General features: G+C 41.3%; 3 protein-coding genes across 6 annotated transcripts in view; 2 read left to right on the plus strand and 1 right to left on the minus strand.

Annotated features, from left to right (window-relative positions):
- minpp1b (multiple inositol-polyphosphate phosphatase 1b) overlaps positions 1–14,290 on the plus strand; it is a 15,006-nt gene extending 716 nt beyond the window's left edge. Inside the window, exons 2-10 of one of the 3 annotated variants that reach the window (XR_013934876.1) lie at positions 197–330; positions 3,709–3,900; positions 4,591–4,785; positions 5,637–5,734; positions 6,294–6,424; positions 7,126–7,259; positions 7,933–11,127; positions 11,158–11,937; positions 12,398–14,290. Coding sequence is in view for 1 of the 3 variants with exons in the window: in XM_080455542.1 (XP_080311668.1) it covers positions 197–330; positions 3,709–3,900; positions 4,591–4,785; positions 5,637–5,734; positions 6,294–6,424; positions 7,126–7,259; positions 7,933–8,195 (1,147 nt within the window). In the remaining 2 variants the exon portion in view is untranslated. Of the gene's footprint in view, positions 1–196; positions 331–3,708; positions 3,901–4,590; positions 4,786–5,636; positions 5,735–6,293; positions 6,425–7,125; positions 7,260–7,932; positions 12,102–12,397 lie in introns of those variants that run through there. The other 2 variants (XR_013934875.1, XM_080455542.1) reach the window with 2 other exon arrangements.
- Positions 14,291–22,848: 8,558 nt separating this feature from the next.
- On the minus strand, positions 22,849–40,743 carry atad1b (ATPase family AAA domain containing 1b). Its single transcript, XM_080455166.1, has 10 exons — positions 40,692–40,743; positions 37,857–38,045; positions 37,457–37,555; positions 37,051–37,171; positions 29,192–29,392; positions 28,065–28,171; positions 27,789–27,878; positions 27,619–27,669; positions 27,056–27,186; positions 22,849–26,307 (listed from the first exon to the last, which is right to left on the minus strand). Exons 2-10 carry the CDS (start codon positions 38,034–38,036, stop codon positions 26,184–26,186), a joined length of 1,104 nt encoding a protein of 367 aa, XP_080311292.1. The 5' UTR covers positions 38,037–38,045; positions 40,692–40,743; the 3' UTR covers positions 22,849–26,183.
- A 3,825-nt stretch (positions 40,744–44,568) lies between these two features.
- ptenb (phosphatase and tensin homolog B) lies at positions 44,569–60,115 on the plus strand. 2 transcript variants are annotated; one of them, XM_080455164.1, is made up of 9 exons: positions 44,569–45,323; positions 50,097–50,181; positions 50,994–51,038; positions 51,302–51,345; positions 52,037–52,275; positions 54,116–54,257; positions 54,716–54,882; positions 55,773–56,021; positions 58,879–60,115. In XM_080455164.1, the coding sequence occupies exons 1-9, from the start codon at positions 45,245–45,247 to the stop codon at positions 59,062–59,064; spliced, it is 1,236 nt and encodes a 411-aa protein (XP_080311290.1). In that variant the 5' UTR covers positions 44,569–45,244; the 3' UTR covers positions 59,065–60,115. The 2 variants fall into 2 exon arrangements, with proteins under 2 accessions (XP_080311290.1, XP_080311291.1); XM_080455165.1 differs by having other exon boundaries at positions 55,773–56,009.
- The last annotated feature ends 10,618 nt before the right edge of the window (positions 60,116–70,733 follow it).

A 70,733-nucleotide genomic window follows, 5' to 3' on the forward strand; every position in this document is an offset into this window, starting at 1 on the left:
TGGGGGACCCCCTTGCACAGGTTGAGAACCACTGGTTTATATTATTTTTTGTATATTGTTTGTCTTTTAAACGTTCCGATGAATACACAGACAGGACCCCCAATGGAAACAAGCCACAGTGCTTTCTTGGGGTTTAATCATTTTGTGTGGAACTGTTCATCTGTGCAAACTGTTAATCAAGTATTCAATCAATCAGGTACCCGACGGTGAAGAACATCAGGCGGATGAGGAGGCTGCATGAGCTGGTGGTGAACGAGGCTTCAGGCTCAGAGAGCTGGCTGGAAGAGATCAGAAGCAGCTGGGACATGTGGTACACAGACGACATGGATGGTAACAGCAACATAACCTGAAATATCTCTTTTTATGTTTGGAAATGGGGCCAAAATCCAATATATCACAATATTTTGCGGAAAAGTACATATTTTTTTAGGCCGCGGACCCCCCATCTCAAAATATATAATATAATATCAATACCGCAATTTAGAAATACTCTGTTACAAGTAAAAGTCCGGAATTCAAAAGGTACGAATGTATTGGTATCAATATGTACTTAAAGTACCAAAAGTAGAAAGTACTCGTTATGCAGACTGTCCCATCTCACAAGTTTACAAATCTTTTGAAAATAGCAGATCTACAAGCTCACAGTGTGTTGCATCGCAAGGCATTGTGAGCTTGTAGATCGGCTATTTTTAAATGGCCGAGTTTGTTTTGTAATATAAATCTACAAAGTAACTAGTAACTAGTTTTCAAATAATTGTACTTGAGTAAAAGTACAATATTTGCCTCTGAGATGTAGTGGAGTATATATATTAGAAATATTGAAAAATTGGAATTACTCCATTAAAGTAAAAATACCTCAACATTTTACTTAAGTACAGTACTTGAGTAAATGTGCTTAGTTACTTTACACCACTGATTTTGACCATGTTGTGGGGATGACTATTGGTACTTTAACAAAACATATTTGCACAGTAAGATTTATTTTAGATACATAATCGCCAGTAATAATGGCCATTAAGTAAATAGTCAAAGGCTAATAATAGAATGCTAGAACCAGTGCTGGAGTCTAGGTTTTTTATATTTATACATATATAATTAAATTATAATAACAATAGGCCCATAATGCATGCGACCACACATAAGTGAGCGCGTGCAAAGTAAGATGAAGACAGTGGCCGTCTAGGAGAGTACTTTGAATACTAAATCAGTGTGCCAGTATCTATTGTTAAGTTAACGTGTGGAGTACTTTGACACTCTCATGGCCAGCGGCCATTGTCACCTCAGTAGCCACACCCAAGCCTTCCCAACCAAAGTGCTCGGACACTTAATTATCATCTGAAAAAAGGCGATTAAAGTGCACATTCTTCCTAGCCCCAGCCCCTCCTCCAGCGTATCACCAGGCACGCTAATTCTTGTGGTTACAGACGGTGTACTATGTTTTTTCCCCCTTCAAAACCTCGGTTTGAGCATACTATGTATATAGCGGGATAACACACCACTGGCCAATTGACTAAGGTGGTGCCGCCTTTAAAATCAGAAAAAGAACACTTATGTATTATCACGACATAGTGATAAGATAATAGTTTCAGAATAATCTGTTCCATCCTGTTCAAACTGGGTCATGGTGCTGATATTGTGCTTGTTAGCTCACTGGAAACACTCTGCTACACCAGTGGGTCTCAAAGTTGGCGACCACTACAGGGACCCTCATGGTCGCTGGACCTATTTGGAAACATGTAATTCTAGCAGGATAACCAGTGTTGCCTGAAATATAATATTACACAAGTATAATCGGCATTATTTGCCAAGTAGTATTTGGAGGCCAGTCAATGGTGTCAGTCATCTATGATATCAGACATATCCTATGCTATGCAACGTTTCAGTCTCTCATTTGACTTAAAGTATGAAATATATATTTTAAAGAGAATAAAACTTTTCAGAAAGTTTCCCATTGTTGTCCTACTCTGTACTCAGTATGTTTTAGTTTGGCCTGTAGTTACGTTTCTACACCACTTGGCGTCACTGTATGTTGTCTACCTGAAGTATTGAGATTTGTGGAAAGTGAACAACGTAGGCTATACAACCATGTATGCCATGCTGCAGGCAGTGTTGCCATGTCTGCTTATTATAAGTAACTTTGGGCGTGTCTTTCTGTAGTCATATATATTATATTGTATAAATATTAGTAGTAGGTTGTGTTATTTCCGGAGCTCGTTTCTAAAGTGCAGTTGCTTATTTGGCCTTGCTTTCTAATGTTGTTTAAACCGGTGGTTCTCAAACATTTTCCTGTCAAGGATCCTCAAATTAAAATTACCCAATCTGAAAATATTGTGCCAGGGACCCCCCCAATGGCCCCCATACACAATTTGTGTAGTTAAAAAAATATATATATTTAACTTTCCCCCCCAAGATGTTAAAAAAATTAAATAAATAAACTATAGGCCTATAGCATATTTGCAAGCTCACAACGCAGTGTGGGAGCTTGTAAATCTTTTTTAAATAGCCTACAGGGGTAAAGTAATACATACGATTTATATATCGCTTTTCTAGATACTCAAAGCCGCTTTACTGAGCAGATATAAAAACAACTTTATTGGAAAGAACTAGTTAAAGGGCAAGACCACTTTGGTAGAGGTTTGGGTTGTGTAGTTACCTTGCCATGATGTAACTCCAAAGATGGACAAGAAATCCAAAATAATTACTCCAGTGATTAGAAATTGATAATTAAAAAATATGCTCCTCATTGACTTACATTGTAACCTGAAACAGCTCTCAAAGTCACTCTTTTAGCTCATAAACGAACGCAAACAAAGTTGATTCAGACAATATAGAACATCACCAAACCCAGTAGTTTGTTTTTTTGATAAAAATATTGACTTCCTGTTGATTTTGCCATTTCTATTATGAAGAAAACCCGGACTGGATCCATGGATCCGGATCCGGATCTTCAAATAGCTAAATCAACAGGAAGTTAACATTTTATCAAAAAAACAAACAGTACTGGGTTTGGTGATGTTCTATATTGTCTGAATCAACTTTGTTTGCGTTCGTTTATGTGCTAAAAGAGTTAAAAATAATTGCTCCATCAATTAGAAATTGATAATTCAAAATATGCTCCTCATTAACTTACATTGTAAGCTGAAACAGATCTCATGGAGTTACATCATGGCAAGGTAACTACACAACCCAAACCTCTACCAAAGTGGTCTTGCCCTTTAAAAAGGTTAAAACTATAAAAGAAAGGTAAACAAAACAAAAAGGTAGGGGTGGAGTTTGGGTTTTTATGTATGGAATGCAAGTCTGAAAAGGTGGGTTTTGAGTGTGGTTTTAAACATGGTGGGGGCAGCTCTGATGTGAACGGGAGAGAGTTCCACAGTGAGGGGGCAGCATAAGTGATAAAACTTCCACCGAGTTCCTTAATTTGGGCTTGTTTTCGTAGACCTGTCTGCTCGTTTCTCTCACAATATCTGGCAACACTGGCTGCAGAAGCTCACAGTAAAGAACTAAGACAGAAGTCAATCCATGCTCTCCTGTGTTATGTTTACCATCCATCTCTACACCCATGACCTTCCCCATATATATAACGACACGACAAACCACTTTGGAAAGTTTCAGCCCAATCTAACCTGGGGTGTGTGGGCATATTAGTCTGGTCTACGTGTGGAAAACAATGCTTGATTAACAGTTGAATGTGTCCTCTCTCTCCAGGCAGACTGGTGGAGAAAGGGAGAGACGACCACCGGCACCTGGCCACGCGCCTCGCCAAGCTCCTCCCCTCCCTGGTGGACGAGGCCAACCTGAGAGAAGGGAGGCTCAGGTTCCAGACCAGCTCCAAACACCGCTGTGTCGACAGCACAGAGGCCTTCCAGCAAGGGCTGCATAAACACTGGGGGATAGAAGGTATGGAGACTTGAGAGAGGGAAGGGTGGCTGGGCTCTATGCACAGCAGCCATATTGGAAAGTAATTGGGCCTCTTCCTTACTTCCTTCACAGGTCTTACCAATTGTACTTATTAAGGCGCTGTTCCGTTTAGTGCAGCGCAGTGGTTCTCAAACTTTTTAAATTCAGTCTTGAGTGTACAAATGGAACCAAATGGACCTATTTGTGCACTCTCAGAGTTACACACCTGTAAGGGGCCATTTGGAACCCCCTCAAGGAACCATGAGGGTCCCTGGACCACACTTTGAGACCCACTGATGTAGCAGTGTTTCCAGTGAGCCAACATGCATGTTTATTTGACAGGGACAATACAAAAAACAATGTATCAAGTTATAAAAACAAACAATATATAATGTCTTATTGGATCCGAGCACTTGATACATTGTTTTGTTGTATTGTCCCTGTCAAATAAACATATTTTTTAAATCATTTTTTTAATGATAATATTTGAATATATTCAGATATCTGCCAATTTTTAAGACCAATATTCGAATATCATTTCTGATGAAAGTTACTAACCCTACTGTGTAAACATGGTTATTTGAAAAGGGGGGTGGATTTATCACAGGTTCTGTCAGAGCCATGTAGGTTGTCCTCGGCTGGTCGTTTTATGAGAAAGATCATGTTTCTCTCTCTCTCTCTCTCTCTCAGAGGTGACGTACCGCCACGAGGTGAACGATGAACTGATGCGGTTCTTTGAGCATTGCCGCGGCTACGTCGAAGGGGTGGAGAAAAACAAGACGGCGCTGGTGGAGGTGGTGAAGTTCAAAGGAGGAGAGGAGATGGAGAGAGTGATGAGGAGGATGGAGGAGAGGCTGGGCCTTCCTCGCCACCGCCTCACACCGGGTGAGATGACACTCAATTCAATGTGGTTATTATCTCCGCCAGGCAGAGATGATGCATTCAGCCCTGCCTGTCAGCCTGTCTGTCTGTCTGTCTGTCTAGTCTTTCTGCAGCTAATCTCGCAAACTACTTGCCTGGAATCAGAGTCATGTTTATTGTGCACACAGCCAGCAGGGCAAGGACTTCCAATTCCTGATTGATCTGTGATCACAATCTGCTTGGCCAACCCAACCAATCAGCTTCACAGATAGGCTCTATGCACAGCAGTCATATTGAGAAATATAAGAAATTGGGCCTCTTACCAATTATACCAATGAAGGGCTCTGTTCCATTTAGTGTAGAAAAGTGGTTCTCAAACCTTTGAATTTCAAGGACCCCCATAACTCTGAGAATGTACATTTGTGGACCCGTACATTTGTACACTCTCAGAGTTGCACACCCGTTAGGTGCCATTTGGAACCACCTCAAGGCACCACGTGGGTACCTGGACCACACTTTGAGACCCACTGGTGTAGCAGAGTGTGTCCAGTGAGCCTATTACGACCAGTTGATACAAGAATGTAGAAGCAAAGAGATGCTTTGGGCAAAGGAACAAGACCGTTATGGAAGAGGCAATAATAAAGCGGGCAGTAGTCGGTAGATATGAAATCAGAATTGCCATTTACTTTGTAAAGGCTTTTCAGTTGTGTCCAAGCAAATACAATTCATGAGCTCTTGCATTCTGACGTCAGGCGTAAGCCAGAATGGCTGGCTTAAATAAATATCCTATGCCATTACTTATACAAAAAAGGAAAAAACTGAATTGTATCCATAAGTACTTATCATAAAACCCAGTATTCTCTCTCTCTCCGTAGACCTTGTAGAAGCAGCATTCTTCCTGTGTTCCTATGAGTTCTCCATCAAGGACCTTCATTCTCCCTGGTGTCAGCTGTTAGATGCGGAAGATGCTAAGGTGAGTCCTTGACACACCGGGGCAAGGAGCCATGTACCACAACTAACATGTTGAAGAAGGGCTCGCAACTCGCCTTATGATGCTCCAATATTTATTTACAGCAGCAGCACAAAATCGAACAACGTTTCGACCTTGCAGTCTTTTTCAACTTGGAAAAAGACTGCAAGAACAAAACGTTGTTCGATTTTGTGCTGGCGGTAAAACCTTCACTCAAGCCTCCACTGGGACCTCTGTCATGCACAGAGCCTGTTAGTGTTCACATGTGGGAAATGGCATTAGTGACTCCTACAGGTTTGTCTGGTGGTCTATTCAGGGGGTGAGGTTCTGGGTGGAGGGATAGTGCGTCTGCCTTTTTAAAAGGAAAAGGAAAAAACGTGAACCATTTTGAGAAATTGTGCAGGAAATAATTTTGTAATTATTGTGAAAAACATTAACAACAAATGTTATCTTATGGCGGTCCCTGGCACAAAATCTTGCCAGACGAGGGTCCGCAGCTAAATACTTACAGTATAAATGTGGGGGTCCTTGACTTTTGTTTGTGTGTGTGTGTGTATTTCAGGTGTTGGAGTATAAGGGGGACTTGAAACAGTACTGGAAGAGAGGCCATGGTTACGACATCAACAGGAAGTCCAGCTGCTCTTTGTTTCATGACCTGTTCACCAGACTGGACCTGAGCACTCAGTACAGCAGGTCTGAGACACACACACACACACACACACACACACACAGCGATTTTATGAATGCCATTTTTAATACATTTTGCCACTTTTAACTGTAAGCCTAAAGCCGAGAAGTTGCTCATCTATAAGCTCACAACGTTGTGAGCTTATAGATAAGCAATTATTTCGGTGCATGACACTGGCACCCAACTAAGTATAAATCATGTTTAACTCTTTAATTCCAAACCCTAAATCTAACCTCTAAATCTCTAATCCTAATCTTAAACCCAACCTGAATCTTCTTTTCTAATTTTAAATATGTTTATTTATTGACACTGTGTTTGTTGGTCACCTGTTTCTCCTCTGCAGTGCTGGCAATCCTGTTGATTGGAAGGGGCCAAGCACTGTAGAGGAGGAGGGGTGTTTGTTCATAATTATGTTTGTATTATGTTTTGTCTTATTTATTACTCTGTAAATGAATTGGCGCCGGGGAAACGGTTGAATTGGTTTGCGAGTTCCTTTTATGATCAATAGTAATTGAGTGTAAGATAACTCATGGGCCTGAGTTAGCCCGGTTTGAGTTAATTGGGAGCCTTGAGCCATCGGCCAACCTTTCACAATGTCTTATTCCTCAAATTCTACTATACCCGTGGGGACATTTGGTCCTCACAAGTATAGTAATGCAAACACACACATTTCAGATGGGTAATAATAAGCGGCTCTGCGTTTCAGGTCGGGTCAGAGGTTGCCTGAGGCTGTGACGGTGCAGGTGGGACACGCTGAGACTCTACTGCCCCTCCTCTCCCTGCTGGGCCTGCATAAAGACCCCACACACCCTACTGCTACCAACTACCACACACAGCATGGTATGCACGCGCGCGCACACACACACACACACTCACTCACACTCACACACGAGAACATCTTCTCAAATGTTCTATTATCTATAAAGCTGTAATGGGATGGAACTCATTGACTAGTTACACAACTAAGGCAAACACAAAATGCACCTTATAGGAAAAAGTTAAAATAACACTTAATGCAAACAAGCCTGCACTAATCTTCAGAGGCACAACGTTTCATGTGCTGTACGTGATTTCGGTTTAGTTTTAATTGTACCACTTTTATTGCATCTTTATTTCTTAGTTTTATTTAGTATATAGATTATAGTGATTGTAAAGTTGATCCTAATAAACAATAAACACACACACAGAGCATAGTAAACTCCTTTTAAAAAAATGGAAACAGGTGTGTGACTGGCACCTGCAACTTTGTTGAGTTTGTGTGTGGCTCCAAGCATCAACATGCCACGTTTGGCCCGTGCAATAGGGGATTTTTACACAAACGCCAACCTTTGCTCCAATAAAGGCTTTTTAGATGTACTTTCTCTCCATACGTTTGAGTGCTCGGATCTCTTTGTTTTTCCAGTGTTTGTTCCTTGAAGCACCATTATTTTAGTATTCATTACTTTTGTCGTCCGTGAGAACCTGGTAGTTTTTCCTCATTTTTAATTTGATTTTTTTAACGTTTTCTCTCCAGATCGAAGTTTCCGTAGCGGTCTCATCGTCCCGTACGCCGCCAACCTGCTGTTTGTCCTGTACGACTGTCCCCACCACGGCGCCAGGCTGCAGATGCTACTCAATGAGTCGCCGGTTCGATTCCCAGGCCTGGAGGAGGATGCCCCGCCGTACCAGGACGTGCGCAAGCGCTACGAGGAGCTGCTGGCCGGCTGCGACTTCACCAAGGAGTGTGAGGTGGAACCGCCCAAGAGCTGCGACCACAGGAAAAACACTGAGCTCTGAAACCCACGTACACAGTAAAAATCCTCTTGTTGTTTGAACTCTGAGAGGGTTAGGGCTGTCAAAATTTAAAAAATTAAGTTGACGATTAATCGTCATACAAATGGGTTTTTGGCCTTGAACATTTGAATTCAAATTGAATTAAAAATAATTGCACAGGGCAGATATGACAAATAACTTAAGTTTACAAAGAAATGTTATGATTTTATACTTTCCAAACATTTTAAAAATAGCTGATCTGCAAGCTTACAAAGCGAACGTACAGTTATCAACAAAACATCCATTGTGCATCTCTTAAGCCAGGAAAGTTTCATCCGCTACTTTTATATCTTCATGAAGAGGCAACTAGAGCCATTTAAAAAGGTAAATACTGTTTTAAAAGTTTTACATTGTAAAAGGCTCATCTATTGTGCAGGGTGCCATAATTGCGTGTTGTAAGCTTGTAGATCTGCTATTTCCGTTGCTTTTGGAAAATGTTTGAAAGTATGAGCATTTTGGAAACATGGAAACGATTATGCCAAATAAGGCCTAGAGAGGGTGCAAATAGATAAATTAAATGAAGTGAGTCAAAATAAGCGATTTATTTTGGTTAACTTTATTTAGTTTTATTTTGTCACGTCTAAGCTCCATGTACGCATTTATTAATCCTTGCTATAGTGTTTCTTCTGTAACGGGTCTTTAATTAACAGAAAATACATTTTTAGCTGGGGTGTCATCACATCCAATTTCCTGTAAGAGTTCTTTATCCTGACTGGACCAAATTGGTATCCCAACCTGAAAAAGCATTTTCCGTTTACAAGAGCTGGGGAGACCCCTATAGCAATGATTATCAGAATATAGAGCTATTATACTCTTAAACATATAATTTACTGCACCTTAACACTGATCATTTTACTGCATTGGTGTCCATGGTATGCCATGGAGTAAATGTAAGGATATTACAGTAATCAGATTGATTATATTAGCCAGGAAAGCCTTCTGGAAACACAGGTTTGGGCTTTAATTGAATTCAGACCTCATCTTTATTGGCATTTCCTGTAGGGAAAGTTTCAGTTCAAATGATCACAGATCAGATATTCTGACTGACAACATGGTTCAGTACAGTATATCGTCACTGTCGGGCAGAAACCTTGTATTTCCATATTTCAACTCTTAGTTTTCTTAAATTGATGCACTACTTCATGACACGAGTGTAACACAAAGTAGTGGAAATGGCAGATCACAGCACGTCGCGGTTTCGACGCGGTGTGAACTTCAGCTATTTCACACGTTCTTCTAAGTAATGGAACGTTTTTTTTTTGGACATGAGGTTTCCGCCCGACAGCAAACAATCTTGTTAACGGTGCAGACACAGCTGATATTGATGGAGCGTCAGGGCGCATGTGAGAATGCGGTTTAGGCGGCTAATTAACCCATTTAGACCTGAGGCCGATTCTAAAAACGCCTTCTAAATCCTGACCTAATATTTATTCAAAAATTACAAAAGATGTATGTTGCTATATACTGTACATAGTAACAACCCCAAAAGGGGTTCCCGTCCTGAAAGGTAGGCTATAGTTACAAAAAGGGGTTCCCGCCCAAAATGGGTTAACTCATTCTAAATCGGTAGTTTTCAAACCTTTGTGTCAAGGACCCCCAAATTGATATATATTTGGCTGCGGACCCCCATCTGAAAATGTTTTGTGCCAGGGACCCCCAGAAGAGAAGATTTGTTCAACATTTTCCAGACACTTTAAAGATTAAAAAAAAAAAAAATAGCAGATGTACAGCATGTCACTCTGTGCCACGCTGTGAGCTTGTAGATCTGCTATTTTTGAGAACCACTGTTCTAAATCCTACGAGTTTTCAGAAAAACGTATGTTGCAAATCATATATATATGTAGCTAAAATCTAAAATGACTCTGATGCTTTCCCAGTTTCTAATGGGTTAAAGACCAGGGTGACCTTAAACATGAGTTTATTTATTACATCACTGTGCACTACCTCTCACAACAACAGACATACTATTACACAGAATCACTCCCTTATGTACACACACAGGTGGCTGCTCATTACCTGGCTGGCACATACCGTACCCTAGGTTACCGCCACATTATCCCCACACACACACAACCAAGAGAATGTCTCTATTTCTTCTTTTTTTTTTTTCTTTTTTTTTTTCATGCCTACCAACTTTATTACTCAAATCCAGGGTCAAAGTACAACTGTTTGGTTCAGCAAGCATAGATTGCTCCATAAACGGCCTTAAACATTGTCATGGAAAGAACATCCAGCATCGTAAAAACAGTCCAAACTGCAGTATCTAGCCAAATCGTTATCGGAGACAAATTTTGTGTATTGTCCCCTTTTCCCTTGTCCCCCCTGGTAGCCTTCCATGTCCTTATACCTTCCGTTGCAGTGCCGGCAGTATCCAATCGTACATGGCCTCCTGTGTTTCCGATTGAGGTGGTCCCAGGTTATCCCCAAACTGTCAAGCCAGGCAAAGTGAGCTTTCTGGATAAAGCTCTCCTTTCCCACCACCTCCCGGAATGTTCTGCAAGTCAGAGCCAGGTTTCGGATAGCGGGGTCTCCTCCCTCGTGCACAACATGGAGGAAGATCGTACGTAAAATCTCCTCAGGCAGTTTTAATATGCCTTGAGCTGTTCCCTCTGGCTCTTCGTATTCTTCAAGGTCAGAGTCTTCAGTGCTCCTATCTGGTTAGAATGTCTATTTCAACCGCGGTTTGCAAATAGGTAGGTTGGGTTAACGTCCGGTAACACTGGGTCATGTTGAGTTGCCTCTCCGCCTCTGCAACATACTGGGACCTATCCAAAAGTACAATAACCGAGCCCTTGTCTGCTGGCTTGATTATGATCCGTTTGTCCTTCCTTAATGTATCGAGGGCTGCTACCTCCTCCCGGGTCAAATTGTGGGGTTCAGGCATGGGTCGTGGTAGGTCTGATAGTGTTTTTTCCTAATTAATGAGTTGATTGTATCAGGGATTTGTTCGGGTCTGGGTTCCCAGGTGGATCTGTTGAAGGGTGTTTCCAGTGGTGAGGTCATCCTGGCTGTCCTGGTAGAATGCTGCTAGCCTAATGCTCTGATGATAGGTCTGGGATTCTCTTCCAGGAGTTTAGTGTGGGGATGGAGAGACCGTTGCGCAGGAGGGTCGTTTTGGCAGGGGAGGGTGTGAAGTGTTTTATAGCGGGTCTGTACAGAGTTAAATTAATCTGTGGCAGATTTGTTGGTTGAACGTGCAACCATCCTCAGCCTGAGGGACGCATGTAGGACCGTTGCCAGTGGGCGTATCACCTACAATTTCCCACTTGTCCGTCTCCGTCTCTTCGCAATAGCGTTTGATGAGGCCTACATGAAGAGAGTCAAATAGTTATGAAAGACATGTCTGGTGTGGATAAAGCCTCCCCCCTTTCCCAGGCTTCAGTCGCTTACCTGTTCGAGCTCGCATCTCTTAACACGAACAGCTTTCCATCCACAACAGCCACACCAGGTGAGAAGCGCGGCTCCTTCATGGGGGCACACAGGGTCCACTGCTGACGTTTTGGGTTGTAGGATTCCAACAGGTTGGTGTCTTCTGGTTGGGAATCCTGATCCCCTTTAACCTGACCACCTATAAGTAACACGGAATTATCAGGATAGCAGCTGTTAGTAGGCTTCATTATGTGCCCAAACAACAGTGAATCTACAATGGAACTAAGAGACATTAAGAACCGGTATGATACCTATGACATAAATCCGCTTGTTGACAGTGACACGCATATGACGCAAGTGTGGATTCAGCATAGGCGCGACCTTTATGCATGCAGCTATACCAGGGACCCAGCTGAACAGCTGGGGCGTATCTTCGCCATCTATGATGTACAACCGGCTTGTACAGTGAAAGAGACAACAGAGTTGTTGCCGTGGTTATCCAAGAAGAGGGTTTTTTTTTTTTTGTGAATCACCTTTTATTGTACCATCGTTATTAAGCATAAAGCACACATTTCACCACCTGTGCATCTCTTTTGATGTGGAGATCTCGCAGTGATGGTATGGGTGCTGCGTTTGTTGGACGTTTGGGTTACCAAGTTCAGCATAAGCAGGGTAGGGAAAGAAACAGGTTGGCTCATAACCTTTTTGTGACAGGTAGACTTTGTACTTGCTCCCATTTAATATCCAGATGTTCACCGCAGTGGTCCAGGTGTTGATGTGAGCCGCTCGAGGTACAGGCCCTAGTCAGACTCTACGCCTGTCCTGTCGTCCTCCTGCCAGCCACCCAACGCATACCCGTAGGCATCTAGTGTCACCAGGCCTATGGACCATGTGGGGTTATGCAAGAGAAAAAAATCTAAATACCATCAGATCATTAAATCATAATCATCTAATCATCATAATAAAATAATCCTAAAAACGAACATAAAATCCCCCCAGGGTAGACTGGGCCAGGTAGGCGGTGGTCTTCTTCAATAAACACTGGTCCCCCTTTAACCTGACCACCTATAAGAAACAAGGAATGAACAGGATAGCAGCTGTTAGTAGGCTTCATTATGTCCCCAAACAGTGAATCTACAATGGAACTAAGACATTAAGAACCGGTATGATTACCTATGATATAAATCCGCTTGTTGAACGCGCATATGGGACTCTACGCCTGTCCCGTCGTCCTCCTGCCAGCCACCCAACGCATACACATAGGCATCTAGTGTCTCCAAGCCTATGGACCATGTGGGGTTATACAAGAAAGAAAAATCTAAATACCATCCGATCATAATCAGTTACAAAAAAAAATCTAAATATCATCCGATCATAATCAGTTACAAAAAAAATCTAAATACCATCAGATCAACAGAAACAAATCTAAATACCATCAAATCATCATAATCTAATCATCATAAAATAATAATAATCCTAAAAACTAACATAAAATCCCCCCAGGGTAGACTGGGCCGGTGGTCTTCTTCTTCCCCCTTTAACCTGACCTGAATAAATCCTTTGGTCTAAGGCGCATATGGCTTTTACAAGATGCTTGTCTCAAAGATTAAGCCATGCATGTCTAAGTACAACCGGCTTGTACAGTGAAAGAGACAACAGAGTTGTTGCCATGGTTATCTAAGAAGAGGTTTTTTTTTTTGTGAATCACCTTTTATTGTACCATCGTTATTAAGCATAAAGCACACATTTCACCACCTGTGCATCTCTTTTGATGTGGAGATCTCGCAGTGATGGTATGGGTGCTGCGTTTGGTGGGGTGTGTTGGACGTTTGGGTTACCAAGTTCAGCATAAGCAGGGTAGGGAAAGAAACGGGTTGGCTCATAACCTTTTTGTGACAGGTAGACTTTGTACTTGCTCCCATTTAATATCCAGATGTTCACCGCAGTGGTCCAGGTGTTGATGTGAGCCGCTCGAGGTACAGGCCCTAGTCGGGCCCCCTTGTATCTGTCTGCCTTCTCCAATGCTACAGTTATGAATTGGTTGATGTTGAGCGCGTCGATGTCAACGCGGTTGCAACCATTCTCTGGCACTGCCAAGTACGCTAGGTTAGCGTTGGACGTTTCGAACATTATCTTCAGATTTACCCGAGGCGCCATCTTCTGAATCTTGGTTGGTAGCCGTCAGGCAATGCTTGGTTGGTAGCTGACAGGCAATGCTATAGGACGTTAGAGCAAAGAGCTAAGAGGGTTCTTCTTGAATAACCGTGGCAACAATCTTAGTGATTAAAAAAAAAACAGACTGAATGTCATAGTTTCACAATCTCACCAAAGTCATAGCGTGGGAATTTTTTGGCCTCTTTCTTAGCTTATATTGACAATTTGGCCAATGTTTGACAATTGTTTATAGTATAGCTTGTTGATTACTTTTGAAACTAATGTTATTCTTTTGTTTCTTTTAGCAGTATTAAAAAGGTCCTTACATTTAGAAATATACAGATACCCTGTATACACATACTGTATATATGGTTTGTTTACTGTTGAGTGAGAAAACAATGTTGCACATTAAGCTAATCATCTGGGGGAAAATACAGACCAGTGTGCATGCTCCTTTACATAATATAAGGACTAATATGCTTACCTGAAGCAGTTGCCCTTTTGGATCATTGGTCCAGGATCCATCAGAACCAGTATTGGTAAGGAGATACCAGGGTTGTGGCTCTTTCGGAGCGGGAACTTTGGGGGGGTGGGAGGGGTAACATACATTCACTGTTTTTTTGTATGCCCTTTATTATAGACCTGTATGTGAAAATATAAAATAAAAAAACCTTGAACAGAACCAGTATTGGTAGCACCAGGTCGGGGAACCTGTGGTACACATTAGCCAGGCCGATGTTAATGGTGGCGAAACGGTCACGACAAACAGAAGCACACTTAGTGAGGAGGAGGTTCTGTACAGGAAGAACTTAAAGCAGGTGTTACCTGCTCTTATCAAGCTGACTGAAACTCAGCTGATTGGCCTCACCTAACTGGCCATTTGGAAATGGTAATCTGGGATAGGCTGAGTAGACCTTTGCCAAGACCTTTGCTCATAAATGACAAATAGGTTCAGCTGACGTTTTTCACTCTTAGGGGCCGTGCACTGCGGCTTTAATTCCCGGCTGAAAACGCTAAAGCGCTCGCCTAACCCATAAAACCGGAAAAGTATGTCATTTGAGATTTTATATCCATCTATATACACACATCTGAAAACTCTTAGGAGTAAGAACAGCGGTTCTCACTTTGTGCCACGCTGCAAGCTTGTACATCTGTTATTTTAACATTTTTGAAAAATCTTGTTTGAAAACACATCTCTTCTGGGGGAGGGTCCCTGGCGCACAACCTTTTCAGATGAGGGGTCCGCGGCCAAATGCATAATTTGGCGTCCTTGACAAGTTTGAGAACTACTGATGTAGAAGTTATTTGTAGAATGGGCTAAATGGGCTAAAAAACTCATAAAATGTAAAATATTTCAGCTCAAACTTCAAGCAGAGAAAAATGTCACGTGAACGTGCCAGTGCAAACTTAATAATGCTCAGCGCACCGCCAGGCTGCTGGTGTTTCCAAAAACACAAACAGATCCAGTGTGTCTGCACCGTTCTATTACAGCTTTATATTTATGGTTGTGTGGGTTTTATAATTTATTCTCTTATCTTTCATTCTTTGCACATTTTTATTGATTCCATTTACTGTGACTGTTCTTATCTGATGAATGATGAATATTAGCAATTGTTTTAAAGACTGGTTCTCAACCTTTTTCTGGATCAGGGCCCACTTGAAAAGCTTTCGCGGCCCACCCATCTGACCACTTAACACAGCAGCCGGTCAGATGGGTTGGGCCGCCTTCATTTTCAGGGCATGTTTAATTTGTGTTCCGGCTTGGATCAATGGAACTAACGTTTTACGTTCCTATTTATCGGTATCACAATAAACTCATTTTTCAAAGTTGTTTAAAAAAAGTTTTAATTTTTTATATCAATGTTATTTTATCATTAAAATATTATTTTTTTGCCAACTATTTGGGGGCCCACTTGCAATATCCTCACGGCCCGCCAGTGGGCCCCATACCACAGGTTGAGAACCACCGTTACAAGACATCACATTCTCCTAGAGGTCATGGGGTTCCCAAACCTTTCCATTGTCAACGGCCCAAAAATAGTCAGAGCATCTGCTCTGGCCCTGTTGCAAAATGCCTTAAAAATAAATCCAAAATAGCTCAAATTGTCGATCTACAAGCTCACAGGTCAACACTGCAACACATTGTGAACTTGTAGATAGGCTGGTTAAGTTATAAAAATAAAAAAGAATTGGCACAATCTTATGAATTGAAAAAATATTTTATTTTTCCTTTTTGATTTTTTTTGGGGCCCTTGCTGTGTACAGAGACTGACCTCCAACCCAAAAGTCACAGGCTCAATCCCCGTCGGTGTGTCTTGTCAAAGTGCTCTTAGCTTCTGTCTCAGGATAAATTAGGGCTGGGCGATATGACTTCAAATGACTTCAAATCAATATCACCACCATTGTACAACAAAGTATAATACAGGGTTAAGTGGTTAATCAGATAATCGATTTGGTAGATTATAAATCTATGGATTTTGATCTACGTATTTCCGGTTAATTGCCCAGCTCTAGGATAAGTGTCGGATGAACAGGAACACCTGCCTATTTAACTTGTTTGTTGACTAGAGTTCATGCTTACTCGGCTTATTCCGATCTCGCACACTCTGGATAAGAGCTTCTGCTAAATGTTTACATTGTAAATTGTAGAAATGAGTTGAACTCATGTCTGTCTTGACCGGGATCAAAGTTCTCTGTTCAAGAGTGACGTTTAGGAGAAACTAACCAAGTAGAGACTTTGCTTTGCCTAAAACCTTTTTAGAAATCATGATGTTTTTGTCAATGTGTTTTATAAACAAATGGACCACTTTTGTAATTTAAATGAAACCGTCTTACAGTTGATTGTAAGGCTAACAAGTAGCCTACCACTAAGTAAAAGTTTGTCTTGAAACCTGGTGCCTTGAATGTTTTACTCAATAAAAGCTTTGAAGAAAGAGTTGTATGCTATTTCATTTTCATAATTGAGCTGTGTAATGCCAAACTTACTTTACAACAATGTCTTGCACATCTAGGACATTGCAACATATCAGATATTGAGTTTAAGAATATACTGTACCATGAAGTCTTGTGGCCTTTTGAGTTGCTGGGTAATAAAATGCCTCCAGATATGAAAGCATAGAGAAAATCTGTAGTCAAGACAAACGGATGCACATTTGGTGAGGAGGAGGTTCTGTACAGAAAGGACTTACAGCAGGTGTTACCTGCTCTTATCAAGCTGAGTGAAACTCAGCCGATTGGCCTCGCCTAACTGGCAATTTGGAAATGGTAAACTGGGATAGGCTGAGTAGACCTTTGCCAATCAGCTGATCATAAATTACAAATAGGTTCAGCTGGCCATGCACTGGGGCTTTTATTCCCAGATATTAGTAGAGTATTGAGAACATGTATCGTGGAGAGAGAGCAGGGAGACAGTGTAGCAAAGTGGGTGCTACTGGGGGTACAGTATACTGGACACACCCAGTACAGTTCAGTCTTTAGAGCCCAGCCACACTGGACCTGCTGCTAGCCATGCTTCATGTTCAGTCTCTAGTGCTGTGCAGTGGTTCTCACACTTAAGTTTATTTCAAGGACCCCTATTTTGGTATGCATTAGGCCATGGACCCCCATAACTCTGCAAGTGTACACATGGAACCAAATGGACCCACTCGCAGAGTTACAGACCTGTGAGGGTCCATTTGGTTCCTAACTATCGATCATTTAGCAGGGGACCCCCTGGAACCCTTTCAAGGAGTCCTGGGGATCCCCAGACCCCGCCTTGAGAACTACTGATCTATTTCTGCACCTCCAGCTCCAGCTTTCTCTGTCAGTTTCTTCTGTGTTAGTCCAGGTCCAGCATGCTACTATATAGGAGAATGTGACCAAAATCTCCAACCACAGCAGAGTCCAAATCACAAACTCCATAATGGTCCCAGAATATGTGTATAAGAAAATCCAATCTTTATTTTCGTCTTTTATTTGGAGTGCTAAAGTCTCTAGGGTTCGCTTAGATGTATTGTACCTCCCTTTGAGGTTGGGTGAGCTCGGGGTTCCAAATATGAAATTGTATTATTGGGCAGCACAATTAAAATAATTAAAACAATGGTTTAGTGAACCATGTGCATGGGTCAGAATAGAAAATTACGATGTCACCGCTGGATTTAAACTATACCTTGTACTGGAATGAAAATTTGTATACTCCATTCTGTGAAAATATGGGATTCTGTTCATAAGTTTTGAACTGGAGAAGACCTCTATCACCCTATAGTCTACTTGCCAGCCCATAGAGCCCCATTGTGAACCCGGACATGTTGAGTACACCAAGGTTTTATGTTAGAAATGTTGAGTATGGGTCCCCAGCATGTAGAAACTGCCGGATGCTAACTTGGATATGTTGAGCAATTTTCAGAATTAGCGTAATTAGCTTTTATAAGCATAATCACCTATATGGACAATATTTCAGCAATAGTCCCGGGCCTTAGGGATATTTTCGCGCTAATCAGTCTTAAATGCACCAAATTTGGCCCAGATGTAGCCCAGGGCATGCTCTAATGATTTAGCTAGGGCGCCCGAGCGGGTGACCTTTGGGGTCGCCATAGCGGCCAAATCCAAAATGGCCGCCATGTAAAGCGGTTTTGGCTGTAACTTTTGCTACAAATACAAACTTGGTGTCTATTTCATGTTTTTTGACCATTGCAAACACATTGGAACGCTTATCATTACGATTGGGTGTGTCTGAAACCCTAATTTGCATATTTCCAAGATGGCGGCTATGTGAAAACGTTAACTTTTGACAGTTTTGGCAAACTTAAGGTCTTCCACGTTCGTCCCGAATAATTAAAAGACGCCTTTTCGCTTCGCTTTTTTGCTTTTTCGCTCCATGGAAGCTTGCATTGACTTTATAAGTATTTATATATGTATGAATATGTATATGTATATGTATTATTCGCATGAAAAAATCGCCTCCGGTGTGTAAGGAGCTTTAGTGTCTATTTTATGTTTTTTAAGCATTAGAAGCTCCGATTTTCTGATTGCATCCATCTAGAGCACTCTAATTTACTTATCAACAATAGCAACACTATCCCCAAAAAGGTATTCAACATTTTCACCCAGAACACTTTTAGGAACAACCTTAATAAGCAACCTTTGTATGTTACACATATAATGTATTTGAAAGATAGAACAATGGAGTGCAGCACATTCCTATTGATATAGATAGGAGTATTTGAAACAATCTTACAATTAATGCACAAAAACTCTGTACGTGCATACGTGGGCTGGGCGTATCAGTATAGTATAGGCATATATGGAGATCCAGTTGTCCAGAACCGCTGATCCAAACGATATGCCTCTCTCTGAAGACGGGGAGGGTGCCGCAACTGTGGCAATCTTCCTGCATTGTCCCGGTGCCTAAGAAAAGTCGCACCTTGTGACTACAGGCCAGTGGCTCTGACATCAAAGAGCATGAAGACCTTTGAGCGTCTGGTACTGAATCAACTGAGACCGATGGTGAGTGAATACCTCAACCCCCTTCAGTTTGCATACCAGGCGGACAATTTGATGATGCCATCATCTACATGCTAAACAGGGCATTCACACACCTTGACACCCTGGGCAACACAGTCAGAATCATGTGTTTTTACTTCAACACTATCCAGCCACAACTGCTTGCTGAGAAGCTTGCGTTGATGATGTGGACCACGGCTTGCTGGCATGGATCACAGACTACCTCTCGGGCAGACCGCAGTATGTGAGACTGCAGGGTTGTCAGTCGGAGGTGCTGGTGAACAACACGGCTGTCCCCAGGGCACAGTGCTGTCACCTTTCCTGTTCACCCCATACACATCTGACTTCCGATCAACTCCAAGACATGGCCCCTACAGAAGTTCTCAGATGACACTGCGGTGGTCAACTGCATCTCAGGTGACAACACTGTTGAGCACGATAGCATGGCGAAGGACTTTGTGGACTGGAGCGAGGCAAACCACCTCCGGCCCAATGCTAGCAAGACCAAGGATGATGGTGGTGGACTATGGCACGACCAAGAGGGTACCTCCGGTCCCCAGCACCATATGCTGAGGTGGTGGAGATTGTAGCCAACTACGAGTTTCTAGGAGTGCACCTGAACAGGTTGTTGGACTGGTCTGACATACTCTAATGTAGGAGCAGGCTGTTCTTCCTGAGAAGACTCCGATGTTTTGGCGTGTGCAACAGGATGCTGTAAATGGCTGGTGAGGAAGGTGGGCTCCGTCGTGGGGACCTCACTGGAGGGGGTGGCTAAGGTGCGTACAGTGAGGAGGCTGGACACCATCATGGCAAACACGTCCCTCTCCCTTCACAAGGATATAGTGGGGCATCCCGGGGTAGATTCACCCCGGGTGGAACTGTTTGAGATTTGGCATGTCTTTTGTGCAGGTAGCTATGAGGATTTACAACGAGACACACGTTGGTCGCTCTGCCAGGTCAACTGTCTATAAAGAATACATCACATGGATGCACCTGGGACGTATCATCAGTGTTGTAGCCTGTAGGGTGTTTCGGGTCTCGCAACATATACCCTCGCCCAGGTGACCCAGCCGGGGTTGATCAAGCCCCAACTTACGTCCCAGGACCCACGGTCAGTCCTATAGGGAAAGACAGGGACACTCAGTCCGCTTCTCCGGAACTACTCTGCAACTACTCTGCAACTACCCTCCACGTGCTCTGGCACGTGGAGGGACTAGGCTCTGTGGGTGGCCTCCTGGCCGGGCTCCTACTTCGTCTCACCAGGTCCAGGACCTGAGCACTGTACCAGATCCGCTGCACCAGATCTGCTGCAACACCCCGATCCAAACATTTCCTTCTGGCGTGATGGTTCCTTGGGCCGGTTTGCTTGAATGGCCCTCCTAAAGGCCTCACTGTGGGTTTGTTGGGCTCACGGAAGACACGGAAGACACAGGCTGGGGGCGCTAACCCATACTGCTCCCGGTCATATAACTTGGAATAAAAGATGTACCAAGGACTCTGACCTCTAATTACACTTAGATAGTTATTGTACTGATTGCACTGTGGACACTTTGTCACTTTTCTTTGCATTGCAGTGATTGTACTGGTTGCACGGTTTGACAGGACACTGTAACCTGGTGTTATTGTTATTTTTCTGCATAGTGCAGGATAGTTTGTACAGGTGTATACTTTTGTTCTTTAGTGATGGTGCATCTTATTGTTATGTCTTACCTTTGTATTGCTGTATACATTCCTTACTCTGTATCTGTAACTTTGTAACTCTGACTGCTGTGCTGCCTCTGGGTGACTGAAATTCCCCTGTGCGATCAATAAAGGTATCTATCTATCCATTGTGCTTATATGTTGTCATCTGGACCCCTCATTGTTGGTGAGGCATCCTCACATCCACATAATCAGGTGCTACTGTGAGATCCAGTGTTGCCTCCCAAGCTGCCCATGCACTCTTTTCCCATGGCCAAGGAAGGCTGATGTAGTATCACATCCTGCTAGCGCATGGAAGAGAGGAAAAGCCGGAGTTTGTTACACCTCATCATGTGGATGTGAGGAACATTGAGGTTCTACACAACAAACCTTGTTGTGTGGTGCGTGGAGGGGCGCCCCCCCCCCTCCACGCACTGCACTTCCATTTTTATTTGTATTGTTTAATATACTCTAGCCTACTGGCTTATTATCTGTATCAATAGGGATGTGCTCCACTCCATTTTTCTATTGTTTCAATAAAATTGTATGTGTAACATACATAGGTTGCTTTTTTTAGGTTGTTGATAGTGGTCATATTAGTAATAAACTAATTAGAGTGCTCTAGATAGATTTAATCATTAATCGGAGCATTCCAATGTGTTTCTAATGCTTAAAAAGAATCAACACCAAGTTTGCCAAAAGTGTCAAAGGTTAAGTTATAACTCGTTTTCACATAGCCACCATCTTGGAAATATGCATATTAGGGTTTCAGACACACCCAATCGTAATGATAAGCATTCCAATGTGTTTGCAATGGTCAAAAAACATGAAATAGACACCAAGTTTGTATTTGTAGCTCATCTGGTTCAAAAGTTACAGCCAAAACCGTTTTACATGGCGGCCATTTTGGATTTGGCCGCTATGGGGCGCCCTAGCTAAATCATTAGAGCATGCCCTGGGCTACATCTGGGCCAAATTTGGTGCATTTAAGACTGATTAGCGCGAAAATATCCCTAAGGCCCGGGACTATTGCTGAAATATTGTCCATATAGGTGATTATGCTAATAAAAGCTAATTATGCTAATTCTGAAAATTGCTCAACATATCCAAGTTAGCATCCGGCAGTTTCCACATGCTGGGGACCCATACTCAACATTTCTAACATAAAACCTTGGTGTACTCAACATGTCCGGGTTCACATTCTGGCAAGCGGACTACTATGCTCCCATTTGGGGGAAAAAACACATTACCTTTTATTTTCAATGGTAGTATATTTGAATTGGTGGACAAACGTATTTCAACTTTCACAAATTTATATAAAAAAAATATGTTGCTTTCTTTTAGACATTTTGATATATAACTCACAATGTTTTTGTTTTCTACAACTAAGAAGTTTTATTCAGTCCACACAGGATACACTTGACGAACCAGAACCCTCTACAATGGAGAGGATCCTGAGACAAACAGAAAAAACAGCGAAATTACTGTCTAAATTGTACCATGGTCTGATGGAGGCTTTTCCAGTTAATACTTTGTCTACAAAATGGGTGACAGATTTGAGAGAAGACATCAATGAGGAGTGGGTAAAGATATGGTCAAGCATACATTCTGAATCATATAATTGGAGACAAACTAGCAATTTAAGATCCTACATAGAACATATACAGTGAAATTGAACGCTATGCACCCTGAAATGTCCTTTTTGTGTTGATGTAATAGAGAAAAAAAGGGTCTTTCTTACATAGTTTATGGTCCTGCCATAGACTTGTCCCGTTTTGGGAGGATATATGTTCCTTTGTCATCAATGTGGCGACAGTTACCAAAGAAAATTGAGTAACCTTGCATTCATCGCTGCCAAAAAATGTATTGCTGTAAATTGGAAGCCCCCCCTTTCTGAGGAAAGGAAATGGATGAGTGCAAAACAAAAAACAAGTCATATCCACTGTTTATTATTTCCTCGACATCAGAAGAAAAAGCACATCAGCTTCAGTGTCAAACCAAGCCAAACAAATGACCAGATTATATCTAGTCCCAATATTTGTCAGAAATCAACAACAATGCAATATTACCATAATTTTATACATATTCACATAGAGATAAACAAAGTAAAAAAAGAAAAGAAAAAACCCTCTTCTTTCACCCCTTGTGACTCAATGAGCAGGGTACAGGTTCACCAAGGTTGAGGGTTTGATTCCCTCTGCAGGGCATGTAGGAAAAAAGTGAAAGCTGTTATGTTTCGACGCTGCGTGGGATTGGTTGAAAACGGATGGTCGCTTAATTGGACGAGTGCTCAAAACTTTACAAGTACTTTTTTTTTGTTTTTACTTCGTCGTACAACAGTGTCGCGCGCCCAAAATGGCCAACCTACAAGCTCACGTGAGCATGTAGGTTGACTATTTTCGATGCTCGACACCGCGGTACGACAAGGTATAAATCGGGCTTGATGCGCGCGGACACAACACACGGTTGTCCGTGAATTGTCAATCTGCATTCTACTGCATTGGTGAGTCAGTACTGTCCTCTGGTCACTCCACACTCTGCTGTAGAACAGTGGTTCTCAAAGTGGGGTTCGGGGACCCCCAGAGGTCATTGTGGGGGGTAACAGGGGGTCCCCAGCTAAATTTATTAATATGGCGTCACAATAATTTTAACCACTAACTATGTTATACTTTGGCTATTCAAAAATAGCAGATCTACAAGCTCATAGCGTGTCACTTTGTGCCGCGCTATGAGCTTGTAGATCTGCTATTTTTGAAAAATCATGAACATTTGTGCAAATCTTTGAATATATATATATATATTAAACATTCTCAACTAAAATCCTTGCTTCTGGAGGTCCCCGGCACAAAATATTTTTGGGATGGGGGTCCGCAGGCAATTACATATAATTTTGGGGGTCCTTGAGATGAAAAGGTTTGAGAACCACTGGTGTAGAAAACTAAGCTTGTTCAAGCTAAAACTACCTACAGCATTCACTGGCAGATCAATACTTAAGGCTCATTTGAACATTTTATTACTTGGAAAAAGAACAAAATGCACAGTGTACTCATGACACTACAAAAAAAAATCATCCTGAATAAAATATTTTTTTCTGGATTCAGGATTTGCATCATCCCATTGAATATTGTGCCGCTTCATCAAAGAACAAAGTAACATTAACACACTGTCCAACTCAACATCATTTACATGTGGAACAACTTAAATGGACATTTGCCATACTGAACAGAAATGTCAGGAAGGTTTATATATTCTGAAATATATGACATGTATTTCTTTACAGGGTTTCTTCGTCAAATCCCTTTACAACTGTGAAAATTGAGCTAAATGTGAATATTTATATTTACATGACAGTTTCTTCATATTCTAATTGTGTATGTTTTAGCTACATGGTGGTGGATGTTCTTATCCAGAAGGCCTTTACATGACAGTACAGGTACAGTGCCTTGCTCATGGGCACTTCTCTGTATGGACACAATTCACACTGGACGATATCGAACCGACGACTTTCAAGGTAGGGCTATGACGTCTTGCTCAAGGACACTTTAATATGCCTCCTACCTATATGGCCATGCGCTGGCTGTGAAGGGGAATCAAACCATTCATAATAATAAAAATGTATAATTAATAAGCATAATTCTTATTATGAAAACATTGTCCTTTGAGTGAAAAGGATCTATAGCCCGATTTATAGTTTGATGCGAGCTGGTGTCGCGCAACGTAAACAGGCGATCTGCAAGCTCCCGACGCGTTTGCGTCTCAACGTGTTGCGAGCTTGTATATCTGCTATTTTCGTCGGGCGACAAATGGACACGTAATTGTAGAACAAGAGGATGCCGTCCTTTCCTTATAACATCTGTGAGACACACACATATAAAAGTATAGAGAATAGGTCGTAAGCGCCCCTGTTCACATCAGCCTACTTTGCTGGAGGCCCTCGAAATCGCGAAAATGTGTGCAAATCTTTCAATATATATTATGAAAGCGAACATTTGTAACTCAAATCTGTGCTTCTGGGGGTCCCTGGAACAAAACATTTTGAGATAGGGGTCCGTGGCCAAATACATATCATTTTGGGGGTCCTTGACATGAAAAAGTTTGAGAATCACTGATGTAGCAACATAGGTTTTTTTTTGTAGAATCGGCCTCAGGCCTTAATGGGTCAAATAATTGCTTTTATGGGAGCAGCAATACTGGTGTGCAGATTTTTATTCTTTTCAACTAACTGTTTTGATCCAGAACCCAGCCTAGTAGGTCAGGGATGTAGGTGTTTTTTAGCAGTTTCTCAGCCGTTTCTGATCATGATTACTTCCCTCTCCTGTGTTGGACACGGACGCACTGTGTTGCTATGAACGGAAACGTCCCCTCTATACTTTTATCTGTATGGTCCGACCTTGTACAACAATGCAAAACAAATAATAGACATGGCATGTAACTATGTACAGTACATGTTGGTAAACTTAACAGCACTCAGGCTAACTAACTAACTAACAAAACTAACTAGCAGAGAATCGAACCAAAGTCTGCTCTGTGTGTGTGTGTGTGTGTGTGTGTGTGTGTGTGTGTGTGTCATCTGTGAAAAGTGAGTATTTTCTTCTGAGTGCATGTTTAAATGAATTACACATATGCATGCCGTGTGTGTGTGTGTGTGTGTGTGTGTGTGTGTGTGTGTGTGTTCATTGGGGACCGTGTGTGTTGATGTAGACTGCATATAATGTGTGTCTGTGTGTGTGTGTGTATACTGCAAATATGTACAGTATGCTGCATGTATGTACAGGATGTGTGCATTCTGTTTTATGTACAGTACTGTATATTTATTCTGTACGTATGTACAGTATGTGTGTGTGGTAGTTTTTTCCCCCCCTTCTCATTATTGTTCTGCACAGCAGTGGCTCTCAAAGTGGGGACCCCCCAGGGGTCCTTGGGGGGGGGGGGGGTTAATATAGTATCACAATAATTTTAACCACTATATTTTATACTTTGGCTATTAAAAAATAGCAGATATACAAGCTCATAGCGTGTCACAAAGTGAAAAATCTTGAAAATGTGTAGAATTTCTTTTTTTTTCCTTTTTGCACAAATCTTTGCTTTTGGGAGTCCCTGGCACAAAATATTTTTGAGATGGCAGTCCGCGGCCAAACACTTATCATTTTGGGGGTCCTTGACATGAAAAGGCTTGAGAACCACTGCTGTACAGTATATGTGTCTAGTGTGTGTGTGTGTGCGTGTGCGTGTGCGTGTGCGTGTGCGTGTGCGTGTGTGTGTGTGTGTTCAGTCCAGTGCGGCGTGCAGCAGGGCTCCCTGGCCCCCGGCTGCTTTGGACTTCCTCATCTTACTGATGGCCTTCTGCAGGTCTGACTGCTGGATGGGACGGATGATCATGTCTTCTGATTCACTGAGAGAGAAAGAGAGAGAGACAGACAGACAGACAGACAGACAGACAGACAGACAGACAGACAGACAGACAGACAGACAGACAGACAGACAGACAGACAGACAGACAGACAGACAGACAGACAGAGGGAGCCAGACAGAGAGAGGGAGCCAGACAGAGAGAGTTGGGGTTCGGATGAAGAGAAATATATTTAATACCAATTTAAAATATACTGTACATGCCATATAGTATACAGCAGAGGTCTTCAACAGGGGGCCCGTGACCCCTAGGGGGTCCTCAGAGTTACTACAGGGCGCCAATTTTTTTCTGGAATTTTTACATCAACCACTTCAACCAAGCATCCCTATTCTGAGAGCTTTAGCCAAAAATAGCAGATCTACAAGCACACAACGCCTCGCGCTGTGAGGCGTTGTGCGCTTGTAGATCGGCTATTTTCGGCAAAGTGGTTTGGTATAGGGGGGGAAAAAAGAGCAGACTAAGTACAGAGTGAAAGGTCAAGTTTATAAAGTATTGTTTAAGTGCGTGGTTAAATGTCTGGAAATACACAATCCAACATGATAGTGCTTTGAAGCTGCCTATGAAATCTATGAAAAAATAAATATTTTATTCAATATATAATGGGGGTCCCTGCTTTATCTCGCTCTCAGCCAAGGCGTCCTAGACCCCTGGTATACAGTGTGTGTGTGTGTGTGTGTGTGTTGCCAGTCATTTTGTGTGTGTTACGTGTGGTTTTGTGTGTGTGTGTTACCTGTCATTGTGTGTGTGCACAAAGTCTCGGACACACAGCAGTGCGGCGTCGCGACACGCCTCCCTGAGGTCACTTCCTGAAAAGCCCTCGGTTTCCTTGGCAACGTCGCCGAGGTCCACAGACAACTCCACCTGAAATACAATTGTGAATTCAGTCTCAAATTTGCATAAACGTCAGAACCTTTTTGTTATTGGAAAAAGGTTAAATATGGAGATGCATGGTTTCCATCTGACAGCGACGATATAATGTACTGTATATTGTCTTGGATTATTTGACCTGTGTTCTTTTACTTTTTGGTCACTAATAAACAGAAACCAGCACACATCCGGTGGCCAGATTTCTATGTTTACAATGAAACATTGTCCTTGCTTGTTTTTTGGAAACGGAGGAAGACAACGGTGCAAACAAGACCGATCGCCACACCAATAATCCTCAAGAGTGTGATTTGATTAAAAAGAAAACTTGGTTTGTGGACTAGGTATGAATGGGTCCGTTTAAAACATGGTTAAAGTGTATGGATGCTTCACCGTATAAACATATCGAGTTCAAAAGGTCACACTTACCCTTTCATTGTCCAGGATCAGCTTCAGGATCTGTTCTCTCTGCTTCAGACTCTGTAGGAACACACACACACAAACAGCTGAAACCTACAGGGGTGTGTGTGTGTGTGTGTGTGTGTGTGTGTGTGTGTGTGTGTGTGTGTGTGTGTGTGTGTGTGTGTGTGTGTGCTTACAGGCTGGTTTATGTGAAACCTAGTGGGCATTCTCCTCAGGATGGCAGCGTCTAAATCTTGAGGACGGTTAGTAGCTCCCATTATGATCACCTAGAGACAGACAGACAGACAGAGAGCGACCTTAATTGGTATTATGTTTCAGTTCTCCTGTCAGAATGAAATATTATATAGTAACAGATTAAGAGTGTGTGTGTGTGTGTGTGTGTGTGTGTGTGTGTGTGTGTGTGTGTGTGTGTGTGTGTGTGTGTGTGTGTGTGTGTGTGTGTGTGTGTGTACCTGACAGTTGTAGTCGGTGTCCAGTCCGTCCCAGAGACTCATAAACTGAGCTTTCATCATGGCTGTGGCCTCGTGGTCGTTACTGGAACGATTCCTCAGGAACGAATCTAAAAACACACACATTATCACTCTAGCAATGAGTTCTTAAGACGGCAGAGCTCTAGTAGAGCAACTACACAAGCAACATGGAATAAAGCTAAGTAAAATCTCATGACTAGGTATTATCGTTCTAAAACCAAACCAATGTTCTTGCGGTTCTACATACAGCCAACCAGTTGAAGAAATCACATATTAAGGCTTTAACCTTTGCATTTATGAAATAAATATCCGAGACCATTAGGGCACTGGTTCTCAAACTTTTTCGTGCCACAGACCCACAAATTGATATGCATTTGGCCGCGGACCCCCCATATGAAAATGTGCCAGGGACCCCCCAGAAGAGAAGACTTTTGTTAAAAGAAAGTTCTAAATTATTCAAAATGTTCAAACACTTTCAAGTTCTTTTTTTTTTTAAATAGCAGATGAAGCTCGTAGATCTTGTAGATCTGCTATTTTTGAATAGCCAACGTATAAACGGATAAAGTGATTAAAATGATTGTGATGCTACATTAACTACTTTTGCTGGAGACCGCCTGGTTTTTGGAGTTTTTGCCTTTGCTCTATAGCTCATACATTGTACTGTATGTATTTCATTCTAATCTGGGAACCCGTTATTAAAAAAAAGAAAAAACAGCGCCCTCTGCTGTTTAGTAGCGCAGCTCTGAATCTAGATTCATTTCATTCTGACTATCTGGCTTTTTCCCCTGTATTTTATTTGTACACTTAACTGTTTTTGTTTTTAGTTTTTTTAAAGAAAAGCCTTGTGTGGACTATTATACATTATTATTATTTATAAGTGTTGAGAATGTGTATGCATGCTAAAACACGTAAGCAATGCACCTGGTTTGTCCAATGTAATTGTGATATCCATGTCAATGTAATTTATTAAATCAAATAAAATGACTGTGTGTGTGCACACACGTGTGTGTGTGTGTGTGTGTGTGTGTGTGTGTGTGTATGTGTGTGTGTGTGTGTGTGTGTGTGTGTGTGTGTGTGTGTGTGTGTGTGTGTGCACGTGTGTTAACTACCAATCTCGTCTATGAAGATGATGGAGGGCTGCAGTTTGACAGCTAGCGTGAACACAGCGGCAGCCAGCTTCTGGGATTCGCCGTACCACTTGTCCGTCAACGTGGACGGCTGCAGGTTGATGAAGCGAAACCCCGCCTCCTTGGCCGTCGCCTTGGCGATGAGCGTCTTACCGCAGCCGGGGGGGCCGTACAGCAACACACCTGTTACCAGGACAACAACGTTTAGAGACTTTGTACTGTACGGTCAAGTTTAGAAAAATAAATGACTACATTTATTTCCTGTCCCACAAGTTCAAAGCTGCACTATGTAACTTTCCTCTTCTACCCTGGATTTGAACCCGGTATCCTGCGCAAGTGCTGACACTTTTACCATCGAGCTAATAGAGCCTGCCTGCTTGCTCAGAGGATAAATTGAATCTAGACCAACATGTCAAAATTTTAGTCAGATCCTGTGTCTAGGTGAGACATGACCTTTGACACGATCCAAATGTCTTAATAGAAGAACAGGGAGACAAAATACAACCACCCCAATTGTTTAAGTTATATTGTATTATCATATTCTACCATACAAATCAGACAAAATTACATTTTATTCATTAAACAAAGTTACATAGGGCCGCTTTAACCATTTGAACCCTAGCATCCCTATTCTTTTTTATAATGATTTATTTATTGACAATGTACAACGTACACATCATTATCACATTTCTTCTTCTTTTTTTTTTTTGTAAACAAGACATAATAAAAAATACAAAAAAGAAAGAAAAAGACACAATACACAAAAACAAAACAGAAATAAGACAAAAATACAAAAACAGTCCTCCCATGCCCTCCCCCCACCCCTTTCCCAGAATGGTACACTACTCAACACTCAACATTCTCTTATTTTCCTTTTTTTTTTTTTTTTTTCACAACACCTTTCAGACAGTATCAAATATCATAAAGCAAACAAAAAATAATAATAAAAACCAGAGGAGATAGAAAAATCAGCTGTTAGGAGATAGTGATGGAAGAACTTCAAAGAAATTACCCCAGATTTTCTGATATATTGCAGGTTTTCTTCTTACATTATACAATATCTTTTCTGGTGTGCAATAGGATGAGAGTTCATTTAACCAGTGTCTCTGTGAAGGTGAATTTTCGGATTTCCAATTCACTAGGATGACTTTCTTCGCGGCTGTACTGGCGAGCGACACGAAATATTTTTTATTAAAATTTATATTGAGCGGATTGACGTCCCCCAGTAACCATATTCTTGGGTCATGTGGAATGTCAGATTCCACGATCTCCGAGACACTGGACAAGATGAACTTCCAATAATCATCTAAGTGTGGGCAGCTCCACAACATATGAACCAAATTACCTTCTGGTACTTTACATCTTTGGCACAGAGGGGAAATATTCCCATCCATCTTGTGCAATCTGAGTGGGGTAAAGTAAGTTCTATGAAAAATGTTAAATTGCATCTGTCTATGTTTTGTTGAAATCAACACTCTCTGGGACCTCTCTAAAATGTTTTGCCAATCCACATCATCATAAGTGCATCCCAAGTCTGTCTCCCATTTATGTTTAAAAGTCATTGCATTATAAATTGGCAGATTTTTGTTTATAATACTATAAATGGAGGATGTTAGACCTTTGGTGGAGGTAACAAGTGTACTAGCCATGTGATCCTCCAAAGGGGATTTATTAGGGATATTTGGAAAGTCTGTAGATTTTTCTCGAATCCAATGTCTAATTTGGAGATATTTAAATAGGTCATGTCTGGGCAGGTTAAATTTGGACGACAATTGTTGAAAGTTTGACAATATATCGTTTTTGTATAGATCCCCCACAGTTCTGATTCCATTATTGACCCATCTCTTCAATGTACCATCAGCTATGGGGTATGGAATATTAGGGTTTTCCCATAAAGGTGTCAATCTCATCAGAGATGTATCTTTACCTAATAATTTATGGGACTCCTGCCATGCTTCAAAAGCGCTCAATATTATAGGATTCTTTGTAATTTTGGAGAGGGTTTTCTTTGAGCCCAAAAAGGGAACGATCTTCAGAGGGGTTAGACCAAGCTCTACCTGTTCTATATGCAGCCACCTGACCTCACCAACCTCAGGGTGTAACCATGTCCATAAAGGGCGGAACTGCGAAGCCAAATAGTAATATCTAAAATTAGGGAGATTTAGGCCTCCCTTATTATAGGGGGCTTGGAGTGTGCTTAATTTGACACGTGGAGTTTTGTTCTGCCACAAAAAGGAGGAAATGGGTTTGTTGAGATCACTAAAAAATCCTTTGGAAACAGACAATGGGATGCACTGAAACAGATAGATAAATTTTGGCAACACATTCATCTTAATCGTATTCACTCGACCAATTAGGGACAAAGGCAAGTCAGTCCATCTTTGAACATCGATCTTAACTCTCTCCAATAGTCTTAAATAATTGTCTTTAAAAACCTTATCACGCTCTTTTCTAATATTTATACCCAGATACTTGAAACCACTAGGACACGTTTTAAGTGGATCAATAAGTTCTCTGACATTTGTATCCTGTGCATTTAAAGGAAGAACCTCACTCTTAGTTAGATTTATTTTATAACCCGAAGCTGCGCTATACTCCTGTAAACACTGGAACAGTGGAGGGACTGAATCGGCCAAATCAGTCAAGTAAATCAATACATCATCAGCATACATGGACAGTTTATGTTCAGTTGTACCAAATTTAACACCAGAAATAGCTTCATTAGCTCTAATTGCAAGGGCAAACGGTTCAATGGCGATCGTAAACAACATGGGAGAGACGCAGCAACCCTGTCTAACTCCTCTAGAGAGCAAGAAGGGGTCCGACAGATGTCCATTGGTAAGAATTTGAGCCCTTGGCGCATTGAAAAAGGTCTTAATATATTTTATCATTTTTTCTCCAAAGTTCATTCCCTCAAGAGTCTGAAACAGGAAGCTAGGTTCAATTCTATCAAAACATTTTTCCGCATCCATTGATATTATTAATGTGGGCTCCTTTGTCCTTTGAGCAGCATCTATTATATGGAACAAGCGGCGAACATTATCTGACCCTTGCCTCCCCTTGACAAATCCTGTTTGGTCAGGATGGATTATTTTTGGCAAGACCAGTTCCAATCTGGTTGCGACCATTTTAGAGATTATCTTGTAGTCTGCATTTAAAAGACTTAGGGGTCTGTAGGAGCCACATTTTTGTCTATCTTTGTCAGGTTTGGGTAATAATGTTATAGTTGCCAATTCCAGAGTTGGTGGGAGGGCTTGACTGTCCAGTGCTTCCTTAATCATATTTGTCAATGGGGGTAATAATTTATCTGAAAATGATTTAAAATATTCAATTGAACAACCGTCTGGTCCAGGGGCTTTATTATTTTGCAGAGAGTTAATGGCCAGGAGAACCTCCTCCTCAGTTACATCAGCATCTAGCCATTCTTTATCCTCAGGATTGATCTGAGGAAGAGGTACGCCCTCCAGGAAACGCTCTGCAGCAGCATTAATGGTGCCATGATCAGATTTATATAATGTTTCGTAAAAGAGTTTAAATTCAGCATTAATCTCTGTTGAACCAGTCAGAACACTGCCCTCTTCGTTAACAATGGAGTGAATAATCCTGTCTGCATCCTCCTTTTTAATTTGCCATGCTAGAAGCTTACTTGTTTTATTTCCATATTCATAATAGTGATAGTTGGTCCTAGCCAAAGCAGCCTCCGCCTTATTAGTGCACAAATTATTGTATTGAATCCGTTTTGAGGTCAAAGTATTAAAAACGTCCACTCTATTAGTTTGAGAATGTTGCTGTTCCAGCATTTTAATTTCTACGTCCAATTTTAATAAGGCTTCTCTCTTTTCCCTTGATTTATGAGCACTGTAAGACAGAATACAACCCCTCATATAAGCCTTCAACGATTCCCATACATTGGCATGAGAAGCCGAGTTCAAATTAGCCTCAAGAAAGTGATCAATTTGAGTGTTCATAGAGGAGATAAAATCCGGATCTTTTAACATGAATGATTTAAATCTCCATCGAAACGAGGAGGGCCGTACAGACTCCATTTTCCAAATCAGCTTTACTGGGTTATGATCAGATAATGCAGCTGGTAAATAAGCACAGCTCGTTACCCTTGTAATTATATTTTGTGGCGCTAAAAACATGTCAATTCTGCTATAGGATTTATGTGTATTAGAATAAAAGCTGAAGTCCTTACCATTGGGGTTAAGTGTACGCCAAATGTCACACAGTCCTAAGTCCTTCATACCATGGTTCAACACTGAGGCTGCTCTGGATGGTGTGAGTGTCTTTGGTTGAGAACGGTCAGCTGTCGGGGATAAAACCAGGTTGAAGTCACCTCCGACAAGGCACTGGCCCTCGACTGCTGCTAGTTTCAAGAGAAGGTCACTAAAAAATGATGGATCATCATGATTGGGACCATATATGTTTACTAATGTTACCCTGTTTGAGTTCAAAACACAATCTAAGAGCAAGAATCTGCCATTCCTATCCTTTTTTACTGAGTTCAATTTGAACATTATGTTTTTGTTTACAAGTATGGCAACTCCACGTGCACTAGTAGTATAGGAGGAAAAAAAGACGTGGCCGATCCAGTCCCTTCTTAGCTTCATATGCTCCAGATCAGTAAGGTGAGTTTCCTGAATGAAGGCAACACCTGTGGATAATTTCTTTAAATAAGTAATTATTTTCTTCCTCTTGATTGGAGAGTTAATTCCCTTTACATTCCAGGAGACAAAATTTAGTTCACTAGTCATTTAAATTAGTATGGAGCATATTATGATATTAAATTCCCAGCCAGGAGCACAGCGCAACAGGATTCCAATACTGTAAAGTGAGCTATGAGTCAGGTATTGTGTCATGAATAAGGAGCTGTAGCTATTAAAATACAATAGAGAGCCCAAGTAGTGACCATTCAAATCCCCAGGAGCCCATGAAATATCCCCAAGAAAACAGAAAAACAGAAAAACAAACATTAGATGGGCTACTCTTACCTAGTGTAAGGTTGCCCTCACAGTTACTATTCATCTCTCTAAATACCAACCTCAATACAGAACAAAAATAAAAAGATTTGAAATAAAGTAGTGAAATAAAGTAGTGAATTGAAGCCTCCATCCTGCAGCTCTGAGAGAAGAAAAGAAATCCCATTATTTTGTTTTTTTTTGGAAAAAGTCATATCCACACCTCGCCTGACGATGGCGCCAATTAACCACAAAAAAAAACAGGTCAATTCTGACACTGCAGTCTAGCAACATCCCCGTGTAGCCTGTAGACATTCTTAGCATTCCAATCCCGCCCCCTCTCTCTGCTCCCTGCTAAATCTACACAAAGCACATCAGAAGTCAAAATAGTCCCCAAAATAATTTAACTTAGCAAAAATAAAAAATATGTAGAAGTATGCATATACTTTATAGCCTAACCGTTATGTGCAACAGCAAAATACAATTATATAAATTAAAGGAGTGAGGAGTATGGGCAAGATGGTAGGCCAAGCATATTTAAACAAAATAATAAGTCTAGACACCCCAGTTATTTTTTAAAAAACTTATCAATTCTAAAATCAAATATTATACTATAAGAAAAAGTAGTCCAAATGGGTTTCTACTATGTTAATTCAATAACTGGAGTGCCTATAAGGATGTCAGGTTTGATGTAGATGGAGGCATCATCACTAATAACGTCATTCGTAGTAAATCACAACATCGGTCAAAATTATTCCCCCCCTCCCCAACAAAACAAAAACTACAGATCAACATTTGAAGACATCTGATATTTGAAAAGTTAAATTCGAGCCAGAGTTCAATAAAAGAAACATCAAATTCACCATGTTAGGGAGCTTTTGTAACAGAAAAAAAAAGGCAAAACAAATAACCTAGCGGTGGAGCAATCTTGAACAGACCATCAACCTGCTAATATATATATATATATTCTAAAGTTATATAGTTCTGCAAGTTGTTAGATCAAAAAATAAAAATAAAAATAAACAATAAATCAGGTAGAGCCAGTATATAAAGATGAAAAAAAAAGGAGAGAATGCAGAAGTGGTGATCCGAAATATAAACAAAAAATAGTCCTTGTAAAATCCAATTGTAACAAGGGAGATCCCCCTCTACGTGTAATGTAAGTCAACTAAAAAAAGTCAAACATATCTATATCAGGGAAAAGACATTGTAAAGGTAGTTATATGACTTACTCCCACTCCTTTTTCAGGAAGAATAGTTCCGTGGCTGTCCTGCCATAATGTCCGCTAGGTTTAACCTGTTGAAAAATGATCCTAATAAAAAAAAGTTTTAATCCAAGGTCTTCAAGAAGTCCTCCACTTCTTCTGGTGTGTTGAACCATTTCACAGCTCCACCGTGGGCGACACGCAATTTTGCTGGATGATGTAGGCGATAGTCAGTGATGTTTTTATCCAACAGCAGCTGTTTTACCGCTTTGTAGGCATTCTTTTTGCGTCGCGTCTCGGCGCTGCAGTCAGGGTGGAGATATATTCTTCTTTTGTCGAGGAAGACTTCTTTCATCTCTCTGGATCGGTGGAGCATCTTTTCTCTGTGCTTGAAGTTGAGGATTCTTGCTATCAGTGGCCTGGTCTTGTTCTCAATGGGTTTACCGAGGCGATGGCAGCGTTCAACGATAAACGGGGTTTCAAAGACGATAGGGTTGAGGACCTGTGGTATAATGCGTTCTAGGAATGCAGTAGCATCCCGACCTTCAGCATTTTCTGGTATATTAAATAAAACCACGTTATTTCGTCTACTCCTGTCCTCATAATCATTCAATTTGCCTTCCGCGTCTCCCAACTGCTTCTCAGCCTTTTCGAGTCGGAGAAGAACGTCCGCCATGTTGTCTTCATTAGCAGACACGCGTACTTCCATTGCTCCAACTTGGTCTGATAAAGTTGATAGAGAGTTCTCAATCGCCTTGAGAGCCGATTGAATGTTGGATGTTTTGGCATCAATCTGTTTAGACAAATCATCTTTGCACTCACGTATCGCTTTCAACACCGTCTCTAACGTTAGGGGTCCACCTCCGACCGCCATTGTTTGGCACGATGTGGCGTCGTTAGAATCCTCCGACAAAGTAGCCTTTTTGCTTCTGAGGTTGTAAGTTTCCATGCACCGACCGACGAAATAATCCAACTATTGTTCTGTTAGTTGAGGTTTTTTAAACAAATGATAACATTTTGAAGTAACTGTGAGGCAAACCGTCGGAGCTCACATGTGCATGACCGTTCTCGTCAACAGCCAAACCGGAACCCTAGCATCCCTATTCTGACATGAACATCAGCAAATATTGCCGATTTACTAGACCTGCTATTTTCTGCATAAATATTTAGTGTAGAGGGAAAACCACAGGGGGCCTACAATAGACCCCTGGGGGACTCCTGTCAACGTATGGTAAAACAGTGGATATTAAACCCTAGTCATGATGACCCACCAGTGTCTCCTATGTTGGTCTGAATAAATTAATCATGTTTATCTGGCTGTCTCATAGTCTGTCTGTGTCTATGTCAGTCTGTCTTTCTAGGTCTCTATCTCTGTCAATCTCTCTCTGGGCTGTCTCTAGGCTTGTCAGTTGTCACATTATTATATTAGCGTCAAATTGCAATCGCAAGAATTTTGCATAATCGTTTCCATGTTGACAAATGTTCATATAGTTAACTTTTTTTAAAAGTAGTGGAAATAGCCGATCTAGAAGCTCACAACGCATCGGGATGCGATGCGTTGTGAGCTTGTAGATCGGCTATTTCCACTATAAATGTATAAAGTAGAAAGTTATTAAATTAAATATTCCAGTCATTCCTTTGTATATTTACAGACAGAGAGAATATAGTGTCTTACCTTTGGGAGGTTGTAGCAGCTTGGACCCTTCAAACAGGTGTCTCTTCTGAACAGGAAGGATGACCGTGTCTTTCAGCTCCGTTATGACCTCGTCAAGACCAGCGATGTCACGCCACGTTATCTACATGGCAGAGAGAACAGTTACCTCATGTGCATGTGTATGTGTGTGTGTGTGTGTGTGTGTGTGTGTGTGTGTCAGAGAGTTGACCGCTCACCTGCTCTCCTTTCTACAAACACACACTAATTCATACATCACACGACAGAGTCGCTTGCTGACAATAACGGATCTTCAAGCTTACATGTCGCAGTGGGATGGAGTATATATGTTTGGTAAATATCGTTCAACAATCAGGTGTGGGTGTGTGTGTGTGTGTGTGTGTGTGTGTGTGTGTGTGTGTGTGTGTACCTGCATACTGAGAGGATCCACCAGATGAGCGGCGATGCTCATCTCGTATTCTGACAGTTTCACATTCTGAACACCGATCTGACGCATCAACTTCTCAGCCTGATGGATGGACAGACAGACAGACACAGAGAGAAAGAGAAGTTAGAGAATCAATCATTATGTCCAGACAGAGTAACACTTTAGTCTAGTGGTTCCCAAACGTTTTAGCTCAAGGCCCAAAAAAGAAATGTGTCTCCCCAGTCCCCTAACTTGTGAAAACTGCTGATCTACAAGCTCACGACACGTCGGCGTCACATCTCGATGTGTTGTGAGCTTCTACATCAGCTACTTTCACTATTTCATTCATTTATTTATTTTTTAAATAGTAATAAAAAAGGGAGCCACACACGGCTCCATTTACCTGTTTCTGAGCTTCCATCTTCTGCTTCCTGGTGGGATCGATGGCGTCCACCATCCATTTGATGGTGAAATAGGTGACGGCTCCGAATATGGTCAGACGGAAGAGCAGGCCGATGACCTCGTTGCGGCCCAGGGGGCGCGCAATGTTGTCTGCAGGAATCTCCTTAAAGCTCAACACCATCTTTACCTCCTAGCAGGAAAACAGGAATTAGTAAACATTAGGAATTAGTCTATTCATTCATTTGAGATACTGAAAGGAAACACAAAATCAAATCTAATGATTGTAAATTCCTGGTGGGGTCGATGGCGACAAAATGACGTATAGACAAAACTGTCTTTGTTTTGTAAACCGAGATGCCCCTCGTAAAACTAGTAAACCGAGATGCCCCTTGGCAAACTAGGAAGAAGGGGAATCAGTGGGAACGAATCCGTGGAAGGTGTATATTTGGGTTGTAAAGCCAGCCACCTGGGATCTGTATTGATGCTTCTTGTCTTGGTAGATGGGTTGTAAAGCCAGCTACCGGTGGTTTGTATCGCTGCTTCGTCTCCTAGAGGTGGTTGATGTCGCTGAGTATCGCCGATGGATTCTGAACTAACCTGGGGATTCCTTTCCCTTTTATGTCGTTGGCTGCGGTGCTGGTGTGATTACGGTGATGTCAGTCATATCCATATATGGAGCAAGTGATGTCAGTCATGCCCAAAGATAGGGTCTATGTTCTCTATGATGTCAGTCTTGGATGTTTCGGTTATCTCCATATATGGGTCTCCAGGAGGGGGTCTCTGATGTCAGAGCTGGGTACGTCAAGTTATCTCCATATATAGAAGTCTAGGAGCAAGTCTGACGTCAGACTTGGGTAGGTCAGTTGTCTCCATATATGGGGATGTCCATATATGGGAAGGTTGGGATTGAATAGGTAATTTAAGGTCAGGATTGAATAGGTCATGTATCTCCCTATATGGGGTTTCGGGCATTTATGGCTAAAGCTCTGAAACGTTCTTTACAGTAGGATAGGATTTATCTCGAAACAAGACTTTGAAAAACGTATCTATCTCCAGCCGGTTAGACTACTACTATGTGGCTCTCAGGTCTGACCAAAGAGGTTCTTACTAGAACTAAGAAAGAAGAACACCTTACACCAACTCTCTGATCTCTGCACTGGCTGCCAATGAGTCATAGAATTCCTTTTTAAATATTGGGTGGATCGTCTTTATGGCTGCAAGCAACTTATTCTACTGAATACTTTGAATAATCGGACCGTTATCAATTACCATCAGAACAGTCAATTCAACATCAGATCATTAAATCACCATCAGTATATTCAATCACTATCACAGCATTATATCAATCAAAATCAGAGGGTGGGTGAGCCATCTAAAACCCAACTATATCATCCCAGGATCATCAGATATTAAAAGTCTGTGAGTCCAACTCTCTTAAAAATGAAGGCCATCCATAGCATGAAGTGGCAGTGAAAAAACATGGCTTTAGTTTTCGACTATAAACATCAGGGTCTTCATCGTAAACTCAGAAGACATTTTTTGACTGCCACTTCAAACCACAGACTTCCTTTTGAAAAGAGTTGGACAGTCAGTAACTGCCTTTTATTATTTCATATTCATTAATCATCGAAAACCTGATTTATTTGTTCAAGAGCACTTTTACTATTCTTCACAATCATCCCACAAGTGAAGCACCCTACTTTTTCTTGTTCCATCATCCCTTGACTGATCTTTGACTCAACAAATGGCAGATATACAAGCGTACATCACGTGACACCACCGTGTGAGCTTGTAGATCTGCTATTCACCATCACGCATAGGGATGCCAGGTTGAAAGAGGTTTAACATGAACAAATAATGACAGACAGTATTGTACCTGTGAAACCTTTCACTCTCAACCGAAACATTGATTGTAAAATGTTCCAGAGATTGTCTATCATCATCAGTAGTTGAAAGGACATAAAAAAGAAACCCAAACTTCCCTAGCAACACAGTCAGTGCTTTCTCTTTCTATCTGAGCCACTGTTATGACTGTATATGCAAATATATTCTCACAATACTCCTGTATATCTTAGATTTATTTCTGACCCTCACAGGATATATAATATACTTTCTCCTACATATAATTAGTCTAAAAGGTAAAGTAGTCTGGCTCATGTTTGTTATATGCAGTGGCAGAAGAAGTACTCACATGTTTTACTTAAGTAAAAGTAACAATGCCACGATATAAAAATACTTACAAGTAAAAGGCCTGTGTTCAAAATGCTACTTGTGCAAAAGTAAATATTGGCATCAAAACATACTTAAAGTACCAAAAGTAAAAGTACTAAAATGTTTGAAAATAGCATATCCTATGTATAAAATAGGGCTAAAGTGGTTAATGTATGTTTTATATAATAATCTAAATCTACAAAGTAACAAATAACTAAAGCTGTCAAATAATTGTAGTAGAGTAAAAGTACAATATTTGCCTCTGAGATGTAGTGGAGTAGAAGTAAAAGTACTGAAAACTGGTAATACTCCACTAAAGTAAAAATACATCAAAACTGTACTTGAGTACAGTACTTGAGTAAATGTACATAGTTCCACCACTGGTTATATGTATTAATTATTATATTATATATGTTCCCCTAAGGCGATAGCTTGACCTTCCAACTAGCATTCACACCGGCTGTTTCCCTCTCTAACACTCCATTACAGGACTGATCGGACCAGATCGGTGTTACATAGCATGTTATTAATACACCACTATGTCCTGGTGATAAATAGGATTAAACTATACGGTGTAAAGTATGTAAACGGACATTATTTGCCGGTTGATCAGTCAGACACTCACCTCGTCGCTTCTGGATCACTTCCGTGTTCAGGGTCTTCTTCGTTTGGTGTGGGTTGTGGGGGAAAAAAACCGTTACCCCGGAGTGGATGGAACCACCTGCTGCCCCCTAGTGTTTAGGAATTCATGATTTAATATCATATCATATCATATCATATCATATCATATCATATCATATCATATCATATCATATCATATTCAAATCATATTCAAATCATATCATATCATATCATATTCAAATCATATCATATCATATCATATCATATCATATCATATCATATCATATCACATAACATAACATAACACATCAGAATAGAATAGAATATAACATTCAATACAATACAATACAATACAATACAATACAATACAATACAATACAATACATACAATACAACACAATACGATACAATACAATACAATACAATACAATACAATACAATACAATACAATACAATACAATACAATACAATACAATACAATACAATACCAGTGATGGAAAAAGTAGGCCTACTCACATTTTCTACTTAAGTATCAATACTGCAATGTACTTTTATACAAGTAAAAGTCCGGATTTCAAAATTAACTTGAGTAAAAGTACAAAGGTATTGGTCTAAAAATGTACTTAAAGTACCAAAAAGTAGAAAGTACTCATTATGCAGAATGTCCCATTTCACAAGTTTTCAGATGTATGAATTGTATAAAAATCTTTTGAAAATAGCAGATCTAAGCTCACAATGCGTCACATTGCGAAATGTATATAGGGCTAAAGTGGGTAATGTATGTTTTGTAATAATAATCTAAATCTACAAAGTAACTAGTAACTAAAGTTTTCAAATATTTGTAGTGGAGTACAAGTACATTTGCCTCTGATATGTATAGGAGTAGAAGTAAAAGTACTGACAATTGGAAATACTCCAGTAAAGTAAAAATGATAAATGTATTAATATGATACAATATAATATAATAAATAGGTGGTTAAAAAATGTGAAGCACATTGAAACATACATTTTGTTTTCTAAAACAATTTGGGAATTCTTACATTTAATATTAGACCATGCCTTAAATAATGATAAAGAAGAAATACTGATTGCATCATTATTATATTAAAAGAATGATAAGACTGAGGAATAATTGTGCTTGATTTGGACGATTTGTGAAATAATGCAGGCTATTGAAATCCAATAGATGGCACTGAAACCCAACAAATCAAATGGTCCCTTGTATGAATAGAATTCTTATTTTAGTTTTGATTATTTGCATGCTGTTGGTTAATTTAAGTGCTTGACACTTGCCCAAGCAATCAATATTGTTTGACACATAAAGAAATGGATTGATTATGTGAGAAAAGCCTAATAAGGAAAGAAAAAGATTCATCATCATCATGCCCTTACCTGGAACCAATGTCACTACCCACCTAGCCCCCCCCCCCCCACACACACACACACACACACACACACACACACACACACACACACACATACACATACACACGCACACACTCTCACACTCACACTCACACTCATTCCTTTATCATTGCCCCCCTGCCCCCCCCACCATGTCTCCCATAGTGCCCCCTTTCTCTCTCTCTCTCTCTCTCTCTCTCTCTCTCTCTATCATATGCAGCATTTAATAAATAGGTTGTAAATAAATCCTCCCAAAACATGACTTGTGATTGTAAGTCATTACAGTTGAAAGTGCAGAATAGGCCATTGGTTCTCAAAGTGGGGTCCGGGGACCCCCAGGGGTCCTTGGGGGGGGGGGGGGGGGTACCAGGGGGTCCCCAGCAAAATACAATAATTTGAACCACTTTAACCATATTTTATACTTTGGCTATTCAACAATATAGCAGATCTACAAGCTCATAGCGCGTCACTTTGTGCCGCGCTATGAGCTTGTAGATCTGCTATTTTTGAGAAATCCCTAGGCACAAAATATTTCTGAGATGGGGGGGTCCACAGCCAAATACATTTTGGCGGTCCTTGACATGAAAAAGTTTGAGAACCACTGCTGTAGGCTACATCATTTACCATGCCAAACAAAGGTCTGTGATGTGCCATATTTTCTGGTTACATAACATTTTTGACACGATTTGAATATCTATCTCATTGATGTATCTAGAGCTTTGTTAATGTTCCAATATTCCATAGGCATTTTGTATGGCGTCTGGTGTGTACACTACACAGATTATGTAATGTCGACAACTTGAGTCTTTTGAGGATTAAAAAGAAGCTATTATCGCCTGACAGCTTTTCAATAAAAAAATATGCGGGTTGCCATGTTGTGTTCGATGGTCGTTATAATTTATGATATGGGTTTGCGCGCTGATGCGTCTCGCCAAGGGGTGATAAGATGCACCACAACCTGGCAACCCTGTGTCGCTGGCAAAGATGCGTTGGGTTAGCAATTAGCATTGGTGGGCTAACAACAGTTAACGGCAGTCAGTCAGTAGACTACTGTCGTACCGTCTCCCAATTTTACGTCATATACCCACAGTTAGCCGCAGAAGGACCGGAACTAGCTAAAAATTCTCTTCAAGATAAAAGTGTGATTTAGTAACACTGAATAATGATGATGATTATTATTATTATTATTATTATTATTATTATTATTATTATTATTATTAATGTAGTCTGATGTGATTTTCTTTCATTAGAATAAGTGTTAAATATCTCTATATTCTGATAGTACTCATTGCTATAGAGTGTTCAGTAACAGGGTTCTCCAATGTCTCTCCACCTCTTACAGAAAATGCATTTTCAGGTCTGAATGCCAATTTTATCCATTCAGGATAGAGAACTCAGTCAGGATACAGATTGAACTACTGAAAGTGGAAGTGATGACACAAAGAAATTAAGCTGATAAATGGGTACTTTCTGATCGGTACCTGATGTTTTTTCCCTGTCTATTAAAGAGCTGGAGAGATGGGGTGACTCCTGTTATTGTACAAACACAGTTGAGAAAAGTGTGGTACTTATTATAGTAAGGCTGAACGGAACAGTGGGGACTATCCAGGCTGACTAATGTAAATGATCACAGAGGGTGATTGTAAAAGAAAACTATAAAGTTATTCTTTCATAGTCTTCTACCTCTCACAAGAAATGCTCTGTTTTGATACTTTGGTTAAAAAAATACCATCTACCATCTTACCATGATATATATCATGTAGATTCACCATATAGTTTATTATTCTTATTAAGAACCCAATTCAACACAACATCAATGATATTGTGTAAAATATTTTTGAAAGCAAACAACTTTAGGCTACTCCTGATGTCCTGTCCTGCAATAAATTGCCTAATTTTAATGGGTTCGGTTACATTACTTTCATGGAGCAATCTCTCTCTCTCTCTCTCTCTCTCTCTCTGTATGTGTACTGTACAGTGTGTGTGTGTGTGTGTGTGTGTGTGTGTGTGTGTGTGTGTGTGCGTGCGTGCGTGCGTGCGTGCGTGCGTGCGTGCGTGCGTGCGTGCGTGTGTGTGTGTGTGTGTGATAGATAGATAGATAGATAGATAGATAGATAGATAGATAGATAGATATGCAGATAGATAGATAGATAGATAGATAGATAGATAGATAGATAGATAGATAGATAGATAGATAGATAGATATGCAGATAGATAGATAGATAGATAGATAGATAGATAGATAGATAGATAGATAGGTGTGTGTGTGTGTGTGTGTGTGTGTGTGTGTGTGTGTGTGTGTGTGTGTGTGTGTGTGTGTGTGTGTGTGTGTGTGTGTGTGTGTGTGTGTGTGTGTGTGTGTGTGTGTGTGTGTGTGAGTGAGAGTGTGTAACGTATCAAATATATTAAGTAGACATTATTTTGAAGTACACAACCGGAAGTGTCATTTCGCTCAGCAGCGTGTGCCGTGACGCACCTCTCTGTCAGTCAACCAGTCGTCTTTAGGTTTTTTTCTCCTCCAAGGCAAAAAAAAGGAGAGATTCTCTCTCCGCTTCGCCAGGATTTAACCACGGCGTCTTTGGCTCTGGAGCCGCCGGGTACCCGGAGGAACGCCTGCATCGGAGCGCCGACACGACGACGTCCGGACGGCCGGACAACGACAATTCTCCCGAGCGAGACGGCGGACGGTTTCGTCGCGAGCCGAGCAGGAGAGCAGCGACCCGCCGGGCCTGGAGGAGGAGGGGCCTCGACGTCGCCTTTCAGCTCCGACCGCCGAGAAGGCGCCGACGGCCGGCTTACCCGTCCACTAGCACACCGGCTAGCATAGCAGCTACACCCATGACACCGCAACAGTGTCTGGAGGATACAACAACAACATAAAATAAGGGGAAACGTTCAAGTTCGCGTTAATTTACGCCGTTAAATCTTTTAATAAAGAAGGAACCCGTTTAAGACGTTTTAAAACCAGAGGCTGGTGGATATTTAAAAACGAGTTAAAGGACCATTGGCAGCTAGCTCAGCTTAGCTGGCTGGCTAGCTGGCTAGCTGCGGGCTAGCAGTGACAGTTAGCCTCCAGGGTTGAAGGCAGCATATAGACATTGGGAACCTGCTCGTCATTTTTCGGACCTTTTATCGGAGCCTTGAGGCGCCGACATGGCTGCCATCATCAAGGAGATAGTGAGTCGCAACAAGAGGAGGTACCAGGAGGACGGCTTCGACCTGGATCTCACCTGTATCCTTTTTTAAAATATGATTTAAGTTCTACTGTGGAATGAATCCAACCTGCCTGGTTTGCTATTAGCTTGGCTTAGCTGCTAGATGGTTACACGTTAAAACGGTTTAATCTCTATTACTACCCTCTACTATTACTACCCTAAGTCGATGTATGATCTTTATATTTACATTTTTATATATTGTTTATTAAGGGTACATTGGATACTGCACAGTAAAATCCTCAGGGTACATTTTAACTCCTGAGAGTGTACAATATAATGGAACCAAATGGGCCCATGGGTCCATTTGGTTAAATTTCTGCACTCTCAGAGTTTCAAATGGATTAATTTTTGATATGTTGTACTGTGTACCTCCCCTTATGCTGTGTTAATTCACTGAAATGACTAAACAATAGACATTGTTTTAGTTAATTATATTAAGTTACTGGTAACCTGAATCTATCTAACATATCTTGATATTGAAATGTTCCAATAATCGGTCAGACTTTATCTGTCATATTAGATGTTTTGAGGCATTGTACAGTAGTGTACTGTATTCCTTTATGCACCGAGACCAAGAATAATCAAATGATGATCAAAGTTTGTTCTTTTTTATTTAAACACAGCTGGTGTGAAGCCACAAGTTGACACAGGATATTTTGGTGATAATGGTCCAAATGTGATAGTCAGCTGGACTAAGCAGGCAAGCAGTGTGACAGATAGTCAGTTGGCATTACATCAGCTCTACACTCCTTAAAGCTACAATCTGTAAGATTGATGCATCTCTCCTGAGAGAGGCATTTGCAACGATGTCTGAGCTACAATAAAGATGGTGGCACATCTAATCGTCCAATCCGCCATCTGCTTCAAATAACTTTATTAACACCAGTCGACCAGTTGGTGTCTGACCTACAGTACCTGACTGACACCAAGGTCTAGATTTCTCAATGGAAGAGTGGGGACTGGGGAGACCTCCCCCAACCATTGCAGATCTGCTAGTAATAATGTGTTAACAACATACTCTTAGAATTACAATTTATGCATTTAGCAGACACTCTTAATCCAGAGCGACTTACAATAAGCAAGGACAACACAAGGTAATACATCAAATGCATAGAAATAGTAATCTAGAATCAGAGGTAAACCAAGAACCTACCACTCACCACCACAGTGGTTCTCAAAGTGGGGTTCAGGGACTAAAGGTCCTTACACACCGGGGAGATTTTTTTCGTGCGAATAATACGTTTTTTTTAAAACCTTATAAAGTCAATGCAAGCTTCCACACCAGTTTCGCGGAGCGAAAAAAGCGTCTTTTAATTATTCGGAACGAGTCCGAATTGTGCGTATATTCGCATGTTCGCCGGTATGTAACCGCCTTAAGGGTTCCTTGGGGCGGTTCCAAGTCGACCCTTAGAGGTCTGTAACTCTCCGAGTTATGAGGGTCTGTTTGAGAACCATTGACTTGTCCAACATACAGATTGGTTCAAAGCAAACGCTAAGATCTTGTTGATATCGATGGCAACGAGCCCACAATTAAAGGCAATGTGCAAGATGACAAAACGTACTGTAGGTTGGCTGATATTACCTACCCTGCACTACCTTGGAATGAGCAGTGAATGAACTTGAATGACTTATTCAGTAACGTATATCATCATAGTTGATATTTGTATTGGGAAAGGTGCACTTACCATCTAGTTGTCATATGGATCAGCTTAGTTCACTGTGTGTTGTAATGTCTTGACTGTGATTTGGTTGGGTAGTTGCTAATCAGAGGCATTGATTTCCATAAGAGAACATCAGCACACAGTCGGTTCACCTTAAACCAAGTGGTACAGGTGATGATGGCACCAGGGCTGCAGTTTTGTGCAACAGGAATGGGCAGTATTGGCTTCGGCAATATTGGGAAGACTGGCAAATGGATCTAAATGGTTTATAGTGGCTTATATTGTGGGGAGGAAAGGAACACAAATTGTCATGACAAATCCATCTGTCAGTGTGCAATGGATCAAATCCCACCAGAGCATTCTCTCCTGTTATCTCAATTCTGGCTTTCCTATGGCCAGGAGAAGGCTCCATCAGAGCTACACTATAGTGCAGGAGTTCCCAAACGTTTTAGCTCGAGACCCAAAAGTCTGTCTCCCCGGGACCCAAACTTACAAAAATACATATTTATTTAATAGCCCTGTTTAATAGTGAAAATAGTAGTTCTACAAGCTCACAACGCGTCACGATGCAACACACGGTGAGCTCGTAGATTTGCTATTTTCACTATTTCTTAAGGTGTTTTTTTTGTAATATATGGAAGGTTAGGTTTTTTTGAAAATGTATTAATTTGTTTTGAAAAATGTTTAATATTTACTCGTGACCCTCAAAAAAATGGTCTGCAATCCAAAAATGCGTCCCCTGACCCAGTGTTAGGGAAGCACTGCTATATGAGCTGAGAATTTGTTCCGTCTTGAACCTGCTAATTGATCAGTTTAAAGATGATTGTTTTATTAAGAGCGAGAGAGAGATAAAATATGCCAATATAAGATGACGAGCCCCTGTGTCACAAACGTGCATGTTTGATTTCAAACTCAGTGGCTGTAAAAAGCAGCTGGTGAGTTCATCGAAAGCGTTTGTTTTCAGTTTTTCATTTTTATGACTGCCTCCCTTCGACAGCAGCAGCAGGTCATTTGCGGGGTGCCTGTGTGTGTGCTTGTAAGAGAAGAGGAAGTGCGAGAGTGTGTGTGTGTGTGTGTGTGTGTGTGTATATATATAACCGATGAATCTGTGCTGTGTTGTTGTGCATATACATGCAGTGTGCGTACCGTACTCTAATGTGTATTTGGTGGGTTGGCGATGTACTGTAACCGAGCTTGCTGCCGTTACGCAACAGCAACCTTTTTTCTTTTTCCTTTTCTAGGAATGGTCAGTCCTCCGAATGGTAGGAAGGACAGAGCAGTGCGACCAAAGGTTACTGTAGTCTTATTAAACGCCTGCCGCTACACCTCCCTGTCTCAGCAGCTCCCGACGACAGTGGGAGAGAGTAGGGCTCTAAATCAATATTAGGATTATTTCAAAGTGTAACCAAATTGGACCCATAAGGGGCCATTTGGTTACATTTTGTATACACTGAGTTCGATTAACACTGAGGATTTTACTGCGAAATATCTAAACGGACGGACACAAAAGAAAAAAGAATGCATATTGTTGCAGTTTTTTCCAAAAAATAGTGCCCTACTTGATCATACTACATCATACAAGTGTACAAGTATCAAAAATAGCAGAAGCGACACGTTTTGAGCTTGTAGATCTGCTACTACAGTATGTGAGGTTTCCACCCCCGACACAAGGTGCTTGAAGTGTGTTTTGAATGCATCCCTTTGGAAAACCTGAACAAAGGATGATTTGTATTGAAAAAACCTGAGCTTCAGGAGTCCCTTGACCCAGCTTACATGACTGGGCTGCATCTAAAAGGTCACAGGTTCATCCTCCATGACATCCTACAACCATAATAATAATAACTTTGGTGCACAATATGAAGGTCATACCAAACACCTGCCCTTTGGTCACCGGGGGCCTGTGACAATCTAGGGGTGCAGTAGTTAATCAAACTAATCGAATAAATCGATCATAAAAAAAGAATGGCTAATGGAATTGAATTTCTTTTCTCTTTCAAATTTACCAGGAATAGTCCTCATGAACGATAAAGTAGGGCTGCACAATAGCAGATCTACAGGCTCAAAACGCGTCGCTTCGCGCCGCATTTCGAGCTTGTGGATCTGCTACTTTTGGTGCTTTTGTGTGACGCTGTAGTATGGAGTTAATTTACGGAAAAACACAAAAAGTAAAAATATGGAGAGAAGAGGTTTCTGCCCGACAGCAACGATATATACACACTTGAAATGTCATTTCCAGCAAGTCTCTCTTGTCTATCTCATCGATCTATCTATCTGGCCCTTTTTGACCACAGGAACCTAGCTCCTGCTACTCCTAGCAACCTGAGGAGAATTGATAATGAGGCCATTTTGTTCCCCACAGACATTGTGATAACACTTTCTTATTTATTGATGTCATCTGCTAGTTGACATCTAGCCTGGAAACCAGACAAATCTGCCAGAGAACTCATTTAATTTGCGTATTATTGTGTATTAGTCTGGCAATGCGATGCCAGGCTAGCAGTGAGTGGTGGATGGAACATATTGGCTTTTTAGGGTGGCGGTGAACTTGTGACCTTTTGTGTGCGTGCTTGAGTTACGCTGTGTGTGTGTGTGTGTGTGTGTGTGTGTGTGTGTGTGTGTGTGTGTGTGTGTGTGTGTGTGTGTGTGTGTGTGTGTGTGTGTGTGTGTGTGTGTGTGTGTGTGTGTGTGTGTGTGTGTGTGTGTGTGTGTGTGTGTGTGTGTGTGTGTGTGTGTGTGTGTGTGTGTGTGTGTGTGTGAGAGTGCGCGCCCACGAGCCATGCTGCAGTGCTGAGTAGAGCGGGGGACTGGCTTGACTAAATAGGTCATTTTGGTATGTATAATTAAATTGTGTGGTCGAGAGAGAGAGAGGGAAAGAGGCAGACAGACGGAAAGATGGAGAGATAGAGGGATCGTCTCACAGAGCACGGAGACAGAAAGCAGGCAAACTGCTCTTTTTCATCGGACAGAGTGTCTATAATGTCACGATGAGATGGAAGATGATGTCAGGCCTTCATCAAACAAATATCACACCAGCATGTAGTATTGTGCAGCGCTAAGTGGAGCACTGTGTGTGTGTGTGTGTGTGTGTGTGTGTGTGTGTGTGTATTTTCCTTAACGCTGTGTGTGTAGACATCTATCCTAACATCATTGCCATGGGCTTCCCTGCTGAGCGGCTAGAGGGTGTCTACAGAAACAACATCGATGACGTAGTCCGGTAAGACTATCTACTGTGTGTGTGTGTGTGTGTGTGTGTACCAAATGTCCCCACTAGTAGTAGTAGAATTAGAAAAATAGCCATTGTCAGGACAATTTTCCTGGTCCTCCTCACAAGAGAGATATTTTCTATTACAATTAAGCCAAGGACCCCTTAGCTAAGCGAGAGATGAAGCGGGGACCCCCGCGTACCACATATTGTATAAATCTTGCAGATTAAACTTTTTCATAGATAGTTGGATTCACGCTAATGTGTATTTTCAGACAGTTAACCTTTTAAACCCTCTATTTAGTCAACTTGACCGTTGGCTCTGTACTTGGTCTGCTCTTTTTCCCTCTACAGTGTACTAGTGTAGAGGGAAAAACACAGACTCGCCGAAAATAGCCGATCCATAAGCTCACTGCGAGAGCTTGTAGATCTGCTATTTTCAGCTAATGTTCCCCATCATACAAAGATTTGGCGGACCCCCTGTGGTATCTCTGAGGACCCTCTAGGGGTCCCGGACCCCCTGTTGAAGACCCCTGATTTAGAGGTTAGCCTTAAAATGTTGATGCCCTCACAAGCGTAGTAATGCAAACGGATGTCTGTATGTGTGAGATAGAGAGAGACCTATGGATGGATTGCCTATGATCTCTCCCTGACCTCAATGTGGGAGTTTTGATCCAGAGTCACAAGTTCAACAGAGATTAATCTCTATTAATCTCTCTCTACCTCTCTCTCTCTCTGTGTTTATATTGCTTTGTGACTGCTGTAATACAAACTGTACACTTGTGAAGTGTCGTAGAATAAATATTTGTTTCTCTGTCTCTCAGGTTTCTGGATTCTAAGCATAAAAATCATTACAAGATCTATAATCTGTAAGTACTGTCTGTCTGTCTATCCGTCCAGTTGGTTAAACGTGAAAATATCATATAGATTAGACATTGTGTCGTTTTTGTAACATCACATGTTCCATCCATTTTCTGATTGACGACACGTCATAATGTCTTTATGGTCGTGCAGTACAGTATGTTGCACCACTGTAGTCGAGGCTCCATTGAACAGCAGTCTTATTTGTCCTGGCTGATTCTCAGTGGCTGTGTTGTTAGCTAACCTGTTTGACCATTCTGTGTGACTACAGCTGTGCGGAGCGGCATTATGATGCAACCAAGTTCAGCTGTCGAGGTAAGATGACATCACTGCCCCTGGGCCAGAAATACACAGCAATATTTCGTTGCTGTCGAGCAGAAACCTCATATCTCCATATTGTAACTTTTTGTGTTTTTTTTCATAAATGAACGCCCTACTTGATCACACTACAGCGTCTCACTAAAGTAGCAGATCTCCAAGCTTGTCGATCTGCTGCGTTTCCTATTATTGAATTTTAAATCTTGAAAAGTAACAGTTTTGGACATAATATGAGTTTTCTACCCGACAGAGACGATATGATTTCATGTTCCCTATGTCTCGGTTAATAACTTACGGTAATCATTGGGGTCATTATAGGCAAAAATAGCCAATCAACAAGGTCACAATGCGTCGCATTGTGTGCTTGCAGATCGTCTATTTTCGCTATGAGACACGCATTATGGAATATGGCTTAACCCATTAAGACCGGGAACATCATGTCATCATTAGATTTCTTTGGCTATTCAAAAATAGCAAAATCGTGAACATTTGTGCAAATCTTTGAATATATAGATATTTTTAAAGCGAACATTTGTAACTCAAATCTTTGTTTCTGGGGGTCCCTGGAACAAATTAGTTTGAGAACCACTGATATTATAGCGACATATGTAAAAAAAAATATGTTTTAAAACTGGATTTAGAAGACAATCATATCTCTAAAATGTCCCTTCTCTCCTGGTCTCTCCAGTGGCCCAGTATCCATTCGAAGACCACAACCCTCCCCAGTTGGAGTTGATCCGTCCGTTCTGCGAGGACCTGGACCAGTGGCTGAGCGAGGACGAGAGTCATGTCGCCGCCATCCACTGCAAGGCGGGCAAAGGTCGCACGGGGGTCATGATCTGTGCCTACCTGCTGCACAGAGGGAAGTTCATCAACGCACAGGAGGCCCTGGACTTCTATGGAGAAGTCAGGACCAGAGACAAGAAGGTACACGTGCACACACACACACACACACACATACACACGTATTGCTTTTGTTTAGCCATTTTTAACCCCAAGTTCTCTAAAGCTGAAAAAAGGGCACATCTACGAGCTCGCCACACGTTGTAACGAGACACGTTGAATGTGAATTTGTAGATCTGCTATTTTCGGTGCACAAAACAAGCGAGCGTGAAGTATAAATTAGGCCTAACTCCAGCCCCTAAACCTAAGGGCTCCGAATGTTTAATCTTATACATTTGGCCCCCACAATTATAGTAATACATGTGCGCACACACACACACACACACACACACACACACACACACACACACTGGGGAGCTCTACAGAGAAGCAAACAGAGTGTGTTGTTGTATTAATGTTGCGTTGCAAGTTCTGTTGGCATGGCAGGCAGGGTATTGTAATTGGTCCTGTTTGTCTGTGTGTGTGAGTTGTTTGTTAGTTAGTAAAATAGCTAGAGAATAGATGGTCAGATTTTGGTGAAACTAGGAGAGAATAATTGGTAGTCTGCCCCGAAGAGATGATTAACTTCAAGAACAGCTTGGCTTACCTTCGACGGGATTATCAGGAGGTCAAAGGTCTTCTTTATCTGTAATTAATGCGTTTAATAAAGAATAGAATGTTCCTTGTTATGTGCAGCTTGTATTCCTCAGGTAGGGCTGTATATAGCCATGTGGCCCATGTTTTATACTTTGGCTATTCAAAAATAGCAGATATACAAACTTGTAGATCTGCTATTTTTGGAAAAAGTCTTGAACATTTGTGCAAACATTCATTTATATATATATATATATATATATATATATATATATATATATATATATATATATATATATATATATATATATATATATATATACACACACACATATTTAAGGGGGACATTTTGGACTCAAATCTTGGCTTCTGGGGGTCCCTATTACAACATATTTTGAGATGGGGGGTCGGTGGCCGAATACATATCATTTTGGGGGTCCTTGACATGAAAAAGTTTGAGCACCACTTATATAGTGAGGCAGCTTGATGTACAAGTTCACCCTCTGGACATGACACTAGTGTGAAGATATTTTCAGAAAATCTTGGGGAGGAAAATAAGTGGGAAATGTCTAATATTTTTCGATTTTTCCAACACAAATCTTATATGTGGGTCTCTCGTACAAAATATTTTCAGACGCTCTATGCCAGTGGTTCTCAAACCTTTTCATGTCAAGGACCACTGCGGACCCCCCATCTCAAAATATTTCAGAAGCAAAGATTTGAGTTAAAAATGTTGGCTTTCAAAATATATATATTCAATATTTATAGATTCAAATTTTCTTAGCACCTAGTGCCGCGCTATGAGCTTGTAGATCTGCTATTTTTGAATAGCCAAAGTATATCACATGGTTGAAGTGGTGAAAATGATTTTGACGCTATATTAACACATTTTGCTGGGTAAAAATGTGGTGCCCACCCCCCAAGGACCCCTGGGGACCCCACTTTGAGAACCAATGCTCTATGAGACGCGTTGGGAGCTTGTACATCAGCTATTTTTGACAATATTCGCCTATAATGATGTCCCTAAAATAGGGAGGCCAGGTTGAAAGAGGTTAATGTTGTATTGAAAAGTCATCGTGTTGGATCAATGTGTTTGTGTTTGTATTCATGGATTAAAATTCTCAGTCGCCACGACTGATGATTTCAGTCATTTGGATTCCATAGAAGCCAGCGTGTCTGCTATGGGACTCCTTTCAGTCTGTTTCACGAATCGCGTAATAGGACTTGGTTTATCAACCTTTCTTTCAGTTGCGAGATTGTATTTGGTTTTAATCCAGGTGTATTGTTGCAGGGTGTGACCATCCCCAGTCAGAGGCGCTACGTGTCTTACTACAGCTACCTGCTGAGGAATCATTTAGAATACAGACCTGTCGCTCTGCTCTTCCACAAGATGGTGTTCGAGACGGTTCCCATGTTCACTGGAGGAAACTGCAGTAAGTCTGACTCGCCTGTCTGTCTGCCTGTCTACATATCTGGGACATATTACAGTGGGACATTTCTACAGCTACAGTTTTTGTTGTATTTTTGTTATGTAGCCAATTATGTTTTACCCTTTTTTCCCGTTAAGATGAAGGTCTAATAGACAGAAACGTTGTGACTGTGTGGGAGTTTTTTCTGTTATTACATTCGGGCCCCCGCTTGGTCATCTCCTACGCAACTGTCTCTTTGTAGGTGTGCAAAAGACGAGCATTTTATTACCCCTTTCCCCCCCAATTTAGTCGTTATACCAATTAATCTACAAGCTCGCAGCGAGTCACTTTGTGCCACGCATACTTTTTAACATTAAAAAAAAAATCTTGAAAGTGTTGAGAACCACTGATTTCAGAAGGCATTTTGTAGGGCCTCAGGTCTTAGTGGGATTCCTTGTGGTTGATGATGTGTAACGTTGCAGACCCCCAGTTCGTGGTCTACCAGCTCAAGGTGAAGATCCACACGTCGAACCCGGCCAACACGCGCAGAGAGGACAAGCACATGGTCTTCGACTTCCCCCAGCCACTTCCTGTCTGCGGAGACATCAAAGTGGAGTTCTTCCACAAACAGAACAAAATGATGAAGAAGGTAAACGACTCGTAACAACTGTGGTTCTCAAACTCTTTTAATTTCAAGGAGTTTAGTATGCATTAGGCCACGGACCCCCCCTGTCCATTTGGTTCCTAACTATCAATCATTTCGCCGGGGGACCCCCTGGAACCCCCTCAAAGACCCCTGGGATTTCCCCAGGACCTCCACTTTGAGAACCACTGCTGTAGAATAATTATATTGCATTATCTTTACTAAATAAGTAGTTAAGTATTTAAAAAAAAAAACTGTTTGTTTTTGAGGTGGTCATAATTTATAAAAGACATACATGTGTCATGATAGTGTATCATTGCATTATCAACCGAACAGTGGAAAAGAATAGTGATATAATTTGATCATTCTCCTCTTCTCAGTTTTAGATCTAGACTAAAAACACACTTTGAATCAATTTTGACATGCTTTCCATCACACCCATGCCCCTCGTTTTTACCTACTGCCTTTGCCATTTATTGGTGTTTTCTAATGTTTAAATTTCTCGAGACTACTTGTACTTTTTATGCTGGTTTTATTAGGATGTACGGCACTTTGGTCAACCGTGGTTGTTTTTAAATGTGCTTTAACCCATTCACTCCTGTGTCATTTTAGATTTCATTGGCTATTCTAAAATGGCAGATATACAAGCTCATGCCGTGCTATGAGCTTGTAGATCTGCTTTTTTTGAAAAATCGTGAAAATGTGTGCAAATCTTTGAATATTTTTTTAGAGCGAACATTTGTAAAATATTTTGTTCCAGGGACCTCCAGAAGCAAAGATTTGAGTTACAAATGTTTGCTTTAAAAATATATTTATTCAAAGATTTGCACAAAATGTTCAAGATTTTTCAAAAATAAATAAAAATAACTTCTCTCCGATTTCCTCTCCACCACCAGGACAAGATGTTCCATTTCTGGGTCAACACTTTCTTCATCCCGGGGCCCGAGGAGATCTTCGACAGACTAGAGAACGGCAGCGCGGGAACGCCCCGGGAACCCGACGGATCGACGTACCACAGCATGGGCCCGGCGGGGGAGAACGACAAGGACTTCCTGATCCTACCGCTCACCAAGAACGACCTGGACAAAGCCAACAAAGATAAAGCCAACAGATACTTCTCTCCAAACTTTAAGGTACACTTTAAGGTAAACTTTTAACCCATTAAGACCCGGGAAAGCATGTGTCATTTTTAGATTTCTTTGGCTATTCAAAAATAGCAGATCTTCAAGCTCATAGCGTGGCACCGAGTGCCGCGCTATGAGCTTGAAGATCTGCTATTTTTGAAAAAGTGTGAAAATGTGTGCAAATCTTTGAATATATATATATATATATATTTTTAAAGCGAACATTTGTAACTCAAATCTTTGCTTCTCAAACTAGCAATATGCGCAGAGTCATCTTCCATAAATCCTAATGTCTGGGATATTTCATAACGGCAAATGTTTGGTGTAGAGCTAAAGGGAAAAAAAGGAGCGGACCAAGTATGGGGCACCATGTTTCGCTATGTAAACGGAAAACTCACGTACTTTTTCCACCTCGCCACAGACCTCGCTAAATCCCTTATGATCGCGTGTTCAACTGTTTGTAGACACACAGGGTAGTTGTGTGAGTGGCCCAGAGAAGACATTTTCAATCGGCGACATTCCATTTTGCAGTAGTAGCAGTTTCAAAACAGCGTCGCTAAACAGCATTCCACGGCGAAGAAATGCAAAGCCGAGAAAAGACCGTTTTATGGCGGGACCTAAACAGGAAACGGACGGAAACGGAAATCTTCGATTTGACGTATTTCCGTATCCGGGTGTGCTACAATGAAATGTGTCGTGGCGAGAGATGAAGGAACGTGAGATCTTGTTTAAAAAAATTATTTTGCAAGATTACGTTTTTTACGTCAGTGGCAGATTTGGTAATTGGAACGTTTTTTACGTCAGTGGCAGTGAATGAGTTAATAAGCCTTTCTAGGTGCTAATATTACCATAACATTGTTCATAATATTATTACCATCTCCTTTTTTTTTTTTTTTGTTCAAGGTTTTTTTATTTTATATTTTCACATACAGGTCTATAATAATGAGTATACAAAAAACAGTGAATGTATGTTAACCCTCCCACCCCCCCAAAGTTCCCGCTCCGAAAGAGCCACAACCCTGGTTTCTCCTTGTACCATTAAAACAAAAGACAATACAGAAAAATAAGACACAATTACAATGAAAAATGAAGACAAGTCAGAAAATAAATAAAATAAAAATAAAGTGTACACAGTAGAATATATATATTATTAAAGAAGGATTTTAAATGAAGTAAAAAAATAAATATATATATATATACACAAAAAATATAATACAAAAACAAATTCAGTGGGGTCAATTTATGGGTCATTAATGTCAGCAGCTTTCAGTCTCTCTATATATGTTAAAAAAGGTTGCCAGATGGTGTAAAATTTCAGAGCACACCCCCTTGTGGAGTAGCGAATTTTCTCCAAAGTCAAATGATGCATAACATCATTAACCCATGATTTGAAAGTTGGTGGGAGTTTTTCTTTCCATTTAAGCAGTATCAGACGCCTAGCCAAAAGGGATGCAAAGGCTATCATATTTCTTTCTTGGTGACTAAGTTGTACATCATCTCTTTCTTGTGGAACAACTCCAAACACTGCAATAGAAGCAGAAGGTTCTATGGGCACTTCTAACACTTCTGAGAAGGTTTTAAATATTAATTGCCAGAATGTGAATAACTTTGGACAAAACCAGAATGCATGTGCAAGGGTGGCTTGATCATGTCTGCAACGATCACATATTGGATCCATGTCAGGCACAAATTTAGCTAGTTTTACTTTGGACCAGTGGAGGCGATGCAGAACCTTAAACTGGATGATAGTATGTCTTAAACAAATTGAAGAGGAGTGTATTCTATCCAAGGCCTCCCTCCAAACATCATTAGAGATCTCTGTCCCCAAGTCTCCCTCCCATTGATTTTTTAATAAGGTTAGTGGTTCCAAATTAAATGAGTTTAATAAAGAGTAAACTGACCCAATCACCCCTTTGGAACACGGGTCAAGTTTTAAAATAGAGTCTAAAAGGGAATCTGGTGGTTGTGATGGGAAATTTGGAACAGATGACGTTACAAAATTACGAAGCTGCAGAAATCTAAAAAAGTGAGAGCGGGGTATATCAAATTTCAGCCGTAATTGATCAAAAGACATAAAAACGCCTTCAGAGAAAAGATCACTGATTGAGGTGATCCCATTTCTAGTCCAAATGTTAAATGCTCCATCTATAATTGAAGGTTTGAAACTATGATTTCTTGCTATAGGGGCAGAAATTGAAAAGTCAGTAAGCGAGAAGGAGCGTCTGAACTGTGTCCAGATCTTAACGGAGTGCTTAATAATTAGATTTGAGGTGTATTTGGACACAGGTTCAACTAACGGAAGCTTGGAGCAAAGCAGGGCATGTAGGGAGGTGGGGCCACATGACAGGTTTTCTAATTGCATTACCATCTCCTTTTGATTGTAATCCTACAAGCTCACAATGTGTCGCATTGTGAGCTTGTAGATTGGCTATTTTTGGCGAAGAGATTCTGCGTAGACGGGAAAAAGTGGTCAAAACTCAAGTCCTGTTCTCTTAACCCATTAAGACCTGGAACGCATCTGTGTCACTTTATGATTTTTCTGGCACCGAGTGCCGTGCTATGAGCTTGTAGATCTGCTATTTTTCAAAAAACTGTTAGGATTTAGAAAACATTCTTAAGAATCGCCTCAGGTCTTAATGGGTTAACCCATTAAAACCGGGAAAGCATCTGTGTCATTTTAGATTTCAGCTATTCAAAAATAGCAGATGTACAAGTGACGTGCTGCGAGCTTCTACATCTGCTATTTTTCAAAAAAATGTACTAATCTTGAAAGTGTGAGAACTACTGGTTTAGAAGGCATCTGAAGAATCGACATCAGGTCTTACTACAGCGGTTTAAAGGGGTCAATGAGCTAACGGTTGTCTTTCCTGTCTGTTAGGTGAAGCTCTACTTCACCAAGACCGTAGAGGAGGGGGCCAACTCCGAGGCGAGCAGCACGGCCTCGGTGACCCCCGACGTCAGCGACAACGAGCCGGACCACTACCGCTATTCCGACACCACGGACTCGGACCCCGAGAACGAACCGTTTGACGAGGAACAGCACACACAGATCACTAAAGTCTGACACACACGCACGCACACACACACAGACAGACACACACGCACACACGCATACGAAACACACTTATATAAATATATATACAGACGTACTTATATCTATACACAGGAAAATGGACCCCGCATTTAAAAAGAACCAGCTAACGAGCTAACTTGGGGGGGGGGGGGGGAGAAATGGACCAGCGAACCAATCTCTAGGACTCGATGGATTCAACGAGATCGCGGGGGATATGTTTTTTTTTTTTTTGTTAATGACTGCCTGCCCCCCCCCACCCCCCCCCCCCCCGCTGCGCTGTGATTGGTTGAGGAGGAGGATGGAAGGGCAGCTTGGGGGAGGCAGGATAGATGGACGGAATGGACAGGAGATTTTAAAATAAAGGAGTAAAACTTGAATCAAAAAAACTGAAAGACAAGTAGACTTCTTTAGCAACTACAACCTGGATGTTTGTTGGATAAATACCCCCACCACCCACCCCTACATTCTATCCTTTCATCACTCCTTTCCTTCCTGCCTAGTTTTAAGAAACTACATGCTGACCAAGTTTTTAGTTTGTTTTTTTTGTTCCGTTTTTGTTTTTATCTGTCTTTATCTTTCTTTTTCTTTTTCTCCCTCTCTTTTGTCTGTCTGTCTTGTATGTCTGTCTGTCTGCGGTGAGTGTTGTTGAGTTGTGTTCGGGGTCAGTGGTTTACTTTGAGAAGCTCGGAGTCAAACGAGTTTCTTATCAAAACCTTTCCGCCCAAATTCTCCTCCGCATAACGTCCCCATCGGGCAAGAAACCTTGTATCTCCATAAGTCAACAGTTGTTTTGTTTTTTTCGTCGTATATTAATGCCCTACTTCATCTTATGGCAGTGGTTAAGAACTTGTGACTAAATAATAACTACATTGGAACACAGGTTCTTTAATTTGTTTTCGCCATTTCCTGAAAAGTAACCGTTTTGGACATACAAGGTTTCCACCCGACAGTGACGACATATTCGTTTTGAAATTGAACGTGTTTCTCTTGTTCTAGCAAGCCTGAAAGAGTGTTATCAACGTTGCACTTTCAAGGAAACAAATACGTTTTCCTCACTCTCTCCACTACCAATTTTTTACCCCAAAGATTCCATAAGAGATTCGAGAGGATTTGGATTCTGACAAGCAGATTGGCATTCAGAATTCAGATATGAGCTTGTATGTCTGCCATTTTTGAATAGCCAAAGAAATCTAAAATGACACGGACGCGTTCCCGGATTGAATGGGTTAAAAACCATAGTTTTGTAACCCAGGCCCTGGTTGTGTGTGAACTTGAAGGCAGCGGAGTGTGGACCACTCTCTCTCTCTCTCTCTGTGCAGCAGTGTTCTGGTGACTCGCAGGAGTCTGAATTTATGTCTCAAATCGTCGCTGACGGGCAGAAACCTCTTACCTCCATATTTAAACTTTTTGTGTTTTCGCGCAAATTAACGCCCTACTTGATCACACTACAGCGTCACACAAAAGCATCAAAAGTAGCAGATCTGCAAGCTCGAAACGCTGCGCAAAGCGACGCGTCTTGAGCTTGTCGATCTGCTACTTTTGCTATTTTTTTTTTAGAATTTGAATCCTGAAAAGTAACGGTTTGGGAGATATGAGGTTTCCACCCGACGGAGACAAAATGTTGCTTTCCCATCAACTCTCTGTTCACTACCAACGCCGGTAGGGCTGTGACAGTTAATTGAACGAATCGATTTAATCAATCATTTTATGATAATCAATTTTAATAAAAATACGTTTTTCTTTTTCCCCAAAATGTTATTAAAACAGTGAAAATAGCAGATCAAAAAGCTATTTTGTGCAACACTGTTATACGATGAAGTATAACATAGCGCTTAGTGTACAAAAATCTATTTGATTTATTTCGTGTCGATTCGTTGATATGAAAAATATTTAGCGTTCTAAGCTTGTCCATTGGCTATTTTCAGCTAAAGCTTTCCCCACAATAACAGAAAACGGAAAAGACACTAGTATAGTAGACACTACCATAATGGGGTTTAAGTGGTTAATCGTGTGACCATCTTGGACTTGTGGGAAAGGCTTACGGTTTTACTAATGTGGGAAAGGAGACCAGACTAGGCTAGGCTGCACCAAGCTGAAGACCCATTCGTACTTCCATCGCACAACTGTGTCGCGTGTTCGAAAGTGGAAGACGTACCAGCCGACCTACGAGCTCACAACGCGTTGCAGCTGTGATACATTGTGGGCTTGTAGGTCTATTATTTAGGCTGGGTGCACGGCGTGGTTCATCGACATTGAACCCGACGCTTCACGCACGTCGGCTCTTCAAAGCCGCCAATACGCTGCCTTTTTTCTTCCATATAATGGAAGTGAATGGGGATGCGCATGTTGTGAGTCCAGCCTAAATTAGGCATGAGTCAAACCACACTGAGCACACAGAGAGAGGAGTCAGTCTGTCTGAGTCAATCACCTGAATGTGACGTTGAAAAGAGAGAGTTTGACTCTAAAACAATCTGCTGCATTTCTGTCAATCATTATTGGGGAACACGCACGCACACACACACACACAGGACCCTCACCACTCACTCATACCTACTGTGAACGAATGCTCTTAATGCTTTCTGTCCGTCTCTATTTGTTTCATGTTTTTTTGTTTGCACAGAAGGACTATCTTCAACCCTTCAATCAAATCAAGCAGTTGAAAGAAAAAAAACAAACTATTTTTTATTATATTTTCACAGTTAATCATTAAGCTATACAACAGACGAGCTACATACAGTACAGAGTATCCATTCCGTTGACTGTTTTTAAGCTATATTTCTTAAAATGAACGTTTTTCTCTCCCTGGTTTCAGAGTAAAGCTGGAAAGAAACAAAACCTTTTATTTTTTTTGCAGCTTTACTTGGGAACACTTGTTTCGTTGTGCCTGGGGGGAGGTCAGGCGGGCGGGACGGGGGCGTGTCACTCTTTTTAGGGACAATTCATTGAACTTCATCGACGTAAACTTCGGTGCCAGGCGAGGTCAATCAATCCAAGATAGATAATGGCGTATTTGGCATGTATTTGTCTGTATCGATCACTGTAATGTTTGACATGTGTTTCATGCTAAGGTGCAGTTTGTAACAGTCGGCAGGAACTGTCCCCTGGGTGGTTGTGTGGGGCGTGTCGCGTTGACTCGCGTGTGACCTCTATATATATATATATATATATATATATATATATATATATATATATATATATATATATATATATATATATATATATATATATATATATATATATATATATATATATATATATATACATATACATATACATATACACACACACACACACACACACACACAGTGGCCTAAGTCAGTGGTTCCCAAACTGGGGGTCTCCAAATTATGTTGGGACATTAGTGCAACATTGTTTTCTCACTCAACAGTAAAGTCTAAAGTGACAATTTAATGACTTTTAAGACCTTTTTAATACCAAATTGGCCAAATTGTCAAACATTACGTAAGACGGAGGCAAACATTGTGAAAATAGCCGAGATCTGCTATTTTCACAATATTTATCAGTGCAACCGAGTCAAACTAAATGTAATGCCTCAACTCCTATAATTCCAAGTGCTTGTCGGGGTGGGGGTTCAAATGGATTATTTTGGTGGGTCGCGGCCGGAAAAGTTTTGGAACCCTTGACCTAAGTCAATCTGTTTCTCAACGTCCGGTCCAGGGACCACCTGGTGTCCAAAATATTGACACTTAAGGGGTCTGTAAACTCTGAGAGTTAGATGAACACTCAGTGTAGATTGGGGTCCCAAAGATTAAAAAAATAAAATCAAAACGGTTCCATTTGTTCACTCTCAGAGTTGCTGACCCGTAAAAGGGTCCGTGAAAGTGAAACAAAGTGTGTGCCCTCACAATCACCTTTGTGTCTCTAAAAGAGGCACCTTTTAGGACGCGTGAACCAGCAGGATCTGGCTTTATGACGTATAGATTAATTAATTAATTTCAAGGACCCCCCCCCCCCAGTTTGGTATGCAATTAGGCCATGGACCCCCATAACTCTGAGAGTGTGTAACCTCACGGGTCCATTTGCTTCCATTTGTACACTCTGAGTTACAGACCCACAAGGGTCCATTTGGTTCCCAACTATCAATGATTTAGCCGCCTTACTTCCAGAGACCGTTCCGTGCCGAGTGAGAACGACTTTTTACAAACTGCATCTTAAAAAAAAACGCTGGTGTTGAAGGTCTATGAGGTTTACTGTTGACATGGCAGATTATATTTCCCAGATACAAGAGAACTACTAACGGTCCCCCGATCTGTACTTGAGGTCTTCACACGCTTGGGAGGTGGAAGAAAATCACCTGCGAATGTTCCGCATCAAAACTGCTTCACGTAGTCGATGCTTCATTCATACGGGCTGATGCCTTTTTACTCAACGGTGAAAAATTCCGATTGAAAATGTGGATGCACTCAAAGACACAAACAACCGCTGAGAAAATAATAATTGGGCGAGCAAATTAATCGCACAAAAAAAAACCCCACAGCCCCATTGTGTAAGGACCTTTTTTTAGTTGCCAATCTATAATAGCCGATCTACAAGCTCACATCGTAGCGCGTCGTGAGCTTACAGGTGGGCTATTTTCGGCGCGCAACCAAGTACAAGTTGGGCTTAAACCACTTTTAAACCCCCAGCATCCGTATTCTGGGAAAAACGATCGCAGGAAAATAGCAGGTCGATAAGCTCTCAACGCGTTGCGCTGCAACGCGTCGACCGGCTATTTTCCTGCGAAAGATATTTGCTGTAGAGCGAAAACTGAAAAAGTCGCTAGCACAGAGCCCTGAGGGGACTCCTGCTCTACAATGTATGGGGTTTTAAGTGGCATAAAGGATGTTAACATTGTGATGTTGGATTGAAGCTTGGCTCTCAGCCACGGCCTAAAGTCATCTGTATGTCTGGTGCTATTTCCTAAAGCATATAGGCCCAGCTTTGGTTCCAGGCAGCGGTATCCCCGTGTCGTCGCTTGTCGCGGCAAGAAACCTTGTATCTACAATTTCAACTTTTTAATGTTTTTTCATAAATTAACGCCCCTACTTTGTCATACGAGAGTGTAGTCGGCAAAAGTAGCAAGAATAGCCATTCTACAAGCTCACCCTTGTAAATCTGCTATTTTTTCTTTTCTTTTCTTTTCTTTTTGATTTTGAAAGTGAAAGTTGGTAAATCCGTCATGAGTTTTATAAATGTTTATCCAATGGAAAGTATTAACAAGAGCAGAGCTTGTGACTAAATAACTACGGATCGGATCCATTGGAACACAGCTTTTCTTTTCTTTTCTTTTAACTGAAAAGTAATAGTTTTGGACATACAAGGTTTCCACCCGACCGTGATGGACACACGGTGGACTTGGACTGCTGCTAGCCTGGTGTACACACTACACGGCCAAACAGGGCTTGTTCAGGGCAATACTGGTGAGATAGGTCTGGCTTTAATTATGACACATGAAAAGCTAAAAAGGTCATTTCTTAATTCCAAACGATCTTTTTGCACTGATTGATTGTACACCGCTCCCATTTATGGGACGGTTAAGGGGGATGCCCATGTTCCCTCCTAATTTTGATTCAATTGAGGTTAGAAAATGTTGCGGAGCTAATGCTTAATTTACACTATGTCGTATGACGGTGCCTCGTGTTGAAAATGGGCGATCTATGTAGATCGAGTTTGTAGATCTGCTATTTTTGGCATTATGCGTCAAAGTGTAAACCCGGGCCTGCAATTTCTACACATGACAATGCCTAATGACGTGGAAATGGTCGTTTTGGGAAAGTGATTGAAGTGTTATGAACCAGGAACAAGCCCTGTTCCAGCCCCAGTGTTGGACTGGAGGCCGACTAAAAGGGGCCTTTAGCGCCTCTGTAGTCCCAAAGCTAAGTCCTAATCTTGTTCCCAGCGAGTATTTGGTGCTATGTGGATCTCAGCCCAGACCTTTCAGGGTCATATACACACTTTACTAAGCTGTAAATGTCTTGTAATGGACAAGAGTGAGGGCCACCAATGTTTCTAGCTCAGCGACATAGCAACCACTCTTCAAAATTCCCAAAAGTTAACAAGTTCTTGATATCTTATAAATGACAGAAGAAGAAGAAAAAAAAGGTTCCGTCTCACGACGACATGTGGACTTTTTGTGATTTTTAGGAGTGTTGTTGCTGTATCATGCTAAGCACATCATAGGCGATTGTAACGCATAGGGTACTTATTTGCCTAGGCTCACGTTTATGAGGCACATTTGGGATGAATCCCTGTTGAAATGTACCTTTTTACAGGGACATCTCAAGGCTACAATAAACTACAATAAACTTTTTTTTAAACTAAGGTTAACCATACAGTTGTCCTGAATTGTGTTTGAAACGAAAAGCCATGTCAAAGTTTACGGGCGGAAAGTGCTGCTGCACAAAACGCCATTCAAGGTGTAGTGGTCCAACCAAATGCCAAGTCTTAACCCTTTAAGACCGGGAAAGCATCATTTGCACAAGTGTTCATGATTTTTCAAAAATGGCAGATACAAGCTCATAGTGCAGCGCTATGAGCTTGTATATCTGCTATTTTTGAATAGCCAAAGAAATCTAAAATGACAGAGATGCGTTCCCGGATTGAATGGGTTAACGTGTAACCCCCCCCCCCCCCCCCCCCACAACCTGCAGTATGTCATCAACATGTTAAATGAACCCTTATTTTATCAATCATGAGTAAAGCAATCAGAATAAACAAAGGTCACAAATTAACCCTATGTTATGGTGTTTTCCTCAGGCAACAAAATACCCTTTTGAACCTCACACCACCCCTTTTAATTAAAAAAGAAATATATATAATATCACTAGACATGTCAGTGTCCAGTGAAAGAAGGGGCTGGATTGGGTTTGACCTTTTGTCTGGGGAGTCCTTTCAGTATGGAACACAATTGGTACAATACATATGACTTTGTTACAAGTTTTGTTACCTCAGGGCAACATTGTGCAGTACGACCACTTTAGTTCAGCCAATGCTACAGTGGTCCAGGGCAGGCTGACTTCCAGGTGGCCTGTGCTGGCTGTCGAGCTCCAAGATGACAGCTCACAGGCGGATAGGACACGTGCCAACAGTCAGTGGGCGTCATTCACCAACCGTTCTTAAGAGGAAATTTGTTCTTAAGACCCACTTACGCAGTTTTCGAGAAGATTTTGGCATACACCAATGTTTTCTTAGCTGTGATTTGTTCTAGGGTAAGAACAGATTCTACGCACACTCAAGAGCACTCTTGTGTGCTCATACTGTATGTTTGTGCAAAATAAGGTTTTCTTCAGTTTTCTTCAATTCTACAATTGTGTAGATTTGTGTCATATCTTTAGAGCAGTGGTTCTCAAAGTGTGGTCTGGGGACCGCCAGGGGTCCTTAAGGGAGTTCCAGGGGGTCCATAGCAAAACAAGGAACGGTTTAACCACTTTAACCCTATTTTATACTTTGTTTGGGATAGCTGATCTACAAGATCGCAACGCTTCAAATTACTGCCCGTGACCAGAATTAACGGGCAGTAACGCATCAAATTACTGCCCGTTAATCCTGGTCACTATACTGCCTCCCCCTGGCCAGCCGGGGCGCCTGATGGAGGGGAAGGGAACTGGTTGGAATAACGTGTTCCTTCCACGCGCTACGTCCAATCAGGGAAACTCCCCCCTGTCAGGTGACAAGAAGATCAGTAGGCTCTCATGCATTGAAGGAGGCATGAGCTCGGCCCTGGCCTCCCTAGGTTGGCAGAGGGAAGGTAGTGCCCAGGATTACATCGACAATTGGCACTGGGTGTTAAAAATAGGGTTACAAAATCGTGGGATAATTTTTCTTTTTCTTTTTAATTTTAATTACTGCCCGTTTTGAGCTTGTAGATCGGCTACTTTTGTGTAAGTTTGATGCACAAATGCACAACAATGCACAAATCTTCGCTTATGCGAGTCCCTGGAAGAAAATATTTTCAGATGGGGGGCGGGGGGTCTGCAGCCAAATGCATGCAATTTGGGGGTCCTGACATGAAAACGTTTGAGAACCACTGCTTTAGAGTTTTCAACCGTTCTGAAAATTACAATCCAACCCAAACAGACCCCAAGCCCCATACCCAATTTACCTTGATGTCTAGTGGTGATATGTTGATTAATGTGAGAGAAATAATTAAGAAAAAACATTAATTTATTAAATTAAATAATTTGCTGTTCACTTCAGAAGTAACTCCACCGAACGAATGATTTTTTTTGTTTGGAGTCTGGTGTTCCACCATCTTTAGACTTTAGTTGAGGTATTCTTTACTTCATTCTCTCAACTTTATAACTGTGCGTGATTTCCTGTGATCACACACAGATGTGATTGCAGGCAGGGCCATGCAGTCATGCCTTATATAGAGAATAAGGCATGCCATAGAGGGTTAATTCCACAAATGAAAACTGCTCGCGACCGGACCGGTTTAGTAGACAGGTGAGTGAACACTGTCAGGTCTGAGCCAACACAGACAAACTACAACCACATCCACAGACTTCACAGCATGGAGTTAAAACACCACCGCCATGGACGATTTATCGGTCCTGCCTCCGTGCCAGTCCGTTCCGTCTCCCACTGCCCCCCTGTTTCTCGGTAGTCCCTTTAATTGATTGATTGAATACATTATTGACAAGAGTATTAACAGTACAGGTAGTAAAGCCAAAAGTTATGCTAAAAGGACAAAACAAAACAAATCCCATACAATGCAATAGTGGGTGTGTCTACCAAGGTGTTATACTAAGCTTGATAAATGATTACCTGTTAAGGTAATCCATTCTTTTAGGTTAGTTTTGAGTTGGGAGTCGACATCATTAGTGGCTTTTTTTGGTAGGGCATTCCACGTTGTGGTGGCAGCATAGTAGAATACATTTTCCCCCATATTTAAGCCAAATTTTGGGGGAACAAAGTCAAATGAGCTCCCTCTGGTGTTATGCCCATGGGTATCACGCACTATGGAGAAGTAGTTTGATGGGTAATTAACTGGGCCCTGTTCCTCTGAGTATCTTAAGCCATTCAATCCGGGAACGCATCTGTGTCCTTTTTAGAATTCTTTGGTGATTCAAAAATAGCAGATCTACAAGCTCATAGTGTGGCACTGAGTGCCGCGCTATGAGCTTGTAGATCTGCTATTTAAAAAAAATCTTGAACATTTTTGCACATATTTGAATATATAAATTAAATGATATTAGATATAGTTAGATATGATGTTATAAAACTATCTTACTACTGCCACAACCCAATCGCCAGAGAAGAAACGTCACCGTTGTAGGTCTCTGCACACCACTGAAACATTGCATATCGCTGTTGTCGGGCAGAAAAATGACCGGCGGAGTCTCCTGCTGAACAATGACCTGGTCATCAAATTATTGGCTCAGGAATGCGATAAAAACAAAGAAATCTCCATGAATTCAAGGCTTCATGGGGTGTACAATTGTTAGAAAATAATAAAATATATTATTATTTAATAATATTTTTTTGGTGACCTACTCCTTTAAAATCGATGCATCCATCGATGCAAATATTGTCATTATCGTTACACCCATAATGTCAATGTTTAGGTTTAGCGTTAAGTTTAGGGGTTAGAGTTGGTGTAAGGGTTGGTTATTATGTACTTCAAATGAAAACCAAAAAAATCTAGGACTAAGTCGACATGGTCTGCATCTAGACACATTCACAGGCAACGTTTTGGGGATTAAAAAAACGAGTGATTTCGTCGACTAAAACTATGACGAAAAGTGTTTGTCAACTACCTTTTTTCACTGACGAAAACTTAATAAAAACTAAGCTACGATGATTAAAACTGACACTAAATATATTGACAATTTCATCAACAAATAAAAACTAGACTTAAATGTTAGGAGGGACTAGTGGAGAAGAGATCGAGTACTAAAATACAATTCATTTTATGTTTGGTTGCGCGTGGGTGTTGCGCTCTGAAAATAGCCGATCTACAAGCTCACAACGTGCCGCAGCGCGACGCGTTGTGAGCTTGTAGATCGGCTATATTCAGCATGCAACCAAGTGTAAAATCAGTCATTACGACGCCATCAAGGCCTGCCAAAATACGTTTTAGTCGACTAAATCAACTATAGATTTAGTCGACTATAATCTTATGATATTTAGTCAACTAAAACTAGACTAAAGGTCATTACACACCGGCGATTATGCGAATATACGCAAAATTCGGACTCGTTCCGAATAAATAAAAGACGTTTCTTCGCTTCGCTTTTTTGCTCCCTGGAAGCTTGCATTGACTTAAAAAAAAAAACGTATTATTCGCCTGAAGACATCGTCCCCGGTGTGTAAGGGCCTTAACAGTAAAACATTTCAGATGACTAAAATATGACTAAAACTAAATAGAATTTGATGCAAAAGACAAAAAAAATAGTTGCTGTCAAAATCAACACTAGTTTCAACGCTTTTTGCGCATTGTGACACTGCTTGTAGCTCGGCTATTTCTGCCATGCAACACAACACTGTACGGGAACAAAGTATACAGTAAAACAGGGTTAACCATCTACGTGTCTTGCTCAAGTCATCATGTGTAGATTCAACATGTTGTTTGTTTTGTGTGTGCGTAATGGTATAATCCCATGTCCAGTGGGCTAATCCTAGTGTGTTTTATAATCTCCCAGTATAAGACTTGTGGACAAACGGAGCTATATGGGCCGGTCGGTGGAGCGAGGCCATATGTTTCTCTGCATGATAACATCTGTGTCTGTGCTCTATCCTACTGGGAGCGGGGGCAGAGGAGAGACGAGGGATGAAGAGGATAGAGAGGGAGTGAAGGGGAGGTATTAGAGGGGAAGAAAGCTCGTATTCGTATTTCGTCGCACAGCAGCGTCACGCGCCGAAAATAGCCGGCCTGCAAGCTCACAACGCATCGCGGACGCGATGCGTTGTGAGCTTGTAGGTCGGCTATTTTCGTTGTGCAATGCCGTTGTGTGATGGAGCATGAATTTGGCAGAGGAGTCCATTTTGAAGACAGAAAAGAGCACCAGTTTTCTTAGATATAATTTTTTTTGGGCCTTTATTGGATAGTACAGAAGAGTGACAGGAAATGGGGAGAGAGAGAGAGACAGGAAGTGACACGCAGGATAGGCTTTCGGGCTCGGGAATCGAACCCACAGCTCGCTGCATTAGAGCCTATATGTGGTATGCGCTTTAACCACTAGGTCATATTTGTAGGAGTAGTAGCAAAAGGTTTTGAAGAAAATGCTAAATGGCGAAAAATTTGCTTGGAAAATGGGCAAGGCCTATATGGGGAGTTAAATCATGATCCAAGGAATCCAGGGAAAACAATTGTTTGATTGCACAACATAAAGATACTGTACAGGTGATAGGCACAAAACTAGAAGTGGCCTGTTATGTCACCACCACGAGCCCAATTTGAGCATTTTAGGGTCGAGGTTCTTCCTTGTGAGACCGTGAGGGAGAGTTGGGGAGAGAGGGAGAGAAAGAACCCTGATGATGATGCTGAGAAACTGGCTCATAGGTCCACTGCTGTCTGTATCTCATTCTGACCCTAACACGACCCTCAAGACCGTGTGTGTGTGTGTGTGTGTGTGTGTGTGTGTGTGTGTGTGTGTGTGTGTGTGTGTGTGTGTGTGTGTGTGTGTGTGTGTGTGTGTGTGTGTGTGTGTGTGTGTGTG

Source organism: Gymnoscopelus braueri (assembly GCF_963280865.1).
Source record: "Gymnoscopelus braueri genome assembly, chromosome: 17".
Lineage (NCBI taxonomy): Eukaryota > Metazoa > Chordata > Actinopteri > Myctophiformes > Myctophidae > Gymnoscopelus > Gymnoscopelus braueri.

Coding starts and splice junctions, on each gene's coding strand:
- atad1b (XM_080455166.1), bottom strand. CDS start 38,036: ATGGTGTTGAGCTTTAAGGAGATTCCTGCAGACAACATTGCGCGCCCC. Junction 27,879..28,064: donor ACACCGACTACAACTGTCAG/GTACACACACAC, acceptor GTCTGTCTCTAG/GTGATCATAATGGGAGCTAC. Junction 26,308..27,055: donor GTGCACACACACAATGACAG/GTAACACACACA, acceptor TTTCTCTCTCAG/TGAATCAGAAGACATGATCA.
- ptenb (XM_080455164.1), top strand. CDS start 45,245: ATGGCTGCCATCATCAAGGAGATAGTGAGTCGCAACAAGAGGAGGTAC. Junction 54,258..54,715: donor GTTCACTGGAGGAAACTGCA/GTAAGTCTGACT, acceptor GTAACGTTGCAG/ACCCCCAGTTCGTGGTCTAC. Junction 56,022..58,878: donor ACTTTAAGGTACACTTTAAG/GTAAACTTTTAA, acceptor CCTGTCTGTTAG/GTGAAGCTCTACTTCACCAA.